The sequence below is a fragment of the Podarcis erhardii genome (assembly GCF_964252035.2).
Source record: "Podarcis erhardii genome assembly, chromosome: 5".
NCBI lineage: Eukaryota > Metazoa > Chordata > Lepidosauria > Squamata > Lacertidae > Podarcis > Podarcis erhardii.
Genome location: NC_138509.1, coordinates 52578898 through 52650986, shown reverse-complemented (window position 1 = coordinate 52650986; position 72089 = coordinate 52578898). Strand labels below are relative to the sequence as shown.

At 41.0% G+C, this 72089-nt stretch overlaps 1 protein-coding gene across 1 annotated transcript; it reads left to right on the top strand.

The window, feature by feature from the left end:
* Nucleotides 1–14699: 14699 nt before the first annotated feature.
* Nucleotides 14700–71165, top strand: LOC309342771 (uncharacterized protein; the record flags this gene model as incomplete). Its single annotated transcript, XM_081863597.1, has 6 exons — nucleotides 14700–14797; nucleotides 16899–16947; nucleotides 40927–40952; nucleotides 67871–68038; nucleotides 69776–69880; nucleotides 71066–71165. The coding sequence occupies exons 1-6, from the start codon at nucleotides 14748–14750 to the stop codon at nucleotides 71163–71165; spliced, it is 498 nt and encodes a 165-aa protein (XP_081719723.1). The 5' UTR covers nucleotides 14700–14747.
* Between the last annotated feature and the right edge of the window lie 924 nt (nucleotides 71166–72089).

Here is a 72089-nt window from a genome sequence, read left to right as displayed (position 1 = left end):
CACTGCTAAATGGACCGAAATCCTACCATACCGCAAGAGAATTGAGCAGTTGGTTTTTTGTGGGGTTTTTTGCAGCTTTTTAGTGCTGAAAATGACTCAGAGATGGTGCAGCTCCTGTTTACAAGCCCACAAAATTCCCCTCATGAGATGTATGGGATGAGGCCCAGCACAATACATTGGTTGCATTTGGAAAGAAGAGTTCCCTCCACACAGTTCAAATTGCCTATTCCAGGTCTGCAGGAACTGGGAATATTTACATTGACTTGAATCTATCAAGTCATGTCCTATGTATTTTTCAAGAAAATGAAATGGAAACATAGCTGGCAAAATGAATTTAAGCCATAGCAAGGCTTCCCTATTCTGCCCTGGCACATACCCCTTTCATTTTCTATACTATTGAATCTCAGAGGTGGAGTTACTACTGCAATGAGGAGGAGGCCTTTGGTGGTGGACCTTCTCCAAGGACCTCCTTTGCCAATATCCTAAATCTATAGCCTGTAAAAGGTAAACGGAGGATAGAGAGTGTGCTTAATGGTACCGTTCACACTCTTATTCTTGCTAGGAATAAACATAATAGGAGAATGTTAGGGAATCATACTTGTGCATTTGCATGCATTTTCATGGGAAAAGGTAAGATAGGAACTAGGTGATCATTTATGTTGTCCACAATATGGACACGAGCCATAAAATTTACTTTGTGAATCAAGCTTATGATTCAGCTTGTTTCCATATAAAGCGGTACATCGGTTTTCGAACGTAATGCATTCTGGAAGACCATTCGACTTCCGAAATTTTCAAAAGCGGAAGCATTTACTTCCAGGTTTTCGGCATTTGAAAACTGAAATGTTCGGCTTCCAAGATGCTTGAAAACTGAGGTACCGCTGTAGATTCTTTAAGAGCCGCAGTTGTTAACAGCAACAAGAACAACAACAACATTACTATCTTCTCTCTTGCAGTGGGTACAAATCTGTGAGATTATGGAGATTAGTGATAAAAGTATGAACATTATTTGTAATTGTCAAGATCAAACTGATGAGACTGCTGTCTGCCATCAGACTATGGAGAGGTGTTAGTAGTGAATATTGAACGAGTGTAGTCTCATTTCCTCTATTAGAAAGCTAATAGCCCTTTCTAACACAAACAAAACTTTTTCTAGGGAAAAGATATCTAAATGTTCTTGATTTAGTCAGTTAAGCTTGAATGTGTTTAGCACTTTACCGCTAATACAAAACTTCATAGGTGTAAAAATATTTAAAAAGCAGTAGGGAAAGAGTGTTTACATATTTCTTTATGATTCCATTACCAGTTACATTCCTTGAAACATCAGTTTCTGATGTATCACAGTTTAAAAATGCACTAAACCAAATAAACGAAACAACTACCGAACAGATTTTATGAAAGTGAAAGCAAATGTTATCTCCCAGAAGATAATAAAGTTGCAATTTGGTGTAAAACTAACTGAGACGATGTAAAAACATAAATGGCCATTGGATTCATTTATTTAATAATAATAATAATAATAATAATAATAATAATAATAATAATAAATTTTTGTTCTTTTTACTCCGCCCATCTAACTGCCCAGTGACTCTGGGCGGCCAAGAAACACCCGACTCATTAAGAAATTGATAGCAATCTTATTTGGTAGCAAGCCCCATTGGTTAGCAAGCCACACTTGGACTTCCATCTGTGCTATCATGCATAAGAATGCACCATAAATGGTCAAAATAATTAGAATTCTGTTGCCAGATCAGACTTGTAGCCCATCTAGTGGCAGCCCCATACTTTCTGGAAACTGAAAGCAGGGCATTATGGTGATAGTCATTCACTGTTATTTGTTCTTAGCATCAAACATGAAAAATTTGCTTTTGTACAGTAGGCTAGTTTCTGTACACACCTCTCTCTGTCCATTCAGGCATTATCAGGACACAATCTAGCTAGACGGAAACACTCAAGGAGGAGCCAAAGCCCGACTAGTTAAGGGTGTGGCCTGACAAGATGGAGTATAGCTGGGGAGAGCATGTGGCTTGGAAAGACTTTTGAGGGCCAGTCATGGAGGGCCACACTTTGCCCTCAAGCCCGAAGTTACCCCAGTTCTGAATTATGAGATGGCTTTGTGATATTTTATTTTTCATATCACTTTGCTAATAATTGCTAAGATTTCATTACCCCCTTTTTTGTGCCATCATGCGATCAGTTGATGTCTCCAAGCAGCTTTTTCCAGAGGTTTATTTCTGGAATAATTGTGGGTGATTTGAAACCAGTTCAGAATATATATGCATATATATTATCCCAGTGGGCAGCACAGTGGGCTCACATATATTCTCCTTTAATTACTTGGCACTTTATCTCTTCTTTGCTCAGTGGGGATGACATTGCAGGAAACGTTTACGTTTCTCAGGCATCAGACCAAAAAGACCATAATACTCAGAGGTGAAGTTTGCTTGTGGGTTTGTTTATATTTCTAAATCACCCTTCGTCTGAACCAGGGGCATCTTACCCATAGAGGCTAGTGGCACGGGGCGCCAGGTGCCAAGTTCTGAAGGGTGCCAGGAAAGAGGCGGAGGCTGGATGCAGCGCCTCCCGGCATCAGCTCGCCACCCTCGCCCACCTCTGCCATGCCGTGCCAAAGCAGCATCATGCCTGGAGCCTCTGTCTGCTGTGGCCACTGCAGCACAAAGTGGCCAGCTGAGCCTGAAGGCACCGCATCCAGACTCTGGCTCTTCCCCGCTGGAGTAGCTGCCCACCTCCTCCAGCCCTGCCAGCAGCGCCATCCTCCATAAAAAAGGTAGACAACTCTGGGAAAGGGGAGGGGGCGCTGGAGGGAGCTTTGCACCACGGTGCCGGATATACTTACGACGACCCTGGTCTGAACGAGCTTGGGACGATGTACAACAAATGTAAATGTAACATCACAAGCAACAGGATAACACAAAAAAAGAAATAACAACTCATTAAAACACTAATTCATATTTTGCTGCTGAGGATCAAAGATACCATGATCAAACCACAAACTCCTGGGTAAATAAAAGTGTATTCAACTGACATATGAAGGGCAACAGACGTTTAACAAGAGGTCATCTCACTATGCGGAAGGCCTTTTATGTGTGTTGTTCCCTCCTTACGAAGACTGCAAACATAACCTCATTGCCCCCAACTGATTTTAAAGTTGGCTGGTAGTGGAGGGGGCACTTGGAAATATTTAGATCCTGAGCAATTTAGGAGTTTGTAACCATTACTAATTGGGTCCAGTAGCACACAAACAGAGATTCTCTCTTGCTGTCCCAGTTACCAACCAGACAGCTACTTCTGCATTTGCTACAGCCTCCAGACCAGTCTCAAGGGTAGCCTCTTGTATGTTGTTGTTTAGTCGTTTAGTCATTTAGTCATTTAGTCATGTCCGACTCTTCATGACACCATGGACCAGAGCAGACCAGGCACTCCTGTCTTCCACTGCCTCCCGCAGTTTGGTCAAACTCATGCTGGTAGCTTCGAGAATACTGTCCAACCATCTTGTCCTGTGCCGTCCCCATCTCCTTGTGCCCTCAATCTTTCCCAACATCAGGGTCTTTTCCAGGGAGTCTTCTCTTCTCATGAGGTGGCCAAAGTATTGGAGCCTCAGCTTCATGATCTGTCCTTCCAGTGAGCACTCAGGGCTGATTTCCTTAAGAATGGATAGGTTTGATCTTCTTGCAGTCCATGGAACTCTCAAGAGTCTCCTCCAGCACCATAGTTCAAAAGCATCAATTATTTGGCGATCAGCCATCTTTATGGTCCAGCTCTCACTTCTCTACATCACTACTGGGAAAACCATAGCTTAACTATACGGGCCTTTGTTGGCAAGGTGATGTCTCTGCTTTTTAAAATGCTGTCTAGATCCACCTAGAGCAGGGACCGGCAAGCCACTCCAGTATCCCTGCCGAGAAAACTCCATGGACAAAGACAACAGGCGTCTTGTAAAGGGCACTGTAATATTTCAGGCATGAGGTCATGATCGTTCTAAGGCCAAGCAACACAAACATACTCTTTTTTGAAGCACAACTTTATTCACTTTATTTCACAAGTTCCTATTGTAGATATTAGAGCTGTGCAATAAATCTGGCTGAATCCCTAACTGAATCACCTCTGGATGATTCGTGATGGACACAGGATGGGTCCTGAGTTGTTTGGAGGTGGAAACTTGGTCCCTCCACTGCCTCAGAACTTCAGGGAGATTCTGAGTTTTGAAAAACTCTCAGCCCTAAGTAGGTATGCAATGTTCTGTTGTAATTTCCATGGCATTTTTCATCTGCATCCACAGCCAGTTTACCTGAGAGGTTTATTTTAATCACTTCACACATCGTCTGCCAATCATTTGATGAGCCATTTGTGGGCAGACACTTGCCTCATGGCTGGGGAAAACCTTTTCTTCACCGCAGCACAGTGGATGATTTTTGCTTTGCCACACTATCGAAAGCATAAAGCTTGCAGGCAAAAGCATATTAATGAATAAAATATTCTGAAAAAGGGTAATAGTAAACAAACACACATCTAATGAAGCTGCAATATAAACCCTGAAGCAAAAATAAAAATTAAAAACAGTCACAAATCTGAGCTGCTGGTATGGCTGTACAATAATTCACTCATCAAGTTTATGCTCAATAATTCACTCATCAAGTTTATGCTCCTTTCTTTATGTTGCTGTCAGACACTTTGCTAATACAGTTTCTTAAATTGCTTCAGTCTCTAATTGTTTACCTGTTCACATTGTTAATCTGTAGCAGAAGGCAAAGAGTTCCTAGTTACGCTGGGGATCTCGACCTGCTTTTGTTTAACGGTAAACAATGCCATTGTAGTTGTCCTGAGCACTGTATTCAGAGATTTTTTTAAACAAAATGTCTCTTTATTTGTGCGTGTGTATACCCCATTTTAGCTTTCTCCCCCATCCCTGGTGGCTTAGAAGAAAGCAACAGCAAACCACAGTATCATAAAAATAATGCAGATTAAAATCAATCAAATAAAATAAACACAAAAACCCGAGGAGACAGCATACAGACAGCAGAGATTAATCACAAATTGCCTAATGGAATAAAAAGGGTTTCAGCACCCATGCAAAATGAGAGAAGAGAAGAACCTTGACAGATGTATACATTTATAATGATAAAAATACATATGGTGCAAAACATAACATACCAAATTATAAACAAAATTGAGGTTGCAATCCCAACCCCTGGCTGGCAGTGGCAGGGCCTAATGCAGTGGCAAAGCCAGAAAATACATCCACAGTCCTGGTACTCACACCATGCATTGTGGAAGGTGGGAGTGTCATGGGCCAGGAGTCGGCTTCACCTGTTGAGCAGCAGCCTGAAGGAGCAGGTGAAGTGACTCCACCTGCTGTTGATCAGCCTTCTTGCTCCTGATGAGAACCAGCTGGCTCCAGCTTTCTTAAGCAGGGTTTCCAGCCTCAGTTAGTTGCTGGAAGCAACATTCATCGGTCCTGTCCAGACCTCCTTGCTTCTTTGCTTCCCTTGGCTTCCTTGACCCCTGGATCATCTTACTACATGAACTGAGATGCTCCTGACCTTAGGACTGGACTGAGCCTTGCATACAGACTCTACTTCCAGGCAAGTACTCTCCTGAGACTTCCCTGGTTGTCTGGCTTCTCCCTTGACTGAGCTTTGCTGTGGCTGGGAGCATAGGTCTATGACAGGGATGGCAGGAAACACCCTTTTGCTGTGCCAGCTTGCAGAGTGTCACAGCAAAGAGGTCCAGATTGAGCCTGTTACTCTAACTTGATAGTAGCAGCATCTGCACAGGATTCAGCAGATCCTGTACTGGCCCAACTCCTTCACCATCCACAAAACTGCCCATTTGGCGGGGATGTGTTTATGTGGTTTTGGAAGTTACCACCACTGGCATTTCTTCTGGGATTATTTTCTGGCTCTCTTCCATTTGGATAGGCAAAGTTAGGCACTCCTTGCCACTGGGGCACTCCTTGTCAATGCTAGAGCGCTAATGACAGGACAAGCTGTTGGAGCTGGGCAAGGCTGAATGGGAGGGATCTCTTTGCTTCAGTCAAATCTCCTTCACCATGGTGGATCAGGAGTTTGAATTGCTCTGCCCATCACCAAGCAGAATGTAACCCCTAGAACTTGTGGTGTTCGATATTTGAGCTTGTAAACAAACTGTTATAAAAGCTGAAAGACTTCGAGAGTCTTGGCCTCCTGACTGGAGCAGACATTGCTATTTCCTAGAGTGAAAACCCCTGGAGAACTCTAGCATATTACCAGCAATGAAATCACCCATGAAAGGCTTTTGATGAATGGGCTGTGATTTCTAAGGAGAACCTGTAGCCATCACCATATTAATTTAGGCAGGATTTGTGAAGATTTGTTGCTGTGAGGGCAAGGTATGTTAAGCAGAGTGAGGGCAAAGTATGTTAAGCAGAGTCCTTTAGAACCTCAGTGTGTGGCATAATATATGAATCTAGTGAGTAGAGGAATAGAGCTAGGAGAAACTTTAAGGTTTGTAATGCTCTTGGAGGCTTTTCAGCAACCTGGGATATTGGATCACAGCACCAAATACTTCAGACCACAGCATCAAAAATAGGGGAGCAACAGAACCAATAATCAAGGTTCATAGTTTTGTTGCCAGGTGGGAGGCTACATTAAGTCTCTCTCTCCCCCCCCCCCCCGTCCCTCTCCCTCCCTCCCAATATTGTCTGCTTGGTGCCTGCTTTAAAGGCTTTCTCAGAATGACAGTTGAGTGGCTTATTTGAATTATTGAACTGGAGCTGATTGCACTAATAATCATAGCAGAGGATTTGCAAGCTTGTGGTGGGGGAGGAACGACAGTGCTTCAAGAGACTGCTGCTGCAAGTGTATCATACAGACACAACAAGCATTTGTTTACTGCATGCTAAGATAGCATGCTGTGCCTCGAAAAGAAGCTTCCAACATCCACTGTGAAAAATGATGCCTATCAATCATGACAGGATGCTTCAAACATCTCTAGAGCTCAGTAGGGCTGGACAGGAAATTGATGTGCCTTTTAATATTGAATGCAAAGTATTTTCAAGAATTTCACATTAACTTTCAGTTTAAAGCTACTAAAGAAGAATAGGTCTCCTGCCCAGGTTTTCCTTTTAGTCTGGTACTTATACCATGTATTCACTAATTTATTAAGAAACAACACATCACTTGCCCTTACCTATTTCTCTGGTGCTTTTATAAAGTATTGATTAATTTAGCTTTTGACACAATTACAGCAATTCCTTTTCAGGTGTGTACTCACCACAGGCTATTGTCACTTCTGCTGCAGGCAAATAGATGGTGACATGATTGGTGGTCCTGCCTTTCAATATTACCTCCCCTTCCAGTCCATCACCATTTCTTTCACCAGAACAGCTTTGCCCTTTCCAATAAATTGAAACTGAGAAGGCGGAGGAGGCATGACTTCCTGGTTTGTTTCAGTCTTGCCTGGTGTGTTCTCTTTTCAGATTAAAGTAGATTGTATTTCCCAGTCATGATATGCCCTGATTCAGAGACAATATGCTCCTGAATTGATTGAGAATGATAGCAGAAGGCGGCTATTGGACTTCTTGTTTCTTGTGGTCTTCCTGTAGGCATTTAGTTGACCACAGTGAGAATCATGATGCTGGACTAGGTATTCCTTTGATCTGATCCAACAGGGCTCATTTTGTGTGCTTTCGCCCTAATGAATAGGTGTGCGCGTACACCCACACCCACAACCCTTGCTCTCCTCTCTTTGGCGCATTAGACAGCTATCATTTTCAGGGACAGCAGTAGCGGGTGGATAGGTAAAATTTCCCCAGCTGTCATTGTTACAGTTGCTGCAAATGAATATTGGGAGCATACGCACGAAATGGAAAGAACGGGGCAAGAGAGGGTGCGTGTGCACAAAATAGACTGAGAATTGTGCAGATAGACTGAAGGATAGGAGTTGCAACCAGAGGCAGAGAATCCTGTTTATCATTCCTAGCTGCAGAAAACCTAAATTTTAAAGAGTTAGCACCAAGGGGTGATTGTAGTATCCTTCTCTGATGAACCCAGCTCAACCCCTGCATGTACTCAATGCAACCTGGTGTAAGTCCTTTTTCTTCATCTCCAGTTGAGTCTCTTTCTTTCCAGTTCCCCTCCATGCAGTATGAGGGGAACTTGTCCAATTGGCTTTGGCTCCAGAAGGGAAGGTGAAGTAGGATCTCCATCTAAACTGGCAAGGCAAGCAGGCAAGCAAACATTGAGGGACCATTTGTGGAATGTATGTCATGAATTGATCTGAACCCATAGAGCTTGGTGATGCAAACTGAGCTATCTACTGTGGGTTAATGAGGATAGGAAGGGTGGCAGTAGTGGAGGAGACAGGATGCAGGTGAGAAGAAGCTGACGCTTTTTGAGATTTTTCTTTTCCTTCTCTTCCAAGTGCCCAAAAGACCAGCCACTGGTGATAAATTGTCTGTGTCTGCATCCACTTTGCCTTTTCTAGGATAGGCATTTTGGGACGTTAACAGAAAAACAGTCCACCAAATTTTTCTTTTTGTTTCACATGTTATATACTGCTTGCTTGTGATAAAACCTCTAAATTGTTTACTAAATAAACATCAGGCATTTCAGATATACACCTCTGCATTCTGCATGTCTTGATAGGCTTGTCTAAATGTTAAGTGTGGTAAGGGACCACCACAGTGTTATATCCCTTTGGAAAGATTACAAACAGAGCATCACCTGAGCAGCATTAAAGGACCATAATGTGGTAGTGTCCACATTATAATACAATTCATAATGGTCTGCATCAGGAAAAAGGAAGAACCCAGGACCCTCCAGTTATTGAGGGATTACCAACTCCCATAACCCCTGTCTATCCTGGCTGGGTTGATGGCAACTGAGCAACATCTGAAAGGTCACATCTTTTGTGTAGGGACATTGAAATTAACATTGGTAATGCTAAAACGGGATCAAGAAAATAATGCACCAGAACATTTGTTGCCAACGTTTAGCCTCCTCTGTTAATTTGTTCCTGCTTTACCCCTCTTGCCGTGAGTGCATGCCTGTCTAATAGTTTTTATGAAATATTAGCTGGTGCAGTACAATTGTGACCTTTTCAGTATTCCAAAATTTAATAAGCAAGCTCATTCCTCATGGCCTGCCAGCAACCAGTCCTAGCAGCAACACATTTGCAGACAGATCCCCAAATCTACTGCTAATGAGGTGTAAAGCTGAGTGCTTATTGCATATTTCCTTATCGCATCCTTGGGGGATAACCATAAACCATATTCAGCTTAAAAAACAAAGAGCAGGGGAAAGAAAAGATTGCTTTAATAAATAGCCAGATAAAAACAAAGCCTTACTCTATGATCTAGGCCTCACACATGTTTGTTCTAAGCACCCAAACGTTATCCAGTGTTTCCTAATTGAAAGCTGCCCACACAGATACTTGGGGGAATTGAAAGGGAGTCTTGGTGCGAAAGTAGTCATAAGGAAAGTGGTCACCAGTTCAAGCACGCTGCATTTCCCTCTTTGAATTCATTTTAAAATCTTCTCAAGCCAAATCTCCAGTCACTTTTAAAACTAAAGTTCTGTTCGGAGTTTTCATGAGGTCAGTTCTTGGGTAAGGCACTCTACAAATAAATTCACCACATGAGTGTTCAAAAAACGTGCACACACTTCCAGTGGGGGTGGGGGGGGGAGCATTTTTATTTTCAACCAGGTGCTGTTTTAGAGGAATTGAAAACTTGAGGCATATGGACTATGTGCCCAGCTTACAACTGTCAAGTTCAAAGCAGCTCACCACGTCAGTAAGTATCAAAGGCCACCCCTTACAATTGCTTGCCAGACTGCATGGTAATGATATCTTCTAGGATAATTTCCAATTTTTTCATAGATCAAAAGCAACTGTAACATGCTGCTTGCATTTTTTAGTAACATAGAAGCCTTCTTAATTGACATGTCAACTCTACAGCTGATCAAAAGCTTTAAAGTATTTGTGTGTGCGGTTACAAAATAAACTGCTATCCTATGTGGAATGTAGTTTATATGATTTTCAGACTAGACTGTTCTTGGTATATTTATATGTCCGCACTTAGAGTATTCAACTCCGTTTTTCCACTAGTGCTAGGATTGTTAGTGCATGTGCTCCATGACATCCCCAAATCTGCTCTGGTTGGGGGAATCTGATAACGGATTTAGGAGGTGTGCAGAAGAAGAAGAGATAATTCTATTGTGCAAGGAGAAATCCTGGTGCTGAACAGACAATCTGCTCAGCATTACATTGAATTAACCCTTATTGTACAACTTCAGCTTTGATACCAAACAGTTGGCATCATGTACATAGAAATAGTCCTGATGACTCTGAAAGGTGCTTCACACAGTACAAGATCCTGGCATGTGGGTTTTTACATCATTTTTGTGGTGAAGTTTTTGAGCAGGCTTGGGGAACCATTTGGCTCCATGAGCTGGAGGCAGGAGTGGCACTGAAGGTCAAATCTGACAAGTGGGTGGGGCCAGCCACCAGACAATCTCCTGATTTCGTAAGGACATAAGGTTCAAGGTGTTTTGAAGTCCCAGAAATGGGACTTCAAAGCACTTTCCAAGGTGCTGCTAAAATGAAAATTATTTTCCTTTATTTTATCAGTTTTTGATGCAAACTCCTCCTTGCTAAAACAGAGGAAAACAACACTTTGAAGCATCGGCCGAAGCTGTGGAGAAGCAGCAGTCACACTACTCCAGAAATGGATGAATGATCCTTCTGAGTTGAGTGCACAAATTGGGTATTACTGTCTGGAGGGTGATTTTGTCCTCATGTCATGCTTGTGGACTTTCCATTGGCATCTGGTTAGCCATTGTGTAAACAGAGTGCTTGACTAGATGGGACTTTGGTAGGGATTGCTCTACATGTGTATGGAAATGAACACAATCACCCAAGTGGAGATATACGTTATAATGTCTCTGAGAAGTTCATAAAAATGAATTACCATAGCTGAGAATCGGGAAAATCCAGTGCACTAATATTCTTTGGAAAGACTTCCCCATACTTCAAGCAAAGCAGAATGAATTATCTTTTATCGTAGAAAGGCACTCGATGCAGTCATTCTTTCATCAAAATGTTAAATAGGCTTGTTGTAGGAAACGCTACTTGCCTTGAACATCTTTGATTTATAATATTCTTACCCAGCATATAAATTTCATTAAGCAAGACAATGTTTACTGAAGGTGCATTCCAAACGAGAGAGGAGGAGTAACCATTCTGCTTGCCATTTTTATGAATGCAGGAGATTGAGCAATCACAATGCCTGAATATTTAAGTGTTGTTTATGCCTTTATTTTCTCCCATCTTGTTGCCTTAGAATAAATCTTGGTATCAAGATCCCCCTGCAGGCACTTGGCCTCAACATACTTGATGAGAGAACGCAAAACAAACAAATAAGCTTTTCTGATTATACCTATCCTGAATTAGCAGATAAATTTACGTGCTGCATTATTTTGTACTCTTGTATGTCACTGAGTTACCCATCCTCCATAATCTCATGGTATCAGAGGCTGGATAAATCCATGAAAGTTAACCACCAAGCCCTGGTTGATGCATTAGCTGCCTGGTCTGTCTGCTCTCTAGATGTCTTCCAATGTAGGTGGCATACCATACTGAAATCTGAGTAGCTACTCACTTTACACAATCCTTCAAAAAGAGTTGAGATAATGTAAACTGGGTACCTGAATGACTAGGCTGAAGGAAGGAGCACAAAATTATGTGCTCTACCACTGAGGAACAGTTCCTTCTGACTCCCAGTGCCATAGGTAAAAAGCAGTGCTTTTCACCAGCTTAGTCTGGTATGCCAGTTGAAGCTCTCTCTTCTCTTGCAGGAAAGCCACTGTCGCTTTTGATATGTGACACAATGGATCCCCTTAGGATCTCTTCCTCCCCTTCCAAAATGTTAAAGGTGTCCAGTACAGAAACTCCTGGACTAGTTTGTCACTTTATCCACTCTGGAGGGATTACCATGCCTATAAACTTCATCCAGTTTGTCAAAAGGGGGAGGGAGCTGTTTTCTATTTTGCCATAGTAAATGAGGTGTGTGTGTGCCTGCGTGCACACGTTGCTTTGTTTTCCCAAAACTGATTCAGTCTCACACCCCAAACTGAATTGGCCAGCCTCTGAAGTGCTCTGGATCGAGGATGGCTGTTTTCCAAATCACTGGACCAGAGGCTGAACTGAACCTTGCAGTCAGTGCACATCCCTTGTGGTTACTTCCCATTACATTGCAAGCCTTTGACTTAGAGTGAGTCTAGAGTAGGAAGTTACTGGTATGATATAGGAGGTAGCCATACCCCAATAGCTCCTGTGCTGTTCAGTTAACATACCAACTAGAACTTGATCTACTTCCTGCACGTGTGTTTTTCTTGCCTGGGTCATTCCTACCCAATTAAACGTTTCTTCTCAGCAGCAAAGATACTGTTTTTATTACATTGGTTGTGACTGGACTGTCTGCTTTTAAATGTAATTCATTGTGCACCATCCAAAGAGCTGGCAGTCCGGGAAGAGTTCTCTCTAAATGTCTCTTGATAATGTGGCCATGATGGATTTTCCAGACTGCAAAACGAATCACACAATTACAGTAACAAGCTCTTGAACATGCCACATCATTTGCTGTGATGGGAAGATAATGGGATGTGGTTTTGTTGTAATAATTCTTAATTCCCTTTGCAGTTGTCCAGAGTGGGAATAGGAAACTAATGCCAAGGGGGCTCAATCCAGACCCCACAAGTTTCCCATGCAGCCCTAAGTACAGCCCTTAATCCTCCCCCCAAACCACTCAGCAGTTCACTCCCATTTTCATACTTTTCATATACAGAAGAGAGCAGTTGAAGTGCATATGGGGAAAGCTCTTGTCAAAGTGACTGGAACAATTATTGTGTCTTCATGTAGTGATTTTAAAAGTATTTTCTTTTAGTATATGTGCTGCCAAAGCGAGCACTTTAAAAGTACTGTCTCAGTGTTTCAGAGAGCCTGAGATGGCAAATGAAGAGAGTACCTATCCAAAGTCCCTTTCTGTTTGGTAGGGAAGGGGAGGAGGATAAAGAATCCTTTCACTATCTCAGCATGTGAGGGAATGAGTGCTTAGATATAATTAATGTTTTTATTTATTGGAGGATCCTGCTTTTCATTATCTGACCCCAATGAAGTTTCAGAATTAAACAAACTGCATCAACACAAAACATAACAAAGAATAAAATTACTTGCTGAGAATATATAATCATGACCAGAAAAATAAGGATTCTTATCCAACATGAAATTGAGTTTTGTGTACAGACACTTTGGCCTGGCAATGAGATCAAGTGCTTTCTACTTTTCAGAAGAACTCCTCCCTCCTGCTCAGAGAGAGGGGCGGGTGGTGGTGGTGGAGCGATTCTGGTTCTTTATGCCTCATAGTCTTTAATTAGTGCTTTTTGTTATTCTTGAATGGGTCTAGTCAGGTTTTGGTATGTGTGAATTCAATATATATGGAGCATTTACAGATTACAATGTTGATTACCATAACTCTGACGCCTCAGGAAGAAACAGTCTTTGTCCAATATCTATTGATCTTGCTGTGAATGAACACAACAATGTTCTCTAAATGCCTCTATGTTGGATCATCTGGACCCTATTTCCTGACATGAAAGCATTCAATCACACCTGCTTTCCTGCATATTTATGATATTACCAGGAAGTCTAACTCCTGTCAAACTGAGGTATATTTTAATTGCTAGGACTCTAAAGTCAAGCTGTGGCAACTTTCTCCCCATGCATATATCAGTGTCACTAATATTTCAGCTAGGATTGAAGGCCTATCACTTTTCTCCATGTGGAACCCTCTGCATTAGTCTAGAATGTCACTGGCTGCATTAACATACCACCCAACTTTACCCAACCCAAAACCAGGACATGTTCTCGGCAAGTCACTTGACCTGACCTCATTCTTGTCCCAATAAAAAAAGCGTGGGATCTTTTTGCCACACGAGATCGCAGCCCTGAAAAAAGCACTTGGGGGGGGGGAGAGCACAGTGTGAGAGCATGGCACCCAAAATGTTCAGAGGTCTCACATGAAAAAATGGAATGTCATGTTTTTTCCAGGGCACTTGGAAGGTATGTGATCCAGACTACACTTCATTCTACCTTCATAACATATCCTTACCTGTTCATTTTCTTATTTTATGTGATCTTTCACGACACAGTGGAATTTAGCAAAAGTTTAGTGCTCATATCTGTGTTAACTGCTTCCAGAATTCCCCCCCCCCATGCCCTTCACTTGGAAAATTGTGGGAATGTATTAATTTGCAATCATTGATGCTACTGGTTTAATAGATTTGAGTTATCAACTGTTAACTGTAAATAACACAATTGTTCAGACATAACAATTAGAAAGCCTACCTTGGTATTAGATTACATGGAAGTCTACAGTAGAACATTTTGAAAGACATGCAACCTAACTAAAGTGAAGAAGACTGAAATTGCAGACACTGAGTCACATTGATATATATTGATACTGGCAAAGTAAAAAAACCAGACTGATTTCTAGAGGTGTGATTGTGCTAGTCTCTTGCACCAAAATCAATGAAGTCTCATGTGAAACCTTGAAGACTGAGCCACCAGTTATGACTATGAATCTATGATTCTATGCCACAACAATATGGGTAGTAGTAATACTAGCACTAACAGCTGGAACACCTGGGAGGCTGGGAGAACAGATGTACCATTATGTATAATGACATGTCATGGGGATGCTCAAATGGGCTCCCTTGTCCAGCACCCATTCACAGAACAGGTGAGGCAGGTTATATGGACACTCCTCATGACATGGGACAAGTGAAACTACAACTTAGTGGTGAAGAAGTTGACAGTGCTTCCATTAGGGTGGGTCCAAGGTATGGTCTGAAAGCAGCAGACACCACCACCTTGGTGAAGCTAAGTAGGTTTAGAACTGGTTAATGCCTGCATGGGAGACTTTGTGGGAACCAGATGATGTCACCTGGAGCTCCATGCTAGAAGAAAAGTGGTATATCATTATAGGAAAATAAGTTATAAATAATACATTTTTGGTGGGAACTCTGTGTCTCCCATAACATCTAACACCAACCAAATTTGTTTAAAGATAAATATCTTTTGTTTAAAGATGGAAGCTCTGGGCGTGTGTGCAAAGTCCTAGCTATGCTATCATTTTAAACACTGCAGCTCTTTCTTTCGCTGCTTTAAACATAATTAAATGTTCTTAGGACCATAGCCACATTTGGAGACGACATTGAAAACAAGATGCTGCATCTCAAGAGCTTATCTCAGCACCCACATCCTAGCGAATTAATCTTTTCAATTGCTTTTTCTCGCCTGTCAACTTTTTATGCCGGTGTTCTCTCTAAATGAGGTGTTTATATGCATCACCCTTCAGTTAGCTTTAAGCAGATGTAAAAGCTGTGTGACATTCTTTCTTCTTTTTTAAGAGACTTTGCCGGTTTGGCATCTCCATAGGAGGAGAAAGGTTTAAAATAGTGCTCCCGACAGGAGAAATGATTAATGGCAGGATCTGGAAATTGTGTTGATGTGGTTCACATCAACTGTACCATTGTGTTTACAGTGGCTATGTTAATGAGGCATCAGAAAGGTGCAGCTTGTAAAAATGTTCTACACAGTTAAAAAACTTAAGAAAGGAGGAGGGGGCTTTTCAAACTTCTACACTATGGAAGCTACAAGTTTAAATGCAAATGAGATAGCAAAATCCCATGTTTCATTTTCTTTCTATCAGTCCTGTAGTAAAGCATCTATGTACTGTGGCTCATCACCATCCAGCTCTATTAGTACACTGTGGGCATTCCATGGGTAGGAGCCAACTAAAGAGGCCTTGCACAGATTTTCCCTGAAATTGACTCTGGGGAGGGCGGTTGCGAGAACCCCCAGAGGGGGAATTGTTCCACCTGGGAAGCTTAAAAGCTTATCCTGAATGAATCATCAAGATGGTGCAACACTGAATTTCACTCCTTATGTTTACAATGATTCCTGAAGATTTTTTTTTAAGAGTCTATCCAAAGGAACTGTGGGATCAAAGAAGCTCATTAAGTTGTAAAATCGATATGAATAAGTTTAAGATTGTCACTGTTGACATTTGCATCTCTTATATAGGCCCCACTATCCCTTCTGTCCTATTATCTGTGATTTGGTTTATCTGTTTTAAATGGATTTATTTTTGTATACTGCTTTAAAAGTGGTACAGAAATATTATTGTTACCACCACCATTATTATATGCTATATTTGTGTTCTGGGCATAATCTTCCCTCTGGTGAGACCATGTGGGAAATCAGTATTTTTTGAATTTATTTCATTATAGGGCTGCCATAGTTCAAGAAAATTGAAATATGGCAACCCTATTGGCATCAAAGTTCTTGAGATTTTTGAGGGAAATTAACCTTTTCAGAATTCACCCAGAAAAGGCAAAGAGTGATACTCAAACACATACTTCTTGGTTCTGTTGGCAAAACCCCAGACATTTTGCCTATTTTTCAAAATTCCCCCCAGGCACTAATTTAGCCATTGGGATCCCGGACATGGAAACCCTATTTTATCAAATCTCTGCTATTTGCTTGTGGAGGATTATGTGCATTAGGTTGTAAAGTTGGGTAGGAGTAGGTGAGCAAAATAAATCAGGGATTTTTAGTGGTTTCAACCATTTGTTAGACTTAATAGAACATTATTACGAAATTACAACATTATGGCATTTGAAGCCCAAATTGCACAATCTAACAATCCTAGATCTGGTCAGGCAGGTGGATCTTGATAGGGTCTTAAGTTACTAAGCCTGTTGCATTTGACCTCACACCTTTCTTGTTAGGGAGAAAACAGCCTTTTGAATAATCTTATAAATGGCACTATGTTTCAGATATGATGTTGGCACAAGTCTGGGGGACAAAACTCCAATAGCTGTGAAGGTCAGTGTCACTTGTAATTACATAGCTTGTTACCCATTTCAGGTCAACCTGACCCTATTGTTTATGCCACTATCTGAAAGGCTTGGTGAAGCTGCCAGACAGCTGTTTGGGAAGTGAAACTAACATGTAGGTATGTTCCAAAGTGCCACTAGAAAAGAATTTAAGCTTCTACTCTCTCTCTGTGTGTGTATATGTGTGTGTGTGTGTGTGTGTGTGTGTGTGTGTGTGTGTGTGTGTATATATATATATATGCAGATGGCATGGAAACTGCCAGTTAGAAGGGACTGTATTATAATCTGAATGATTTTTGAAGGTAGAGGGTGAGTACCTGCACATTCAACATAGTCTTTACACTGGTTTACACACACACAATCACACATGAAACAATCACACATTCTTTTTCCTATTTATCCCTGCCTTCCCTTCCTATGCTCTCCATGTCCAATTTTAGTCTGCACCCTTCTTGGAGCAGGGATATGTTCTTACACTCTGTAATGTCACACATCCTGATGGTGATATAGCAGTAGCAGTCATATTAAGAGAGGATATTTGTCACATTAAAGTCAGTATATCAGTGGTCCCCCTCAACAGAGGTGATAAATAGCCCACCATTGCTGACAGTCATGTAGATAAAATCTGGACCACTTTAGGATTAAATTGGTTCCCAGTTTCACTTGGGACGTTGTTTCCATTCTGTCCATAACTGTGTGTTTTATCTTTGCTACATAAATACTGTAACTCAAACCAACAATTTGTCCCAACGCCAGTTTGCTTTGTATTGGTTATTTTATGTACCTCAGATTTCCCCAGCAATTAGTTGAGGCTGGGAAAAAATTCTGTAACCTCTCATTAAAAGAGTGCAAACAAGTTAAATATTTAATTATGATGAGCACTGCTCCAAATGGCTGTGCAGTTCTTCAAATGGTTGAGTGGACACATTTTGGGATGCTGCCTAGTTGGCAAATAGTTTCTGCCTCCATGAACAAAGGGGACAGGATGCAGTGAACATCTGATATATTAAAATTGATTTACAGGAAAGTGTCCTATCTGGGACTGTAGGTAAGCTTTGATTTGGCAATATGCAACTCATTAAGCTACATGCTCCAGGTTGCATTACTGAGTATGTGTGAATCTAGCACAATGAGTGATGCGATATCACCATTAAAATAAATCACCTCATTCAAATACTTTTTGATATACTCATTTGACTTCCTCTCTGCTGGTCTTCTCCATCTCCTGCCTCCTCCAGATTTACCAAAAAATGTGCTAATTTCCCTTGAATATTATCTTTGTACTCACTATGTCTATTTGTGTAATGAACCACACATCTGAGTTTTCTGAACTCTAGTGTTTTGTCTCATTGTTAATCCCGCCTACTGAAAATATAGTTTCTGCCATGGTACACCATGACTCTAGGGTAGAGGCTAAAGCTTCCAGCATTTAGGTGTACAGGTGTATTACTATAAATATGTTCACAAGGACATGTGATGCTAACAAAAGGCAATGAAATGGGTCCCCACTCTAGTTCAGACGTCTAAATGCATGGGCCTTCTTTCTCCACAGAGAACCAATCAGTTATTGATATGCATTGTTTCTGAAGGTTGTATGGTTGAGAAGTACTAATACTAATGATAATAAACCATTAATAGAATCCAGCTGAACCCTAATAAATTCAAAGAGGAAGAGACCAGTGATATTGAAATGGCAGAAGGCCAGTTTCACTTCATGCTGTTATATTGAGCAAACAGAAGACTATGTATGCTAAGCTATAAACCTCTAGTACATGGGCATCTTTCTAATACGTAATTTATATTGTAGGGCAAAAGAAAGTCAAACAAGTTTTGTGCCTTTTAACAAGCTATGTAACATCAAGCACAGCTAGTAAGTAGTTTGACATCTGCCATAACATTTTGTCCTATGAACTGCCCAAGGTTGTTTGCTCCATGCGTTATTTAGGCAACACGTTTGGGGATTTCTGTGCTGACTTTTAATGTTAAGTGCCTGAAGGAGTTATCCATACAAAGATTTTTAAATCACGTAAGTTGAAGAGATCCAATCTGGCAAACTTTTAAGAAGGCCCTGACACAATAGAATTATGATTTTTCTACCTTATGGTATGACCTTTATTTGATAGTTTTTTTGGAAAATGGGAGGCTATGAACTTGAAACTCATAAGAATATTGACAAGACTGGTCATCATTCAGAGGTCCTCTAAAAAAGTGTCTTGTGATTTTATCAGTGTAACACACTTTCCAGTTTTTAAGGACTTTGCCCATTCTCTAAGATTGTTCAGTCTGCTTCCCCTGCAAAGCTGTTTAGCACTGCTTACAAAAGGTTGTTGTTGTTGTTATTGATTAAATTTGTATTCTGCCCTTCATACGAAGATGAAGCAGGGAGGTTCTAAATATAAAAATACAAAATGAGAACATGTTGTAGTGCAACATTACTTTAAAAACAGCCTGAGGGCGGGAGTGTGGACCATGAGACTGGAGAGGCAGCTGGGCAATAGAAATGGAGAAATCCTCTTTTTGCTTTTTGGGATTACTTTCTAAGTAACTGTGCCCACTTCTCATGACTTTTTTTTTTAACACAATTTTCTGCCGGAGAAAGTCATGTTAAGATCTTAAAAGGACATTTGGGCTACATAGTTAAGAAGAAAGGATATCTGAAATGCAATTTACACCCAGAAGGCTATGGAGTTTGCAAGATTCCAACAAGTTACTATGTGGTTAAGTGTAATCTGCTGCTGCCTCCTGTTTCTGGACCTGGTCCTTTCACCTGTGCCCTGGAGCTTGAATTGCAGCCTAGGTATGATCTTGCCAAGGCTTATCTTCTAGCACTGATCTTGTAAAAGTTTCAAACACCCTGACAACCTCTCAAAGATGGACAAGGCTGCCCCTACCAAAATTCCCTTTAGTGAGACAAAAACAAAAGCCCTTCCTTTTTTCCACAGACTGTGGGTGTCCTCCCCCGTTTGACATTCTACAAGACCATTCCTCCCAATTACATGACATTTTTTATGGCAACATCTCTAGTTATTGAGAAAGATTTCGTCTTATTTCTTTGCATGTGAAGGTTGGATTTTGATTGCCTGATTTATTCTTGCTTATGATTCCTAAATGGATTTTCAGAACACCATTTATGTTCATTTTTGAGCACATATATAAAAAAAATATCTATGGTAAGAAACGTTAATGGGATGTTTATGTGGAATAGAGAAGAGAAATGGCTTTGTAATATAAGTCTGCTGTCAAAGTGCCACCTGATGACAAATAACTGGTCGATAGTGGGCTGTAACTTCTTTGATCTTGTCATAATTCTGGTGACATCCTGCCTATTCCATATCTTTGCTTTGAATTTTTAGATATTCTTAAGTCAGCTGTGTGTTGAAAATAGAAACTTCTGGTGGTGATAAAGAACACATATATTCAAAAGCACTTGCTGTACTTTTCCATTCTCTAGACCTAAAAAACCTTAAGAGGAAGCACAGAGTAGTGCTGAAATTAATATTCAGAAATATTCAAAATATGGTAAAGTTTCCAAATTCACTCTACAAACTTTGTGCAGCACATTCTGAATTTGCATTTTTCAAAAGTTATTTCATTTTGTTACACATAGCAATACAGGTGTTTTAGAGTCACAGAAAGAAGGCTTGCATGTTTGACATCATATGGTCCACAAGTTAATAAAGAAAATGATGCAGAGCAGAAAAATGGTTATTGCAGGAATCTATCTTATTCATTGTATTATTATTTCTAATGATTCAATGGAAGCACAATGGAGCGGTTAATAAAAAGTCATGGGATACAAACAAATCCAGATAAAAACATACTTTTCAGGAACTTGCCAGACCTAAATTTGTCTTGCGACATAAATAATGAATGACCAATATGTAGCTGCATAGTCTGTAGGTTTGTCTTTACCCCTGGAAACTCATAAAGAACGAGTATGTTTTTTCAGATATTGTGATAAATGAAGCCTCCTTAAACCAAGTAAAAAGGGAAAACGCCAAGTTAGTCCTCCATCCCTGAACAATGGTTAGTCAAGCGGTGACAGGCATTGCATTTTGCTTGACTTTATCCTCCCAAAATTTGAATAAGTAAGACTTACTTACTGTCATCCCTTGATCATTTTGATTTTGACAGGCTTGAAATACAGGGTCTCATAAGCTGTCAGTTCCTGAAATACTGTCAAATACTCTATGGGTTGGAACAAACTACCCATGGATGGGACCCATGGGATGCTCTGCTGGAGGAAGGGAGGAGCAACCATTTTTGTTGACCCTCTACCCCCCTGAAATCCCCCGTGCCCACCAAAAACATGTGGGGCAAACCCCCGCCCTCTCAGTGATGCTGCATATGCAAGGCACAGTCCCTGACCAATACGTGATTAGCCTTGGTCTAAAAAAAGTCTGACTTGCTCAAAGACAGGGGCAGGAACTCTGACCAGGCTTCCTTTCCCCATTTTGGAAATGCTGTGTGTGAGTAAGGCCTATCATGTATGCCTTGTGTGCCTGGTTCATGTAGCATGATTGAAGGGTGGAGCTTATGCCACACATTCACACTTGCCCTTTTGTGTGTTCAGACTGAAAACCAGAAGAGGACTAGAGTTACAAACTTGTAATACTAAAGGAACACAACTCACATATCACAGAAGTGGTTAACTGACTGTCAGCTCATACTCCCTCACACAGTTGTTATGAGGATAAAACAGGATAAAAATGTACTTTAACTTGCCCCAAGCCCTTGGAATAGAGTGAAAAGCTTTGAAAAGAAATGTGTGCATTCACTCCTTTAGTAGTTACGACTTATTAATATTTTGTGCAATCTACTGTAAATTCACTTAAATTAAAAGTGAGCAAACTTGACCAATCCATTTCCAATTCAAGGTTGCTTGCTACAGTTGAATGTATATTTTAAGAGCACAATGTTAAGAGAAATGCTACCAAACCATGATACAAAATTGGTATCATTTGTAAGATTATCACAGCAAATTCAGGAGGGGGGAAATCAGCGAAGTACCTTGAAGACATGATATTGGCACAAAAGATGTAAGATCTGAGGGAGATGATTGGTGGCCTCATGTACAAGGGATTCGTTCTTCAAAAGAAACATCTGTAAGTGGTACTCCCTGTTGCCTGGATGGCCGATCAATGAACATTTGCATTCCAATAGCCAGCTCTTGTGAAAATAAATTGAATAGCATTTTAAGAGGCTGGAACAATGTATTATGTAAAGGATCTTTTGTTCTCTAAGTTCAGCAAGATCAAATATGCGGTGATAATAAATCTTTTAAAAATGGAGGTGGAGGGAGAACAGGGAAACGTCAGGTATGATTAACCACTATTTTATTCAAAGTGATTTTAAGTGAAGTCTCAAGTAGATGCATTTATTCTATTATGTACCCCAGAAAATCGGCATCTTGAGATAGGCATTTTATGGTTTGTAAAGACTTCTGCCCAAATGTACAGTGGTACCTTGCGTTACATACGCTTCAGGTTACATACGCTTCAGGTTACACACTCCGCTAATCTAGAAATAGTGCTTCAGGTTAAGAACAGAAATCGGGCCTCGGCGGCGCGGCAGTGGCAGGAGGCCCCATTAGCTAAAGTGGTGCTTCAGATTAAGAACAGTTTCAGGTTAAGTACGGACCTCTGGAACAAATTAAGTACTTAACCCGAGGTACCACTGTACAAGGATGCAATTCCTTGTAAATCAGCTTCTAGAGGAGGTGTGGGGAAAACAATGGCCACCCAGATGTTGCAGAGCTACAATACCCAGCATATCGGATCATTGGCCATGCATGTTAAAGCTCAATAGAGTTGTACAGTAGTTCAGCAACATTTGGAGGGCCAAAGGTTCCCCACCCTTGTTCTCTAGGAAGGTGCCTCCTCCCTTCCTCCCCTCCCTTGCATCCCTATCTTTCTGGTAGAAGAAATCCTGGCATTCATCTCTTGATCACACTGGATTGCCAGTGTGGTATGCCTGCCTTTCTTTCCAATCATTTGCCCCTCCAGGTAACGGTCCATTCAATTTCCCCCACCCAGCTTTGGAGCACTCATTCTCCAAGGCTGCAGTAGGAAAGACTGTGAAGTTTGGGTCAAAACGCACCTGAGACATTTGTGATCCCACTGTTTAAGGGTATGGGTATGATCTTGGCTTCCATCTAAACAAGCTTCTCATCTGAAGCTCTTTTATTTTCCCTTTTAGTTCTTGTAATAAACTTTACTGCATATAGCCAAAGAGCTTTGAAAACCTCTCATCCATTCACGGGACCAATTAATAGTTTGCAAAATGACATGTACATTGGCAAAGTACACAAAAATGAAAACCTATGCACTGTATTTACTGCACATAAAACACAGGTCAGTTAGTAAGTTAGAATCATTAGAAAAACTCAGCTGGTCAAATAAAGTAATATAAAGCTGGTTATCTAATAACTGGCACATCATCTTGAGCTGTTTTATCCAGGTACTATAAAATAATGCTAGGTAATGAATTTCCCTTGGGTCAGCATATAGTGGGCAGAATAATAATAAAGTGAGTTATATCTTCAATATGATTACATCCAAAAGCACATTTTCTTTCCTGCTGTGGGATGCCTTTATACTTCTCTTCAAGATAAGCAGATGGCATTACTTGGCATCTAAGTTTTATAAAGGCCCATGTAACTGGGGGAAAGTCAGTGTTTGAAATGAATGTACCCCACTAAGATCTTTTTTGATCATAGCATCCCATTGGGAGAAGTGATAGCACAATATTTCTGTGCATCATAACCAAAGAAACAATCCCCCAGGGCACAATGGCAGTCTAAGGCCAAGGAGCATTTTGGCAGCATTTAACTTGCCAAAAATTTTTTAACACCCCTTTACCTTACCTCTGAGCCTTAATTGTTCCATCCAGCACAGTTTACTAGGACTAGTAACTTACATGTCAGTATCTCAAATAAATCAGGTCAGCTCTAGCTATTATAGATGGTAACCTGAGCCTAGCTGTAAGAACATCCATTGCTGTACCTGTGGGAAATTTTGGGATGATGCTTAGGTTTTTATTCCCTGAAGAATTTCTCCTATAGCAGTCAATGAAACCTGTTTACTAGAACAGGAGAAAGTAATTACAGTTTGTACTACTAGCATAGGAAACATGGTAGAGTAGTATCAGTGGCAAGCTTTTCCTTTCAGTGATATGAAAACAACAATGCTGGAATTAATGGAGTCAAAGCTCCCCGGTATTAAGAAAATAAACCGACTACAGTGTTACCTTGGGTTAAAAATTTAATTCATTCTGGAGGTCCGTTCTTAACCTGAAACTGTTCTTAATCTGAGGTACCACTTTAGCCAATGGGACCTCCCGCTGCCGCCGCACCACTGCTGCACAATTTCTGTTGTCATCCTGAAGCAAAGTTCTTAACCTGAGGTACTATTTCTGGGTTAGTGGAGTCTGTAACCTGAAGTGCCTGTAACCTGAGGTACCACTGTAGTTCATTTTTCATAAAGTGAAGACGAAATATAAATATTGCTAATAGAAATGGCAATGCTGGTTGAGAAGCCCAATGCTGTGGATTAACTTCAACACGCACCACTTCTTGAGGGTCACCAAACCTCCCAGAAGGGCCTCAGAAACCTCTCTGTTCTCTTAGGAGTAAATAGGCTGGCACTCTCTTTCAAACCCAAAGTGGGAAATCAAGAGACTTTGGCCAAATGTAGGGGAAACATTCTGAGAACAAGGAGACGATGCAACTGGATATGTAGATTGCATCTATTTCTGTTAGGCCAGAATCTAATATATTACTTTATACTCAAAGTGAGCTCTGCAAAATGAGGACAGCCATGGCATTCTGTCACTCTCTGGCCCTTCTACAGCACTACAAAACCTCTCTACATCACTTCCAAATTGCCCCTTTCTGTTTGTCTAGCAGAAAATAAATTGTGCCTTAGAGTTATCTTCAGTTGCCAAATGTCTCCTTGGTGCCAGAGGCACCTCTATCTAATTTGGAATGCTCAAATCAAGCTGCTCCATTTTTCTCCAAGGGGATGGTCATGCTCTGGGTTAACTTCGCATGACACACTATTTCAAAGGAGCAACTGTTTTATCATGCAGCTCTGGGCAAGCAAACTGCTTCAAGGGGGCAGAAGAAGGTGGCCAAACAGCATGCCTCAGCTATCTCTCAAGAAGTGCACATATATTAACTTCTAATTAGGCAGCTTACTGCAACTCAGCCGTCACATTGTTATTCCCAAGTATCTTAAGGATTTCAGAGGGAAAAATTGTGGCACTCAGTTGTATAGGATCCAAGGGGGGGGGGGGAGATGGTTACAATACAATAAAACAGTAAACCAATAGTCCAATAAAAGCAGTTTAGCACAACTTCCAAAGCAGATAAAAATACAACATATCCTTAAAACTCTGATAAATCCACAACCTGGGCTTTCCACTTGCATCAATGCAAGCCATGTGAGCTGGAAACTTGTAGAATTTTTTGGCAGACAAACTTCCATAATCAGAGGAACTTCATAATGTGCACACTATAAGCAGTTTGTTGTTCACTATGTGAAATTTATTTTTCTGTATGTGTTTATTTTCTTTGTTATGGACTTGTGTTTGAAGTACTGAAAATGTCTACAGGTTTTTTTTTGTAGAGTATACCATTTTTGTGTGTGTAATACAACACCCCCATGCCATGCACTGTACTATGAACCTTTCAGAAGTGGGTGGAAAGTGTTTGTGTAATTTTGAAGAAAATATTTTCTAAATGCTTTACATGAGATTGAAGTAAGTAAATACTCAGAGACGATGCACTGAAATCAATGGAGCTACTCTGTGTAGACTCCACTTGGAGTAGTGTGTCCAGTTCTGAGCACCACAGTTTTAAAAGAATATTGACAAGTTCGAACATGTTCAGAAGAGGGTGACCAAGAAGATAAAAAGTCTGGAAACCAAGCCTTCATGTGAGGGCAACCGAGTACATGTGAGGGAGTTGGGAATGTTTAGCCCGGAGAAGAGGTGATATGAAAGCAATCTTCAAGTATCCGAAGGGCTGTCACATGAAAGATGGAGCTATCTTGTTTTCTGCTGCTGCAGAGAGTAGGAGCTGAACCAATAGATTCAAATTGCAAGAAAGAAGATTCTGACTAAACATTAGGAAGAACTTTCTGATGGTAAGAACTGTTTGACAGTGGAATGGACCATCTCAGAACATGGTAGACTCTCCTTCGCTGGAAGCTGAATGACCATCTATCAGGATTCTTCACCTGTAATTTCTGAATTGTAGGGGGTTGGACAATATGTCCCTTCCAACTCTAAGCTTCTATGAGTATGACTTACTTGGATCTCAGTGTTTTTCTATACAGAAGCTTTTCACAAAGGCTTCCATGGTGAATATCATAGATTTTCTTGCTATCATGCCCTCAGTATTAAACAAATGCAAACTGTATTGAGGTTGAACTGATGTCAGAAGGTCAGAGTTCTTTCATGGGAATGTACCTTATCACTTCTCTTTCCCAATGTCTGCACAACAAGGTTGATTGTTTGCAGCTTTATCTGAGAAAAAAGAAAAGTTCGATAATATCAACTGAGGAAGAAATAAAATTCTTTTTCCCCAATAGAAAATCCTTGCTGTATTTGATTTCTGTGTCCTGGAACCAATTTAGTTGTGGAAAGCCAAGGTAATGGAAACTATCTTAAAAATGGCAAATGCATCCAAGTTTAACTTCCTGTTTGCATGAATATCATTCTTATGGTTGTTCGGTCCCCCCCCCCCCCAAACCTCTCTTGTTATCTCTGAACATAACTGTGATCTATACAATTCTCCCAGCACAAAAGGTGATATTTTTGAGATATGCATTGTGTGTGGTAGGCATTGTTCAGTAGAGTAACAAAAAATAACTGGTTTATTTGATAGCGGACACAAACAGTATCAAATCAATGGAAAGCATTCTGCTTTTGTGAATGTTTCCTGTTAGAAATCTAACAGGACAAAAAATTTAAGGCCTTTAAATCCCAGCAGCTTCTTCGGAAGTGGCCCAGCTTAATGGAGTGTGTGCCATTGCCCTACCTGCAGCCCTGCTGCTCATGGCAACCTGGGTGGAAGGCGAGGGAGCAGGCAAATCGTAGCACCAATCTGAAACTGGCGTTATTGGACCCAGATTAGTTCTGGTGTCATTAAATGACAGTGGGAGGCTGACTCAAGATCCAGGGAATCCCAGGCTGGCTTAGACCTTCCTCCTCTTTCCCCCTTGTAATGGTTGCCTGCGTGCATCTACCCCCTCTCCCCAATGTTTGATTGAGATAATAATGAAAGCCTAGGCAAGGCTTCCAATTTGCTTTGGGGCCCAGATTCCGGTTGGTTTGGTTGCTGGTCCAATCAGGGCTGCTCCAAAGTGCTGAATCAGGAGTCACATCAGATCTGTAGGATAGAGTGCGAGGAGTACAATCCTTGTTTAAGACCCTTATTTTTGTTTTACATATTGTGTATGGGCACTGTGGGTTAAACCACAGAGCCTAGGACTTGCCGATCAGAAGGTCGGTGGTTCGAATCCCTGCGACGGGGTGAGCTCCCGTTGCTCGGTCCCTGTTCCTGCCCACCTAGCAGTTCGAAAGCATGTCAAATTGCAAGTAGATAAATAGGTACCACTCCGGCAGGAAGGTAAACGGTGTTTCCGTGCGCTGCTCTGGTTCGCCACATGACCTGGAAGCTGTATGCCTGCTCCCTCGGCCAATAAAGCGAGATGAGCGCCGCAACCCCAGAGTCGTCCATGACTGGACCTAATGCTCAGGGGTCCCCTTTACCTTTAACAACATGGAGTTGCAGATCTAAGGGGGGAAAGCACTGTTGCAGGCAATCCAAACTTCCTTTTCGCCAAGCTGAAAAATGGTGGGGGTGGGGTGGGGTGGAGGTGTTTCCCCATTCAGCCCTGCCAGCCTCTAGTGCTCAGAGTGATGCCAGGGCCAATCCATCAGCACATATATCCCTATCCTCAGTGTGTGGTTTTTTTCTGGGGACAGCAGATGATAACAGAATAATATGGAGGAAAGCACTCCTTCATATAAGCCAGAGACCCGTGTCATGTAAGAGTTTATCTGTTAAAACTATCACTTTCAATTGCTCCTGGAAACAAACAGGAAACTAGTGAAGATGTTTCAACACAAGCAAGATGTGATTCATTATGATTTCAGTGGCAATTTCTGAACTGCTTTTGTAGACATTGCTAAGGCATGGCTAGCAGTTGGCAAGTTATTTATATTGGCTTGAGTAGTGAAATAATCTAGATTAGGTTTTGCTGAATTAGTTTTTCTGTGTTGTTTTCATTTGCTCCTATGGTTAATTGCTCAATCTGCTTTGAAATTAGCTTTCTTCCAATAATATATTTACAATAACAGTTTCAATTGCAGCCTTTCCAAAAACAGCTAGTAAAAGCTAAAATTATTTTCTTTTGTCTTTGCTATTCACTCCATGCTCAAATTATTCACAACACTATTCACACTATGGAGGTTGAAGAACTGTTTATGGGAATACGCCTGGAAATAAAGATGCCTTCTGAGAACCAAAGGAGGAGAGGCTAGGTTTTCAGGTCTGTTCCTCATGGACCACATTGACCTATACTATTTCATCATCATCTTCTCTTTTTTGCTTCTTGTACAAACAGATACTAACAGTAAGTCACAATTTGTCTATTGACAATTGAGACAAATGGTTCTACCCAACCCAACAGATACTACAAATGGAAAGAGCGCATGCTGACACAGGAAGATATATGCTTAAAATCATTGCCAAATAGTGAGCATCAGTCTTAGTCTATGGGAGCTCTTGCAGAATGTATAAATTGGCTAAGTCTTGCAGTCTAGAGCACAGCATGCTACAAAATCAGATAGAGGCAGAAGTGTGCTTGAGCAGCAAGTAGCTCTAGATCGCTCAGTTGAGCCAGGCAGTACACCACAGGTAAACTGAAAACAGCTGGGATAGAAATATGCCAGCAATCACTGGGATACACCGGAGATAGTTGAAGGGAACCAGTGTGGTGCCCTGGTTACATTGTTAAAGTAGGATCTGGTAGACCAGGGTTCAAATCTCCACTTAGCCCTGCAGCTCACTGGATAACTGTGGGCCAGTTGCTGTCTCAAAGCCTAACCTACCTCACAGGCTTGTGAGGATAAACTATAGACCACAACTAACTCCTTGGAGAAAAGGCAGCATATACATGTAAACGATGTCGTAAAGCTGCACAAATATGTTTTGAAAGGAAAGAATTTGCAATTTGGCCTTGATGCTGAAAGCTCTGAGGACTGGGTTTTCAGGATTCTTAGCTCTGACTGAACATCTACTAAGCACTACAAACAAAAGAAATGAGAAGCAGATGAGTTTTGAAATACAAAATATCTCTTGGGTTTGGAGTTTAATTTTTTTCATCATGATCTTGTTTATAACTTGTAGAAACCATGAAACAGTTCTAGGAGTTCTCAGTGTTCAGCTGATTCAAGAATGTCTGAAAGAACTCAGGAAGAGCAATCTAACCCGCCCCCCCCTACACTGGGTTGGGGGAGTTGGGTTAGGCAGAGGTGTCCCTCTGCCCAAATCTCCCAGCTGAGCTGAACTTACCGCTGTCTTGCGACTGTGTCAGATTCACTCACCCTGCCCCACCACTTTCCATTGCAGCAACTGTAAGCAGAAGGATTACCACTGTAGCGGTGGACTTGCCACTCTGCAAAGTCCCACCAGTGGGAGCAGGGAGCTTATATATATTGTGAAATCTTGCCACCATCCCTCCAACATAAGGATGTTGAAACATAGCAGTGGTGGGAGGCAGTAAAGATGGAATCTTTACTGTGGGGTCTAGCTGTTGTTTGGAACTGTCCCTTGCTCTGGGATTGCACAGGTTCATTTTGTGGCCAAGGACAGAACCAGTGAATTTCACTTGGAAATGGAGGCATAGTCAAGTGACAGTTGGACTTTGTACATTCAGGAAATGGATGATCGTGAATCTGCTTCCAGTCCCAGCCGACTGGATGTGTCCTGGTGATTGTTGGCACCCGGTAGAGCAGGCTTCCTCAACCTCAGCCCTCCAGATGTTTTTGGCCTATAACTCCCATGATCCCTTAGTAGCAGGACCAGTGGTCAGGGATGATGGGAATTGTAGTCTCAAAACATCTGGAGGGCCGAGGTAGAGGCTAACTGCATGATCTCTTCCACAGGCTAATTCCATTTTGCCTGTCTCTTCAAGGACCACATATGGCTATGTATGCTCTCACTCTCATCTCCTGTTATGCTTAACATTAATCCTGATGGAGGATTCTGAAGAACTCAAAAGTTGTCTCACTGATTTGCAACATCTTGGTTGGTCCTAATAAAGAGATCACCCTACTGGGTGATTCTTCTTGGTATCTCACGGAGATCACAGCTCACCTAACACATCCTTCACGACTTTCCCTCCCCCTTTTATTTTTGTCAGAGCAATAATTTAAATCCTGCTGTTCTTTACGTGCATGCGCACAAACCCTCTCACACAGAGCACAAATATTTTGCTTTCCATTAAGGTTTATCTTCCAGCTCGGAAATGTTTGTTATCTCAAAGATGTTCTAGACATTCTGTGCCATCTTGCATGGAATGCAGACAACTCAAGCACTAAAACGTCCCCCAGGACATTTCTGCAATGATATTTTGTGTAGAAAAACCATGTGTGAAGCTTTCACAGGGCTGCTGCTTCCATGAATCATTCTGATTACTCAAACTAATGGTGAATAACATGCAATTAATTCTAAATGACTGCCTTTTGTGCATGTTTTCTTCTCCTTTTTTCTTTTCTTTTTTTGGTGCTGCCATGCCAGAGTTCCATCAATCCTGACAAAACCTGTCCACTGTTTGGATCAAATGGATGACTAATAAAAATCTAAAATTATGAATAAAAATAGCAGGGCTACTGGTAATGCACTGTATTTTTTCCCTCAGGTGGCATAATCATTTAAATAAAGCCATGCAGCCAAGCTGACAAAAACCTGGACAGAGGTTGAAATAGACTCCTGATATGATATTGGAACAACATGTAAAAGAAATTCCCAGGGAGTAACAGCTGTAGCATTCACATAAATGTTGCCACTGTGTGATGTTTCATAAATGATAATGGTCCAGTTATGGGCTATGTTCTGGCAATTTTGTTAGGCTTGCTCTCTGCCAGGACATGCCATTGAATAAGAATGCCTCCTTAGCAGTTCTGGCAAGCAGTAAATCTGTGCCACAGTCATAACAAAGGGCTTCAGAATGATTTGTTTCCTAGCATGCTATCTCTTTGGGCTTCTCACACATCCTTCCCTACAGGTTTTATTTGGAATAATAGCAACAATGAGGTTCAGCTGCCTAGGGCAAACTATCAATTGAATCACCTGAAAGTTGTTTTTATTATTATTATTATTATTATTATTATTATTTGAAACAAGCAGCTACCAAACTTTCCCTTGTCCCCTCAAAAGGACTGACCAACTAAGTACAAAGCCATTTGGATACAAAGCAAAAATAATGAAATCAAAATGCTAGGCAGGTATCTCAGCAGGATATTACTAACCATTAATCTAGTCCAACTAATTGGCACTTGCAGAGGGCAGGATTTTTCAGCTACCTACCTTTTGAGTTTAAAAAGAAAAGAAAGCGATGTTTTAACAGCTTGCCACGGTGGTCTGGCCACAGTGCAACGTAAAGTGAGTCTGCCACGCTTCCAGCTTTAAAAACAAAAAGAAAAAAGAAAATCTGGGAATGTGAGAGCATATTTCATATGAATTGCCTTGTAAAACCTTCCCATGCAAATTGTAATAATGTCACAAATCACAGCAGGGCTTGTTAGCAGCCTTTGGGACTTTTGTCTGAGAATTGGGTGGTAAAGGGGGAAAAGACTATATACATATGGGCTTTAAAGAAATGAGTACTGTATATAGAAGTTTTTTTAATATGAGTCAGGCATCAGTGTAGGACCCATTTTCCACGTTGAGGTATATGTATTATTAATAATATGAAGAAAGTACAACTGATTTGTCTGCAAAATGCTGCTTCTTTTTAAAAAGCTCTCTAACATTAAGTTGTGGTGCCACGTCCAAACCCAGAAGTAGCATTTGTAGATATAATAGTTTAGAGATGCTGCCTTCTTTGCCAGGACTTGAATTACCCACGTTACCAGACTTTTATCCTACCTGATTGAACACAGAACACAGAGCAATGAAAAGCCCAGTGAAGAGTTACATTCATGTATATGGGAATAAAATGGTGGCAGAGGTGAGAAAATAAAGGGGAGTTCTGGGCAAACATCAGTTGAGATATGGTGGGATGCTACAGCTTCACCCCTGCCTGAGGAAACTTTGATGCAACAATGTGTCTGAAGAGAATAAGCTGAAAAAAGATGGAGGTTATATTTATTTTGTAGTGACTAAAGCATGGGTAGGCAATCTAAGGCCCAATCGCCTTCTAAATCTGGCAGCAGTGTGTTTTTACATGAGTAGAATGTGTGCTTTTATTTAAAATGCATCTCTGGGTTATTTGCAGGGCATAGGAATTTGTTCATTCCCCCCAAATATATATATATATATATATATATATATATATATATATATATATATATATATATATATATATAGTTCGCCCCCCCACAGGGTCTGAGGGACAGTGGACCAGCCCCCTGCTGAAAAAGTTTGCTAACCCCTGCCTTAGAATAAATCTTGGTATCAAGATCCCCCTGCAGGCACTTGGCCTTCAACATACTTGATGAGAGAATGCAAAACAAACAAATAAGCTTTTCTGATTATACCTATCCTGAATTAGCAGATAAATTTACGTGCTGCATTATTTTGTACTCTTGTATGTCACTGAGTTACCCATCCTCCATAATATCATGGTATCAGAGGCTGGATAAATCCATGAAAGTTAACCACCAAGCCCTGGTTGATGCATTAGCTGCCTGGTCTGTCTGCTCTCCAGACGTCTTCCAATGTAGGTGACATACCATACTAAAGGAAGCAGATTCAAGATACCTTGATTTTCCATGATGTCCCCTGCCCCCTTAGAGACCCAAGTGTGTGTTGTATGAAACAAAGAATCCTCTTCCATCTCTGCTTCTCAATCAACAAGTGGCCACAGCCCTTTTAAATGCGGGTGTTTGCAAATATTTGTTTGTTAGACAAGACTTTAACACATGCTTTTAACTTTCACTCCAGTCTCAGCCTCACCTAGCTGGATGATAAACTAACACAACACTATTTTTTTTTTGCCATCTTCTCATATACAGTCAGTTTGGGGGCTGTTTCAGTTTAATATCTGCCGAGCCTTTATGCCACAGATGTTTCACAGCAGTAGTAGGAATGATTAAAACAAATCAATAAAAGCACAGGAAGGAAGCTGGCGAGTAGCACTCCAATTAAATACCACCCAACTGTCAAAGGTCCCATCCCAGCAACAGAGAGTAAACTCATCCATCTGCAAGTGAGTCAACTGTTTGCAGCCAACAAAAATGGCTGTTGCTTGTTACTGCATCTGCGGACAGGACTACAAAATGGCAAAAGTCAAAAGCTTGACTATGTTATTCTTGAGTTAAGTTACTCACTTGCAGTTCCTTCCCCCCCAGAAATCAAGGTCAGCTGCTTTTGTACATCTCCTACATAGAATGAACAAGAGCGAAGTGCTATAATCATGCTTTTTACTCCTGTCTCAGCAGATAAGGCCAATTCTATATTTGCTCTTCCTTTTATTAGCTTGCTGGAGTGACGTAAGATAAAAAGCATGTGGTCTCTAGATGCCTTATTCTAGATGCCTCAAGATTATCGGTTTTAAAAAAGCAAGCAAGCAAGCAAGCAAGCAAGCAAGCAAGCAAGCAGACAAACTGGTGAAATTGCTGGGGGGAAATGATGTGGTTCATACATATGACTTTGTTTCAGAAAACTAGACATGGTTTTTCAGGGTGTAATGTGGACTCCTATGGTTGTTTTGCTGTGAAGTCCCCAACATCCAACCAACTCTTGGAAGATACACTTCTTCAGCAAAACCTATAGTCTCAAGCTGGAATATGCCACAGCAAGAAAATACAGTTGTACCTCAGAAGTAGAATGGAATCCGTTCCGGAAGTCCCTTTGACTTCCGAAACATTTGGAAACCAAAGCGTAGCTTTTGATAGACTGCAGGAAGCTCCTGAAGCCAATTGGAAGCCCCGTCAGACATTTGCCTTCCAAAAGTACGAATGAAAACTGGAACACTCACTTCCAGTTTTTGATTGTTCGGGAGCCGAAACGTTTGACTCCCAAGGTGTTCGGGAGCTGAGGTACGACTGTAACAGATTTTGCAACATGTTTATTATACATACAAGGTAGCCACTATTATATATAGAATAATAGAATCATAGAATCATAGAATAGAATCATAGAGTTGGAAGAGACCACAAGGGCCATCGAGTCCAACCCCCTGCCAAGCAGGAAACACCATCAGAGCACTCCTGACATATGGTTGTCAAGCCTCTGCTTAAAGACCTCCAAAGAAGGAGACTCCACCACACTCCTTGGCAGCAAATTCCACTGTCGAACAGCTCTTACTGTCAGGAAGTTCTTCCTAATGTTTAGGTGGAATCTTCTTTCTTGTAGTTTGGAACCATTGCTCCGTGTACGCTTCTCTGGAGCAGCAGAAAACAACCTTTCTCCCTCCTCTATGTGATACTTTGTAAGGTAAGCAAGTATTATTTATCTCCATCTTAGACTGTGAAACATTGGTTTGCTGTGGCCACCTAGTGAGTTCAGACAGGTCCTTGGGTTGTATGCCACTGGGAATTATTTTTTAATGTTTCTTCTTTTCATATACTATGAAAATATATGAAATAAAAATATTTCATATATTAATATTTGCAGGTTTTTTTTTAATAAAAAAATTGTTATGTTTTATCCTGTAATTGTTGCACTTTATACAGTTTGTGTACTTGGTGGACTTTTCAACTTTTGGCTGAAATGTGGTTATAAATCTGCAAACAAATGAATAAAACAATGTTATCCGAATCTCCCTACCACATTTTGCACTTAACAGTCAGCCTCCAGCATGTGGCTAAATAAACTATGTGCAGCAGACTTTAAATCAAATTTGAACACACCACTGCCCAACCGTTCTTCTTTAAGTATTTAATTATAAAAGACATGCTTGTGCTTGGATCAGCTTTACCATTAAACAAGATCTGAGATGTAATCGTTTGATTTGCAAAGCCTAAAATAAATGACCACTTTTTCTTAATGTGAAAACAGTGTTGCAGTGCAAACAAATGTCAGCAGTAAATTTTGAATGAGTAGGAATTTATGGAGATGGTAATAATGATGAATATATAAATATGCATTTAGTTCCAACAGGCTACTAGGTGCTTTATTAGATATATGACAATCGGGCCCAGAGCCAGCAAGCTAACATTTCATATTGACTCATGTGCATGGAAGCATCTTTATGAAGACAGACCACTACAACCAGTGAACTGTATCAAGCTCCTTATAAGGTGATCCCATGGTCCTGCTTCCTTAGGCTAATGTCTGCATGTAACCACAGCTGGTTTGACATCCCTGTCACAGGAAAGATAAGCAGAGTTTCTCTCAGTTCACCATTCATTGTGTACACTGGTCAAAGGCCACGATGAAAGAGAAAGAACAATGGATTCATAATGAATTCATCAAGCCATCAAAAGAGCAATGGTTTTAGTTTGAAATTATTTATATTTTCATTGTAAAAATGTTTTTGCAATATTAAGATGTGATAACGCAACACAGGGCATTTCCCCATAATGTACAGCACTCTACTCGCCTCCAAACAAATGTACACAGAAGTCATCCACAGGCCTTCCCTATATAATATGGGGTGGTCAGGGATCCACCAGCAGAAAGATGCACACAAAGATGTCAGGGCCCATGCCTCTTTGCCCCTGTTCACACCTTGACTGTTTGCATGTTTAGGAAAATGCCTGTGCAAGCTGGCAGCTGCAGTCCTGTTCTCAACTGGCAGCTGAAGCAATGAGCTGTAGAAATGAAGTAGAAACAGCCACCTCATAATAACCTTGCTGCCACCATAGAGTTGAAGGCATCTAGTCCATTCAGGGGCGCCGACTTATAAAAAATATTGGGGGGGCGGGGGCCCATACCGACTTATAAAAAATATTGGGGGGGCCCAAGACCTCCAAACCGCTGCTGCTGGGGGAACGAAAGGGGCGAGCCCTGGGCTGCCCCGACCTTAAGTGAACCTGTGAGGGCTCACCATGGACGGTGAATATTAATGAGCTAGGGGGAATCCCCGTGAGATTGTTGATGGGTCGAGAGCCCGCAACCCCACCCCCTCTCTAGATCGGGAGTGGCTTTGTTTTAACTCATTACTGAATGTATTTTAAAAGGTAACTATCGTCAAACAAGGAAAATAAAAAATACCAACATAATTTTGTGATTTTACAAAGCATAATATAACTAATAATTTTCTTAAATTATTGGGGGGGCAGAGCCCCCCCAAACGAATTTTTGAGGGGGCTCGGGCTCCCTCAGGCCCCATGGAGTCGGTGCCTATGAGTCCATTCCCTTGCTCATTGCAGGACCTACAGTGTAGGATGGGACAATAGCAATGCTGACAGATGGTTGTTCAGCCTTTGCTTAAGTCCTTATATGAAAGGACTATTGTTCAGCTCTTATGGTTAAGAAACTTCATTCAATATTTAGCCCAGATCTGCTTCTCTGAGATTGCCATCCATTGATTCTTGTCCTGCCATCCAGGCCAACACAAAGCTGCTCCATCTTCTGCATAGCAGCCCCTCAGATATTTGGAGTTTGCTATCATGTCTCTCCTTAATTTTCTCTTCTCCAGGCAGGAACTAAATGTGAGCAGGAACTAAAATGATTTAGAAATGGTTATATGTTGGGAAATCAGCTCTGGGTGTGACCAGCAGGGACAAGAAGCTAAGGAACCTACTAGTTTCATTTTTGTGCATGGTTTGGTAGCAGGCAGCAGTGGAGGAAGCCACACAGAGCCAGTGTGGTATAGTGGTTAAGAGCAGTAGTCTCGTAATCTGCTGAACCGGGTTTGTGTCTCCACTCCTCCACATGCAGCTGTTGGGTGACCTTGGGCTAGTCACACTTCTCTGAAGTCTCTCAGCCTCACTCACCTCACAGAGTGTTTGTTGTGGAGGAAGAAGGGAAAGGAGAATGTTAGCTGCTTTGAGACTCCTTAGGGTAGTGATAAAGCGGGATATCAAATCCAAACTCCTTTTCTTCTATTCTCAGGCACCTGGGGCAGTGTGCCTGGGGCGGGGCGAACTGCCCATAGGGGCGAGGCACATGATGCCCTTAGGGAAAGATGAGACGGGGTGCATGGCACCCTTAGAGAAGGACGGGGTGTGTGGTGCCCGTAAGGAGCACGCCATGGGGGCTGGGGCCTCAGCCTCCCTACAGCTGGGGGGAGGCAGCGGACGGACATTGAGGAGCCTGCGGGCGCCCAAGACGCGTGGCTCGGGCACACTGCAGGCCCTGCGGTGAGTGCCGCCCACCATTTTCTCACCCCATTCAGTGGGGGCACCTGGGGCAGATCGCACCTACCGCACGGTCCGCACCCCCTGGTAGCAGGTTTCCTTCTAATTCAGTATCCTGGTAGCAGGATTCCTTCTAATTCAGTATCTGTGAATCATTTGTGATCTTGCAAATACTACAGAACTTATTTCTCTTTTTCAACTGTTGCTTGTCAACCCCCACAATTAGCCATGAAAAGACAGCAGAAATGCAGGTCCAATATGCAGGGCTTTCAGAAAGTTATAACATTCTAAATAAAAATGTAATGACAAATAGATCTATCTTCCCACAAGCAAAACATCTAGTAGTAATTATGCACATTTCCTATGCATCTCCATATGTTGCTGTGTATCTGTGAAGAAAACATTTTTGTAATGAAAATATAAATAATTTCAAACTGAAACTTACTCTTTTTATGGTTTGAGTAATACACTCAGCAAGGAATCAGCTGTTCTTTCCCTTTTCCCATGGCCTTTGACTGGTGTACACAATAAGCTTGTGAAGTACAAGAAGCTCTGCTCTCTGCTCCTGTGTCAGGGAAGTCAAGCCAACTGTTGTGCCCTAAACACACACTTATCTTCTGTTTAACAATGATCTGGAATTCGGAGGACAGAAGAAAATGCATTTCCTGGGATCCACAAGTATTGTTTGAGTACTGTAGCATCTGGAATGAGTGAATGCTGGAAACTTGAGGCTAAGGATAACTCTAGATTGTTTCTATAAAGTTATGTCACTTAAATATTCCAGCAGTGACACAGCAATGTGATAGTTAGTGAAATCCAATAACTACATTTGAACTCAACATTTTGTTAAATCACAAATGAAATCACAATAGTATTTCTGGTGTACCATCACAGCCTGCTCTGTAAAACTGAGACGAAGTTCCATTACTTCCAGAGTGCTTGTTTCCTTTAAAACTGTTAGTACCCAGAACTACTTAGCAGACCAGTCAATCTCCTAAGAATGGTATTCCAACTCCAATGCTCACTCCTAATTGAGTGATAATGGTGGTGTGGGGGGGGGTCATACACTTCAGCTTGTTATACTTCCATGTATTAATAAATCAAGGAGGAGATTAGGTGCCATTTTCTTCCATTTTTCTACCTATAAAATGCTATTAGCAAATTACAGCCTTAGCATATCAATTACCTCTTGACTGTAAAAAGTAGATTTATGGATGACCAGGGACTTTGGCCAATTTCATCATTAGCATATTCAAGATATAGAAAAAGATTTTGAGAAGTTAGAGTACAGACATTTCAAATCAATCATTGAATGCCAGTGCTTTGAATTTGCTAAAGATGAAAAAGACCAAAGTCATTTCTCAGCCATAAATCTGCTTTAAATTATTTATTTATGCTATCCTCTTCTTAATTTTTTTGCAACAACTGAGATTATTATTTTTTAAAAAAATCAAAGGAAGTGGGTTCCCAGGAAGGGCTGAATCAACTATATGATTAGGCTAAAGCCCTTTTCAAGTATTCAGCTGAACATAGGAGGGTTAAACCTTTGTAGAATAGTGAGTGGCATACACAAAAGCCCTGCCTCAATAGTCCCACTGGCATGGGCTCTTCTCTGCATTCAGATCTCAAGGGCATTGTTAAGAGTTATTGTTTTATTGTACATTGAAATGGAAAATAACTCTATGTGTATTGCTAAAGATTTAACATTGTAAAATTCCATTGAGCTAAACTAAAGCCCTCAGAGAGCCTAACAGTTAAAAAATAACCAAGAATGGATCTCTGCTGCCTTTTCAGGAGGTATTTAACTTAGATGATATGGGGCATTCCATTGCAGATATCCATTTTGGATGTGTGAGTTAGTCTTTGTTTTCAAACCACCAAAGAGGATGGTGTGCTAATAACTCTCTTTCCAGAAGCAAACAGCCTCCAGGCTAATGGAGTCTGTGTGGAGAGAAAGAGCTTTGTTTTCAGTCCTGGATACAATAGTTTCATATGTCTAAGATACTGTACCTATGCTAGGCTCAGAACATTATATTATGCAGTTATCTCAATGTAACATTTCATGTCTGTTTTTGGAACAAGTTCTGTTAGTAAAGATTCTATGCACAACCTCAAAACTCACAAATAGAAAAGTATCCATAGAAATGTGACAAGAAGATGGTGAAGGTACCTTTAATGGAGCTATGCTCAGTGCAGAGTCATGATCCAAATATATAAGAATTATTTAATCATCAATGTGTCTCATGAACTAATCAGAGAAGCCAGTCAAGGAATCCTCTACCGCTCTGCAGGATATAGCTGACCATGCACAAAGCAACCCTGATGCTGCAGAGGTTGGAGGTCACCAAAAGCCTAAACCCTTTTAGATAGTCCTACACCAACATCATTCTGACCAGCAAAACACATCAATCCTGTTTCTGACCTGCCAGGCGAGTGAGATCAGCTATCAAATGAAGCAGACCCACATAACCTGAATTTACAGGCAGCCTGCCTGAAGCGCTCCAGGGAGACAAGAAAAGCTGTTGAATCAGCATTTAATTCACTGTCCAAGATGTCTGTCAAAGGGGGTTGGAAGATGGGCTCAAGCTGCAGCAAAAACCAAAACCTGATTTATACAGATGTCTGCATGTAGCTTAATACACCAGTGCTCACCTAGTCAAGGCTACCTGTGAAACTTCCTGCCTTCAGGGAATTAGAGAACTGGAGCAATAGTAAGGAGGGAATTGTGTGGATATTTTTTAAAATGGATGTTTTAACATCCGAAGTGTATTTGTCTGAATGTTTGTGAATAAGAAAGGAAGATCTGAAAGCTATTTAGATTATAGCTGCCCGCCCCCCAGCACACACCTTAGATGGTCATATGTGGCATGTAAACTTTCTTTCAGAAGCCGCATTGCTACCTCACAGTCTTGGAGGGTGATGAGACCAAAAGCAGTAAGAAACAGTTGTATTTCTGTCAGGCATCTCCAGACTGGCAGTGTTTAGCAGGAGAGATTCAGGCACATATTGGAAAATTTAGGTTTATGCAATCAAAGTGGACTAAAGCACTCTCGTCACTCTGGTGCCACAAACTCACATTGAGCAACAGCAACAACAAAACTCCTGACTTTCAGTGGAAAGGAAAGTGATGGGGAAATGCTTTGAAAAGTGTAGAAAGATTCACTGGAAGATAAACCCTCTCCAAGCAAGTCAGGATACATTCCGGACAAATGCTCTTTGTTGAATAACCTCCCTACAAACAAATCATAACAACCACCCCTGGATGAAAAACAGATTCTCTCCTTGCTCCCACCCTCAGTTCATGGACTGAGCCAAAGTGCAGTTACCTATGTGAAGCAGGCAAGGGCAGAAACATCTTCCTAGCTCTTATCGTAACACATTGCCTGTCGAGTTAATGAAGTTACCCAGGCTGCTAATTGTTTGCAGATCCTTGTTCTTAATAAAGAAGTGGTTATTAGTCTAATACCTGTTTATGTCCTTGTTCCAGGTTGTATGGACACCACATGGGAAAAGGTAAGGAGGGAGAAGAGGAAACTACTTCATTGCACAGTGCATAGCTAAACTATGGAAGTTGCTCCTACGGGAATCAATGATTGCTAGCAATGTGAATGGCTTTAAAAGAGGATTAGATAAATTCATGGGCAATAAGACTATCAATGGTTACTAACCATAATGACTAACCTCTACTTCCACTGTTGGTGGCAGCATGCTTCTGAATACCAGTTGCCAGAAACAGCAAGAAGAGTAAGCGCTGTTGCTCTTGAATCCTGCTTGTGGGTTCCTTCTGGGCATATCGTTGGCCACAGGATGTTGGACTAGATTGACTCTTCTTAGGCAACTTGCATTTTTGAAGATACTGCACTTCAACAAATATTATTTGCATATTTGTTCCTTGGTCCGTTTCTAAAACAGCATGTGTCAATATGTCATTTAGCCTCTCCTGGAATATATTTTGTAAGCAGAAGAGCGGGGGATGAAACATTAAACAGCGTTTTGTAGGTTTTTACCCCTCGGGTAGATAAGTAGTGAAAATAATTGCTCATAGCTTGTGAGATGTTGATTATTTCCAGGAACATTGCAAACAAAGGTGATTGTCTCCTTTATGCAAATATTTACTTGGTTTCTGTTACTTGCCATGCCCTCCTTCTTCCAGGGAAAATGCTTTCCCAGCCCAGAAGTCAAATACTCTCTAAGTTTACACTTTTACAGTTGGCACCATGTGAGCTATTGCTGCTTAAGTTAGCAACCATTGGCTACGTAGAGTAGTGGTGTTAAAACAGACCATGAGCACTTGTAAGAACATAATGTAACAATATATATTGATGGTACTAGGGGAAAATGAGCATGGGAGAGCAGGTTTGCAACCTGGCATCTAAGCACAGTTAGTTTAAAATTAGTGCTGCTGTTTGGATATACTGTTTGAAAAGCCTATTTCCAAAGGCATTATAAGATCAGACTTCAGCTCAGATTTCATACACATGAACTCATTGAATATTGATCCAGGTTATGTTTCTGTTGGTTTATTTTTCTTTCAGTTTTGTCATGAATGTTTAAACTTCAATGCTTCAAACCTACATGAGAGGACCCTTTTGGGTAAGACCAAATGCCAGCATCCAGCTTCCCCCAGTGGCCAACCAGATGTCTACGGGAAGTCCAGAAGTATAACATGTGCTCCTCAGCTGTCCTATGACTTTCAGTCACCTGAAATTAAATTTTGAGAGGCAATATTCTTCTGAATGGCAAATGCAGAAGGGAGTGGGCTGGTGACAAGGCACCCTGCTTGGGCGCTTCCTTAAAGAAACTGGCTATTTCAACATTGCTGAAAGAAGGGTGCTTGACTAGACCTTTACATCAATCAGGCATTGATATTGGGCACATTGTGCTACTTCCACCTTATGCCTCATCTAAGGCTTGTGAGCCCATGATAGGATATGGGGAGACAGCCACTAGCACTGTGAAGCAAGGAAAGCCTGCTCAACTGCTTGTACAGCCAGCTGCTTGACTCAAAAGATGTGCAGGCTTTTGAACAAGGGCATTCTCATTTTTGAGTATGCCTTTTCAAAGGCTCGCAACTTTTCTAGACTGCCTCTTCCCACTTCACCACCCAGTGCTGCCACTGTGCTTCAGGTAGAGATAACTTAGATCAGGGTTCAGGAACCTTGGGACTGGGGGACAAATATAGCACTCCCGGCCAAACACTGCATGAAATTGGGTTGATAGCCATCTGCGGCCACAGATTGACCACCCCTGCTGTAGAATATGAGATGTTTTGAAAACAGCTTGAAAGCAGCCTTTAATGGCATAAACATGTGGTTTGTGAAAGAAAATAAAGATGGTCTAGTTCGCAAGCAGCTTGAAATGCTATATTTAACTTTCACTTCAGAAGACAGATAATAATTAAATGAGCTGAACTGTATAGAGCAGGTTATGTGCTTCATAAAGCACTGAGTGGCAGGTTCAGAAACAAAATGCTTCATTGTAGCCTTGATAAAAATCTAAATAAAACTTGCCCCTTTTATTTTGTTTTTATTTGCAACGTCTGTCTTTAGAAATATTCCTATTTACAGGAACAAAGAGAGAAATCCTTAGGAACTAGATCATCACATTTCTAGGAACTGTTATGAAGCCCTAGAGAAGATGGGCCCCTGTTCTACATGATTCTGCCTTACCAATGGCCTAAATAAGTTCAGAGGCTGCAGTACGAGATACTGATTTCTGTGTATGAAAATTGGAAATTAAAATCCAATAACTACCTACCACCAACACGATTCAAGGGCCGGTTAGGTCACGTTAGGATTTATTTTATGACATTTTGCCAAAAGAGCAAGAAAAAATAATTTGTATATGCATGAAATGCAACACCACCTCTATCTCTTTCTGTGTGATGTTGAAACTGGATACATCAAAGATCTAATCCTATTTACATATTAAGGATCACTGGAAAGGAAATTTAATATTGCATATATTTAAACCATATTCAGAGCCAGGTGAAAAGCTCAGATAATAGATAAAATTTGCCTGAAGTCACTGGAAACATTCTCTGCCTCTGACCTTCTGATATCTGCATTTCTAAAAGACTGTACTTTTGTAAATTGTATGAATCTTTGTTATGAATTTTAGAGGACTTTTTTTAATGATAAAGGAGAGATTGCTTTTTCTCCCCAGTTCCAAACCATGCACCAGAAACGATGCTTTCCATGATGAATAAGAGACCCAGAAGTGTCCATGAGGACTAGTACATTACCAGTATTTATTCTAGGGCTTCCATTCTAATTACAGCCATAGGTCGCACCACTGGCACAATGTACGATTAACAGTTTGCTGCATTTAATTAGCTACTGTTTTGTGATAATTTTTTTTTTTTACCATTATGTTATGTGGTCTATGTATTTTTTTTTTATAAACAATATATACCACCTCTATTCAGAACAAGTCTTTTTCAGGTAGGTACGGTTGTACAGATTCAATAGCAATGGCAGTAATAAACATCTTTTGTGTGTGTGTAATATATGCGTCCTCTTTAAACATGAAATAGACAATAGGTCCCTTAAGTCCACTGTGTATTAGGACAGTGTTTTTCAACCTTTTTTGGGCAAAGGCACACTTGTTTCATGAAAAAAATCACGAGGCACACCACCATTAGAAAATGTTAAAAAAATTTAACTCTGTGCCTATATTGACTATATATAAAGTAATTATCTTGAATAGGAATCAAATAAACACAAAGAAAGTATTTTATAATTACTTTATTATGAAATAGTAAGTAAACAGAAATATGAAAAATTATAAAATACTTTATTTTTAAATCTTTCGAATTTTTCAATTTTTCCCACGGCACACCAGGCAACATCTCGCGGCACACTAGTGTGCCGCGGAACAGTGGTTGAAAAACACTGTATTAGGACACCCAGCAAAGCAGAGCCTCAGTGGATGAGTGAGTGAGTGAGAGAATGAGGAAGTAATTCAAACACTGACAGACATCATACTGGATAAAGAGGAAGTCAGTAAGCACACTCCAGAGAGGAATAAGCTGGCAACACTGAACATAAATTCCTTTGATCTCCAAATCACGTAGGCCCAGAATGCGGGAGAAAAACAAAGCAAAAATAAAAATAAAAATGAGCGCTTTGCTTTTCTCTTGCAGTTTCCTGGCTGTTGAAGTAATAAGAGTAGGAAGTGCAACATGTCAAATCTGAAGCTGCTTTACAGCTGCTCTTTGAATAAACTGCTGGTTTACCCTTTTCAGCAAGTGTGCCACAAGTTAAACGGAAAGCGTTTGATAGTGCTACTCTACTGTGCATTAAAATGTGGAGCATCCTTCTGCGGTTTCCCCCTCTTGCCTACTGATCTCCAGCAGTGCCCTGTGGAAGAACCAAAAAGAAGTGCAGGCCTGACAATGTTCCCGTAGACAGGCCCAAGGATGAGGTTGGCCACTTACACATCACTAAATGACAGAACAAAAGTGGGTGCAGGTTTGTGTCAAATGGGCACATAGAATTGTAGTGTTGGAAGGGACCTCAAGGATCATCTAGTCCAGGGGTCGGCAAACCAGGGGTCGGCCAGATCAGGCCCAATTGCCTACAGGATTCGGCCCACGGACTGTCTGTGGATCGGTATGGGGATTCTGTTCGTTCGGGCTGCGCCATCCCCCCCCCGCGCCATTCCATCTCTCCCCCACACCATGGCGGTGCCTCCTCCCTCCCTCCTCCCAGCTTCTCCTTGCCCTGCCTAGAGGAGGAAGGGGGCCGGGCTGAGCTGGTTGAGTGCCATTTTAAGCAGCCCCTCTCTGGAGCCAGCCCTTTTGCGCCGCTCATCTCCCCTCTGCCACCTCTTCCACTGTCCTGGTGCTCCTGTGGGCCAGAGAGTGGAGTAGATGAGCTCACTCTGCCTACCCACAAGAAGCAGCAGCAGCAGCCCCAGGGAAGGTAAGCGCAGTGGCTGAGGCTGGGGGTGGGGAGGAGAACTACTTGCCCCCTCGCCTCTTCTTCCAGCTCTCCCCCACAGTGCCACTTCTCTGTTCCGCCACAAGGTCTGAGGGACAGTGGACTGGCCCTCGGCTAAAAAAATTTGCCGCCCCCTGATCTAGTCCAACCCCACAACAGATGGCCACCAAACCTCAGTTTAAAAGCCTCCAATTGTCACCTTTTGAGGGAGTCCATTCCATTGTCAAGCAGCTCTTACTGTCAGAAAGTTCTTCCTGATATTTAGTCAGAATTTTCTTTCTCGCAACTTGAAGTCAGTGGTTTTGATAATACTCCAAAACTCAAATACTATGTGGAGAGAGAGAACAAGACATTCTTAGCATTACTTGAGAAACAGAAATAGCAATATTAGTATAGCACTTTTAATTCTGCCCTTGCAATATTGTTTGTGGTTATCTTCATGGTAACTCTGGGGAGGATTTTTTTATTTTAAAAAAAAATTAAGATGGGAACCAAAGCCCAAGTGCATGGTTTGCTCCAGACTATGCAATGCATAGATGGCGGTGGAAAGTCTAGAGCTGCAGTCTCACAGATCATTAACCAACTTTGTTTTAAAATTCAGGTGGAGTGATAGAAGCACTTGTCTTGGGAGCAGGCATCAGGGGTCTTTTACAGTAATGTATTAACAAATGAACAGGAGGCTTTATTATAGCTCAGTGTGTTTCAGAACACAGGCTCCTTCTTCTGGAGCAATATTAAACTTGGCTGAACTCTACTCTGATTGAAATTAATGAACCTAATTGAACAGTCTCATTGAAATTAATAGACTTAAGTTAGCCATGCCCATTAATTTCAATGGGTCTATTCTAAGTATAACTAATGTTGGATACAGCCCTCAAAAACTGCGGAATAGCTGAAGCAGCTTTTGCACAGGTTCTGCTGCCTGTCTGGGTACCATGATCATTAGTTGACCCTTTTGAGAAGAAGTTTCTCCTTTTTGCATTTATGTATAGCATACAGCATATAGCATATAGCATTACTAAAATCACAATCAAGCTGTATTATCCCTCTTAACCAGGGTGGAATTTTGAGTGGGAAACTGGTGGGCAGGAAGAAGGTAACCTCTTCAGCATTCTCGTTCTGCTTCAAGTAGCATTCTCCCATGCCTGGTCTTAAAAGAAATTAAATCATGAGAAATCCAATCATGGATGCCCAATGTCTCACCTTATTTGGGTTCCTGCACAGAACCCCTATTGGACCATGACCCAGATTTGATCAATTACTCCATAAAGGTTATCAGTCCAGTGGTAATTGTTATATATATTTTTAATGAATTTATGAATTACATATAAACAATGCCCTTAGCATTTATTTATAGATATTGGAAACTCCTATATCTGGCATTGCTCCAGAATTCTAAGAACCCCTCCAAATCAGGGCACTTTTGAAAGCTTCTGCCCACCATATTGATCCATAATGGCTTCCTATTCCACCCATACTTTGATGAAAACCTGTTCCTTGATCTCTGCAACCATTGTGCTAAATTTAGTTATGATATCTTAAGAGGCGTCCAATTTCATAGTGAATATAAATATATTCCAGAGGAAAGGTGTGAAATTTGCCATTAATATCAGTGTCTGCTTATTACACTGAATGGGTAGGAAGTGATGAACACACTGGATCACATTCTGAAGGGGATGAGAGTAGCAAATACAATCCTTCTGGTGTGCCCTGGCATTCTGTTTCCCTTTTGTACTGAAAGTCCAAAAAATGGCAGCAGTAAGCACAATGTGTAGTTGGGGTAATAGAATCATACAATTGTGTAGCTGGAAGGGGACTTGGAGGTCCCCATTCAATGCCCTGAATGTCATCTTATCCAATATCCTGCTCAATGCAGGGTGCAAGCAGTGTTCCCATTCAGTTCTGCTGAAATACTTCCAAGTAAAGAAGAGTCTTCTGCATCCCAAGGTGATCTGTTCCACTGTCAAACACCTCTTACCATTAGGATATTTCTCCAAAAACTTATCCCTTGAATTTCCCACTGTGAGTTCTAGGCATGTCTGCCCTCTGGAGCAGCAGGGATCAAATATATTGCATTGTGTTGGCAGCATTCTCTAGGATAAATAGACTAAGAATAATCTTTACTCGGATCAGTTGTTTACAGCAGTAGTTTCCAATTAGCTAATTACTGAGGATCCCCTATTTTTCAATAGCCAAGCCATGGAGCCCCTACTTTTGTCAATTTTTATAACTGTGGTAGTTACCTCTGCAAAACAGTTTTTTGAACAAAATGTGGGGTAGCGCCTAATAAGCAAAGGATTTTAGGAATACTGGAAATCAGACCATAAAATTTGGGTACATTCCACGGACTCCCAGGGGTCCCCGGACCCCTAATTGGGAACCACTGGTTTATAGCCTTCATGATAAAGGTTCATTTGAAAAATGGTATACTAAAAAGGGTGCTACTGTCCATAATTACTTAACCCATGTATAACACATGAGTTATAGTCTAGGTTCAGAAACGAGACCACCTTTCACTATTCTGCTTAAAAAAGCTGTTTTGTTTCAACAGGAAAATGCAATTTGCCGAAAATGTAAATGTGAGTATACAAGTAAAATGTTCAAAGTTTAATTTTTTTCTTCTGACCCCCTTGAGAGGACAGGGCAGGTTAAACAAGAAACAAATAAATTTGAAGAATCCTATTTGCGTCCACTTTAAAATGACAGCTGTAATCATGTTTGTTTTATTCTGAATTCTTGTTTACAGACAAGGAATGTTTGGGTTTCGTTTTGGAACTTGGACAGCAAGCACGCAAACGTACTGTCTGTACAAAGAATTATGATCCTTTCCATGATATTTTTTTAACAGTACATGGTTTATTTTTAAATAAAAGAGAGGCTCAGTAACTGCCCAGGACAAGCCCCTGTTTGTGGAATGGTTTGATGGACTCTTTTTCTAATAAAAGAATAAGAACAAGAATAAGACTATCCCTGACTGCAGTCACACTACACAAAATGTGTCTAATGGGGGAAAAATATAGTTCCTGCTTGATCATCAGAATTCTTGATCATCAGTGTGGGTGTGAGTGCACGCACAAAACAGCAAGTTATTTATTCCCATGGGTAGGGTAGTGGGGGAAAGGTGTGAGACAAACATATGTTTTTTTAAGGAAATCTCTTTCCTGTCCCTAAATCTGGCCCTCAGTTCACCTCTTCGCAGACCAGAGCTACGTGGGGCTTTCCAGTGTCCAGGGCAAATGTTTTCCCGACTCTCACTATACACATATTGCTGCCTACTGTATATTCATCCCAGTGTCCCACCTGCTCAGATTCTGGAGTTTGTTTTCATGATTTTCAGAGGTTTACTAAAAGTTAAACTACCTGAGAATTTAAATGAGCCAAATGTGCATGTGAGTAGAAGTGTCACCCCTGGGATCTCCAACATAAAGTCCTGAAATGAAGCATTCCATGGGCAGGTAGGAGATAAGCTGGCCTGGAATCTACTGGATCCTGAGCCAACCCCACTGCCTCCAGGTGATGCCGTTGGGCCTGATCCAACCTGCCCACTCATCCCGCATTTCGCCTGGGCGCTCACGTGTGGCAGGGCTGCAGCCAGTTTTTGATTTCTGAGCCACATCTGTTCCTCCAAAACATTGCTTCCAATGCCAAACCCTTCAGAGGAGGGATTTTATTCAGAACTGCAGCAGGGGAGGGAGCAGTTCAGATAGCCCCCATCTCTACTGAAGTCCTGTTAATGACTAGCCCCCACTCTAGCTGATGCTCTTTACATTTAAAAAAAACTGCATTTCAATATGTCAATATGCATTTCACAACACATTGATTTTGACTCTCTAAGGCTGAGAAACTTTTGCCTATGCTTCTTGTTCCTTCCCCTTCCTTCAGGCTTTATTTGGTCAAAAAACCACAGACCTAGGTTGGTCAACTCCATCTAGGCTTCTAAATACATCTTGGCTATGTCTCACGGTATGATACAGTGGGCTATTACTGCAGCTGGAAGCAAGCCCAGTAGTCCAAGTACGAGCGTCACTGTTGAGAGAAGCGAATCATTTCCTCCTCGGGTGCCATATTTTGTATTTGCTGTATTTGCAAGAGCACTCAATATTATTATTTTTCCTTGTGCACTAAACCTCAACATTTTGTGCGAATGCTTTTTTGTTTATTTTTTTGGCAGACATTCTTTCTGTTGCTTCACGTTTGCTATCATCTGCAAGTGATTTGTTTTTAAAAAGTAAGTTTAAAGTTCACATACTTTCTCTTGGGTCCTGTATTATCTCTCTAACCCCCCCACCCCCGACGCCCCCTCAACAGTTCCTTTATTAATTTGGGGGAGGAAAACACTGTCTCCTTGCCTCTAGCTAATGCTTCAGTATCTGTTGAGCCAACTCTTCTCCCGTGTCCAATACAAGTGACCTTGGACTATGGTACTAGCCTCTGATAGGAAGTCGCATTTGTGGAAAGAATGTTTCGAAAACAGCATGTGGAAAGAAACAGAGCCTGATATGCACCATTGAGGGTGGCTGCGTGCGTTAAGAAAATGCATACGTGTGTGAGATGGGAACTAAAGATGGGAACTTCCAGTCCTCAGCACATCAAGTCTGCACTGAATCTTCACCAATTAAAATAGCTCCTGAAGCTTTCCCATCACCAAAAATTCACATCCATATTACGTGCTACCACTGTGCTGTGATCTCATCAGCTCTTTCAAAACAGAACAAATTCTGATTTCCCTATCATGGGAATGGAGTGTTTCCCAAGGAAACCTGCATGTTGCAAGGTAAGAAAGATGATGATGTGGAGGAGAACTTTCAGTTGCGCATTTGAACTTGAGGACAGAGAATCAGTGGCTGCTCTTGCATCGTGCCATGTGAAATGCTAAAACTGTGACTACTAGCCTTTGTCTCTGTGGTCAGAGGCACTATCCTTCTGACTACCGGTTGCTGGAAACCACAAATGAGGAGAGTGCTCCTGTGCTCAAGTCCTGCTTGCAGGCTTCCTACAGGCATCTTGTTGGCCACTGCGAGAACAGGATGTGCCATTGGCCTGATCCAGCAGGCTCTTCTTAAAACTGCCTATTCAAATGGCACGTGGTGTGTGTGCATGCACACACATACATACATGTGGGATGGAGGTTGTGTAATAACAGTGCTGTTTTATTTATTTATAAGCCTACAAAGACCATGTCAGCAATAACATTCATAGAGCACTAACTTACAAAATCCTAAAACAACAAAATGAAGAGCGCAGCAATATAAGAAAACAACAACCAGCCAATATGCTTAAATTGTCACAGCAGCTCATAATAAACCATTAGAAGCATTAAAAGCTTTGATGAAAAGAGTATTTGTAGCCTGGAGACTAAATAGCGCTAATGTAGCTGTCTCCTTCTTGCTATTTGGGTAGGGAACACTGCTGGGTTGTTATGTGGGATCCAGAAATCTTTCTTCCCTTTAGGGCTTCAGCTTCAAAAATTGTATTTTCCCAGCACTCAGAATGCAAAATTCTATTGCTCGACCAACATGATTCTTTTTTCATGTCTGGTTCATCAGATTTGGTAATTGCTGTAGTGCTGATTCCGTATTATCATTTATTTAAAGTTTAAACAGTACCATCAAGAATGCACAGTGCTTTGCAGGGATTCAGTAAAAAGAAGAAGACAACAAGTCCTTGCAGCCAAGGAATTTTTACACTAAATGAAACAGGAGAAGATAACAGAAGAAGCCCAGAGCCTAGCAGCAATGGGGATATTGAGTCAGAGGCTACAGTGCTGTACCTAAGGAGCTAGACCGGGTTCCTGACTTAGTACCTGAACCTGGGGCTGACAAGTAGGAGTCCCCTTAACCAGATGCCATACATCAGGGCCTATAGAAATAGCACCAGGATCCTTATGGGTAGCTTATCCTGATGAACAATATGCCTACTGTACCTTGGTGGAAAGAGTGTATCAGGCAGGAGGCCATGGGGCACAGGAGGAGGGCCTGCCTTCAGATTGGTAGGTTGGGCATTCTTTAAGAGACTCTTAGTTTGCCATAAGGAGCACAGCCTAGGAAAGAGGGACTGGAGGTTGAGGCTCAAAAGGCCTCTGCTCACTTTCAGTGGGGCTTGTAGCATGTTGTTCAGTAGGAGCTCTCCATGGTGCTGCAACTACTGATATGCCTTCAAGGCCAGACTCCTGCAGGACCACCAGCACCAGCCCAGAGCTCCCTCATCCTGGCAGCCACCTCATCAATCCTATACTGCAAACAGCAGTACTGCTACCATGAGGAATCCACTACCACCCTAACCCAGTCACATGGCGCTGCTGGTTATTTCATTAATTTGTAAAATCCCATCTAAACATGTCTATCTTTATATATCCAACAACCATGTTTAAAATCTCCCCCATCTTCCTAGAGCACACCTCCAGTAGACCTCCATTCATTTTCTGATCAATTTTGTAGCACCCTCTTGTATGTATTTAGATTCTTCGGCACTTATAAGATTCCACTGGTTTACTTTGGTTACAATTTGAAACACTTCCTGCCTGCCCCACCCAGCTTCAGATTTTATCATTATACTGCTGGATTTTATCAAGTATTTTATACAGTTCAGAAAGAAGTTCTATCTGTTAAAAATAAAGAAATAAAATTAAAAAAATTGTCCAGTAGCACCTTAGAGACCTACTAAGGTGCTACTGGACAATTTTTAAATTTTTATTTATTTATTTTGACTGCGTCAGACCAACATGGCTACCTACCTAAGTTCTATCTGTGTTTGTTTAAGAGAAGTAATTCTTCCAATTTAGAAGAAGCTCAAAACTTGAACATTTCTGCATTTTATACAAATATCTCTTTTTTTGGGGGGGGGGATTAAATCCTCTTTGCAGCAGTTCTGTAATTTACAATATTTATTTCCATTCTTGAAAAAACATTAGACACATGGCCCAGTGAAATCTCAAAATCGCCTAATCTACCTCCCACCTAAATTGTTACAATTAATATAAGATGTTAAAGGAGAAATAGGTGGTGCTAACATCCCTTTAAGCCTATCTCATACAGAAATAATGGCAGATCATGTCTCACTTTCTTGAATGGTCCTCCAATTTACTTTTGAGAGCCACATCCATTTAGTTAATAGAAGCTCTGCTCGGTGCTTGGTATTTTTTAAAAAAGGTAATGTCAACTAGATTTTTATATTCATTGCTTCAAAGAATTCAGAAGTGCCACTAGATGATATCTTATAATGTTGGGTGAAGATAATCACCCACTTTTAACATGCCTCTGAATATGAGTAACTCCAGCTTTCTTAAAGTTTAGTTAAAACCTATCCATACTAGCTTGCATTGTGCTTAACTTAAGTGTAGGAGTTTTCAATAGACTGGCCGAGAAAAGAAAGAAGATAACTGACCCAAACCCTACAATAATCATCTGAGGCCCTCTTCCACAAGAGGTCTAGAGGGCAGCAAAGTGAGAATAGGCCTTTTCTGCAGTGGCTCCCCATTTGTGAAACACTTTCCTCAGGAAGGCTCACCTGGTGCCTTCATTACATATCTTTAAGCACCAAATGAAAACATTTCTCTTTAACCCGGCCTTTGCCTGATTAACATGCAACATCCTTTTAAATGTGTTTGTGGGAGGGGGTTATTGGTTTGTTCTTGTTTTTATTATGTATTTTGTGTTTTCATTTTGTATTTTTATGTTGTGAACTACCTTGTGATCTTCAGATGAAGGACAATATACAAATTTATTAATGAATAAACAAACACACAATATGAAGCATCCATCCCTAACCATGACTGAAAGCTTTGAGCCCATATTCTCACTAAAACCTGATGCATGCTAACAACCAGAGCGTTAAAAGAGTTCATTAACTAGGCCATATTCTTCATTGCAATCTTAACCATGTATACTCAGAAATAAATCCAACTGAATTCAGTGCAGTTTATTCTCAGGTAAGGGCGGCCAAGATTGCAGCCTAACCAATGCTGTTCCAGTCTTCTAGACCTCTTCTTCCATTTTCTGTGTGTTCGACAACTTTTAGTTCTATACTTGCTGCCAACGATTTACTTTGTTGCCAGAAATCTTACTAAACATCTGCAAAACCACCATAGTTTTTTTATAATGAAAGCTAAAGATCATCCGAACCATGTCACCCACATACAAACAGAACGTTTTGTCTCATTCCAGTTTGAACACCCTGAATATATTTTTAGCCATGTACAATGAAGTGTGAGGCTACAACTCTCATCCCTCTTTGAATCATTGCTCCTAACAAAGCTCTTTTCTGTTAACCTTTTTGCTTTGAAACCTGCATACTCCTCTTCATGAGAATTAAAATGTAAATCTCCTTTATTTTTAAGTAAAAGGATATGAGCAGGCTTATCCTCACACAATTTCCTCTATAATTTGTGTAATTATTATTTTCAGACTAGATCTTTTCAGAACTTTTATAGTAATTTTGCACTATAATTAAACACGTTCAGTTTGGTGATAGACTTATTTATATAGCCAGCTAAGGCTGTTTTGTTTCATATATATACATAAACAGGTATTTTTATGTTTGGTTCCCTTTCATAAGCACTCCACCACCCCCATTTTTCTATCCATACACACAGCCATGTCTACCTCTCACAGTCAATGTTCTTGTACTGGTGATAATTCAGGGGAACTATAGGAAAGAACAAACTGTTATTCAATGGGCACATTCTTATTTAGAGTTTTCTACTTCTTGCATATGATTTATCTTCTTCAAGATTCCCAGAATTGAGCCTTGAGCACTGGCAACTGTCCCTTTCTTCATACCAGGGACTCATTAGTCAACAAGCACCAATAGCGCAAGCAGGCTAATGAGTCACACTGTTGATCCCTAAACTTGCCGCAAATAGGAACCTCTTGATAACCTAGGTATAGTGTATTTGCTTGAGTCATAGTCCCTGGACACTACAGTTTGTGAAGACTTCCTTTCTCAACAATCCAATGTCTGCACTGGGTTCCTTTTGACTTCTGGGGTGAAGTCAAGGTCTAAGTAATGTCTAATAAAATCTTTAAAAGTTTAGGCCAACATAGCTGAAATAAGAGGTCATTTGCATATTCCTTTATGACTTCTCAGGTTGACCAGAAATGCTATCTTATCTATATGATCTTTAGCATATCATCTATGCACCGCATAGGACTGAACTAAACCATCAGTCCTGACTTCACACTAGAAAGGCCACCTCTAGCAATGGAGTAGGGCAGCAAAATTGAACTGACCTCTTCCTAACTGCTTTTCTGGTCCATTCTCCCTCTTTGTTCTACCGTGATCTAAATCCGCCACTAAAATGATTTTTTCTTTCTCCATTGGCAAAAACAGGAAAGTTCTTGTCTTAATGGGTCATATTACTGGACCCTCTTCAAGCAGGAAAATTCCATTCATGATTATTCAGAAGCCCATCTTAAATTGTGATTTTCTAGGAAGTGTGAGTGTGAGCACACGATTGCAGCCTATATTCTAGTACTTCTTGGTATTGTACTAAGATGGAATGCTTTGAGTATACTATAAATAGAGCTGTCAGAAAATTTCTAATGTTGACAGAGTTATTTTACTCCCTGCTCTTGCTGAAATTCAGCCTTCTTTCAAAGCATATAAGCATTCACTTAAGAATTCTGGAAAAAACTCGAGATCAGATGTAGCAGCAATGAATGAGTCCATGGTAAGATGTAGAGGGCTATTTCCCTTTTAGAGACCCAGGACACCCCTGCAGGGTGGGTGGGCCAAGCCTTAACCATTAGGCCCTGGGATCACACCAGGCTGTTTTGGCCAATTGGGGAGAGCGGCGTGATTCCCGGGGCCTATAAAAGTGGCAGCGCGACATGATTGGGGGCACTTGCTTTGTGCTGCAGAACACCCTCCCTCCCTAATTTTAGGTCATGCTGCTTTGGCCTTGCTTTGGATTGGTTCACCTGCTTTGGAGCAGGGGCTGGGTAGGAATTTTTCCATTTGGCAGATTGGCTGTAGGAACATGGTTTTTGCCTACCCCCTTAGCAATTGTCACTTTGTAAGGTTTGGCGGTTAGGCATTGGCCTATTGAAGTGTGTGGGAGGGGAGGTGCAGCCATCACCTGCACCTCCAGAAATAGGGTATTCTGGTAAAGGAATCTGGGAGTCCTGGATCTTGTCCGAAGTCTGCTTGAGGGGCTAGGGACATGCCAGGACCACAGGAACCCTGGGGTGACCTTCGGTTGATCTTCATCGATGTTGCTCCCTTGTTTGGTGTTGACCCTTTCAGACTGCCAGCCAGAGAGGCAGGAGTCAGTTATAGTCTCTGACCAATGCCTAGGCCAATACCACTCAATTTGTTTTGTAATCAATAAAGTTGTGGCCTAAATTTTGTCCAATAACTTAAACAAAAATTTATGTGTCAGTGTGAAGTTATTTACAGGGAAAGGGCTTGGGGGCCTCAAAGTGCAAATGTGGGTGCATGCAATAGGGTTATATTTTGATTGCTTCAGATGTGACATTGTGGGCAGGATGACTTTTTAGCTATTTCCTGATTTGTCTGCTCACTGAGAAACTTGCTATTATTTCAAACTGGAAACTGCTTGTTCCAAGTCAGGTCCATCTGCCCTCCATATTGTCCACACTGACTTATCAGGATTTCATCTCCATCTCCTGCTGTAGCTGTAGTCCTTCCCTAGAGTTTCTGTCTTGATTTCAGGTAGTGTTTGGCAGTGCATTTGAAATGGTAGAGAAGAATGAGACTCTCTCTCTCTCTCTCTCTCCCTCCCTCCCTCCCTCTCTCCCTTTCTCCCTCTCTTTCTCTCCATCCCCCCAACTTTCATCTTGAGTCTTTGCAATAATTATCTGTAAAAACAGTTACCTTGCATTGTTTCTAAGATGGCATTACCTATAGCATCAAGTACAAGTGAATGCCCCGTGGAGATCAGGGCTGATTTACTGAGTTGCATTTTATACACAATCAACTGGGAGTAAGTTCCACTGGACTCAGAAGTCCTTACTTATTTGATTGATTGATTGAATTTATATACCGCCCTATACTGTGTGTGTGTGTGTGTGTGTGTGTGTGTGTGTCTTAGGGCAGTTCACAGAATAAAATCAAGATATAAAGCCACAAAATACCTAATAAAAACAAAAACAACAACACAATAGACATGCATAGGATTGTGATGTTAGTAGTAGCCGACAAGTCCCTTGAACTAATTCATGACAATATGAGCAATTCAGAAAATTGCACTTCTGCGAAAGCTGATCATGAGGGGGGCCTGTGTAGGTGAGTGCACAAGATCTGCCCCCTGTCACTTTCACATCTCTTTCCTTGAGTTGGAGGGCAGCTGTCTAAAGTGGGGAACAATTTAGTACCCAGGGTACAAGAGGCTATATTATACTGCAACTCATAAAGAGTGTCAAGTATGAGGATGGAGCTAGCATACTCATCCAATAGCCCCTTAGCACACCATCAGAATGCCTGAAGAAGGTTTTCATTTTGGTGGATGTTAAATGCAGATGTAAGAATCGTGCTCAGTCAGGTCAAAGTCCCATCTAGTCCAGCATCCTAGCCAACCAGATACCTATTAGAAGTCCTGAGTGTAACAGCACTGTCCTCACTTGTGATACCCAGCAACTGATATTCAGAAATATACTGTGGAGATAGACCTGAGAACTCATATTTCCAAGTGGAGGCACATTTCTCAAAATATTGTCTGGAACTTTCATTGCTGGGAAGGTTTCTTTATAGTTGGGAACAGTAAATATAGCAGAAAACATTAAGTTCTCCTGCTGGTACAGTAATGGGAAGTTAGTCTAATAAAGTTTTGAAGAAAGAATGTCTAGCTTCTGGGATCCATTTTATTGGTAGTCGGGAATCAGTCATGTGGAAAACTTTTGGTAGATTGTTCCAGAAAGCTAGAAAATTCACAGAAAAAGGCATGCCTTCTGATAGCTAAAAAGAATGCAGTTAACATAAAAATAGATTTGGCAACTAAATACGAATATCAGGAATAGATATAAGAAAGACAGTAGGAAAACAAAGTTATAAAATCACCTGTAGAAAATAAATAGTTGGCATTTTTAAACTAATGATACCGATTATGTTTTCGGGGAAAAACCTATTTGTGAATACATCAGTACAGAATGAATGCAAAACTGAATTGAGGTTATGTGGCCGAGAAGGTTTTAATGACTCATGAAGGTAATGCTGCAACAACATATTGCAGACAATCTAAAGAAAACTGTGAGGTCCAGGAAGTAGCAGCACTAATTAAGCAACTGCTGGACTCACCATATGTTGTAGTACTCCACATTCAGATTGCCATGGTGACATAAACTATGGTCCTAACTCTACTTACCTGGGAATAAGCCCCATTGAATTCAATGGGATTGACTTCAGAGTAGACATGTTTAGGATTATTCAGTTATAATTACTGATTCCACACGCCAGAAAATTGGCCATTCCACATTGAATATGAATTTAATGATTGGAAGAAACTCTTGAAAATAATAAACTGGTAGTGTTTCAGGCGGTCTATAAAAGTATATAGATTTGAAAGTTTATCCTGAAAATTATGGCTGGATTTATTTATTTATTTATTTATTTATTTATTCATTTATTGAATTTATATCCGGCCCTATACCTGGAGGTCTCAGGGCGGTTCACAGAACAAGATCAACATCACGCATCAAAGATGCACATCAAAGAAGTGTTTCAGTTAAACACATTGCAAACTTTGTATGAGAAATTGTATTGGCAAAAATGGAACTCCACAGCACCGTCTGGTGTCACAATGTTATAATGGATATAAACAAACCCTCATAAATCACTGTCCCCTTCCACTGAATCAGCTTATGGCCCCACTACCTCTTTCTCCCATTCCTCTGAGCCCTGCAAGTCTCTGACATCAGTTCTCTTCAGGTCTTAAAGAAATGGGGCGGGGGCATAAATTGTGAAGATGGCATAGAGGCTCATGTAGCAGCCAACATCCTTTCTGGCTCCTGCATTCTGCGAGGAGGTTGATCTGGGGTGGGGGGGGGGGAGAGGGGATGTTCTTCATCCATTCTGCCAAACACACTAAGAAGCTACCTTGTGATCAGAAATGTAGTGTAATCAGGGGTCCCAATTATGGGGATGATTCTAAGTGCTTTCAGAGAAACACATGAAGAATCATCTTTCAGACTTCTCCCAATCAATATGTGAAGGTCAGGGTAGAACTGGGGTGGGGTAGGGATGTGTGAGGCAGTTGTGTACAGCCCCATTACCCTTAAATGGTTTACTCATGTTTGGGTAAATATAGAAACTAATTAGGACTGGAGTGAACATGATAATCTTTGAAAATATCTAGATCTGTCACAAAAAGATGGAGCACAGCAGATCTCTCAGTGTCACTGAAGGCAGTACAAGAGAAAATTCAGAACTGTACTTTCAATGTGGTGGTTAGTTATGCACTGCCAAAAGAAGAGGTTTTGCATCACCCCAAAAGAGGACAATGCCACCCCCTCTGGCTGCATTATGCTGTGGCCTGGGAGCACCATTTTTAGCTGGCCTGTTAGGGCTCCAAAGGGCCCCTCAGAGAATGGGTGAAAACTGGTCATCTGATGTCATTTTCCCACCTGCCAAACTAGACTGCAGGGCAAATATTCATCCAGCCCACAGCTGGATCCAATTCCCCACCCATGACTTAGATGAAGCATGGCATAGGCCCTCCGTCTGTAATGTCCTCATTATCCCTTGGAGGCAGTTTGGTAAAATCAGTTAAGGAATCATTATCAGAAAAGGACAAAAGGGCAATTAAAGGTCAGAGCACCATAGTGGTTGTAGCATTGGTTTCGCTCGCTGATTTGATGTTTAGAATTCTTGGGAACATTTTGTCAGTCAGCCTAATTTCTTTGCCGGGATACTGCATGGAAAAAAGAAGGCCAGAATATTCTAAATAGTAAAGGATTGCACAATTATCTATGGGGCTCATAGATGCTTCTTCCATAGAGATTTGCAACCAGGAAATGGACAAACATCTGTTAGGGAATATTTAGGTGTAATAAATCTTGCCTTTGGAGAAGGAATTAAATTAGACAATCCTTAGCATTCCTTCCAGCCCTATGATTCTATATGGCTCCATAATTTAATACTCACAAGACCCACATAATTTGGTTTGCAAGAACAGTCTCCGTTGAATTCAGTCAGAACTGACAGCAGCTTTAAATAATAGATCAGTGGGGTACTAATGCATACAAATGATCATCTGTATGCATTTTTTGCAGGTTTCTTCTGTCAAAAATCCCATTAATTTCAGTAGCTTTCCCCTTTGTCCCCTCAGTGGCACGATTTAACAAGGTTGATTTTGAGAACAAAATGCTCTCGACTGCACTTTATTAAATTATACATATGCAACCACTTAGATAAACTAACACACTGCCCTGTTTATGCTATGAGCTCCAAAAGCCACGAGTAACAAATAAGAATGCATATTTTAGCAGATAAATACATCTTGTACTTTTCATGTTCTACTGTGCCTGTGATGGTCATGGGAAATATGCCATGGTGCATGAGGTCTACTGAATTTGCAGATATATGTTATGTTTTGAGGACACTGGACTCAGATGGGATTTCTGGAATGTGATCTATCCAGTCACATACCTGGTCTGCATGGCTTCCTGAATGGAGACATGCAGGAAGGCATCTCTATTTTCTCAGCTGAATGTTTAGGATGTTCTTCTGCAATATGCAGTCATAAAGGAATGAGGATAGAGGCGGTTTTGCCCTGCCGGACTTAAGACTTTACTATGAAGCAGCAGCTTTTTGCTGGCTGAAACAATGGCTACTTCTTGAGAATACAGATATCTTGGATCTGGAAGGCTACGACAATAACTTTGGTTGGCATGCATACTTATGGTACGACAAGGTAAAGGTTTATAGAAACTTTAAAAACCATATTGTCAGGAAAGCACTGTATAATGTATGGAATCGATATAAAGATTTGTTGGAGAGTAAAACCCCCAGGTGGTTGTCACCAATGGAAGCTAAGGCGGTAAAAAGACTGAACATGGATTCAGACTGGCCAAAATATTGTGAAATTATAGAATATGATGGTGAAAAGTTGAAACTACAGAGTTTTGAGAAATTAAAACCTAAAGTCCGAGACTGGTTACATTATTACCAGATTAATGAGACCTTTAAGCAGGATAGGAAACTAGGATTCCAGAAGGAGAGGTCAAAGCTAGAAACAGAATTGTTAGAACCCAATACTAAGAATTTGTCTAGAATGTATAATCTGCTGCTAAAATGGAACACACAGGATGAAACGGTTAAATCAGCTATGATTAAGTGGGCACAAGACATTGGACATGATATTATGTTTGCTGACTGGGAGCAGTTATGGACCACAGGTATTAAATTCACGGCATGTAGTGCCTTAAAAGAGAATATAATGAAAATGATCTATAGGTGGTACATGACCCCAGTCAAGCTTGCAAAGATATATCATTTGCCCAATAACAACTGTTGGAAGTGTAATGAATGCGAAGGAACTTTTTATCATCTTTGGTGGACCTGCCCGAAGATTAAGGCCTACTGGGAAATGATCTATAATGAAATTAAGAAAATCCTTAAGTGGACATTTGCAAAGAAACCGGAGGCTTTGCTCTTGGACATGGTAGGCCAAATGATTCCAAAGAAAGATAGAACATTTTTTATGTACGCAACAACAGCAGCAAGAATTCTTTTGGCAAAGTATTGGAAGACTAAAGAACTACCCACTCTGGAAGAATGGCAGACCAAGGTGACTGAATTTATGGGACTGGCAGAGATGACCGGCAGAATTCGTGACCAGAGGAGAGAGACAGTGGAAGAGGACTGGAAAAAATTTAAAATTTATCTTAAAAATTGTTGTAAAATTTCGGAATGTTAAGATGTCAAGGGATGTGATATAAAGAATTACAGCTGTAAAAATTTAAGCTTAAGAAAATTTTAAAGAGAATTAAATATAAAAATGGATGAAGGATTGCTAAAAAATTTTAAAACAAGGATGCAGTGAAGGGGAGGTATGGGGAAGTCGTGTTATGTTTGTTTGTATTTTGTTTATGTTGTAAAATTAATAAAAATTATTTTTTTTAAAAAAAAGTCATAAAGGAATGAGTTCTAGGACACACTCAGTTTATAGTGGCTGAATGGATCAGTGAGGCTCAACATTGCCATATAATGTATTGAATGTGCATCTTAGAGCATGCCTTAGAATCCTTTATGCAGTGTGCAGGGATACTGTGGCAGACAGGTAGAATTCCCTTTGTTGTTTAGTCATGTCTGACTCTTCGTGACCCCATGGACCAGAGCACGCCCGGCACTCCTGTCTTCCACTGCCTCCCGCAGTTTGGTCAAACTCATGCTGGTAGCTTTGAGAACACTATCCAACCATCTCGTCCTCTGTCGTCCCCTTCTTCTTGTGCCCTCCATCTTTCCCAACATCAGGGTCTTTTCCAGGGAGTCTTCTCTTCTCATGAGGTGGCTAAAGTATTGGAGTCTCAGCTTCAGGATCTGTCCTTCCAGTGAGCACTCAGGGCTGATTTCCTTCAGAATGGATCGGTTTGATCTTCTTGCAGTTCATGGGACTCTCAAGTTTCCTCCAGCACCATAATTAAAAGCATCAATTCTTCGGCGATCAGCCTTCTTTATGGTCCAGCTCTCACTTCCATACATCACTACTGGGAAAACCATAGCTTTAACTATACGGACCTTTGCTGGCAAGGTGATGTCTCTGCTTTTTAAGATGCTATCTAGGTTTGTCATTGCAGAATTCCCTTAGCAAACATTAATATGGCCAAGGTTCTCTGAAGGAAATGGTTAGGCCAAGTGTACCACTCTGCTGTCAAATAATAAACTGTGTATCATTCCAACCATCTAATGCTGCTAAATGTCACCTGTCCAGATATCAGACACTGTTTCAGACTATTGGTCCATCTAGCCCAGAACTGTCTACTCTGACTGGCAGCAGATCATCAGGGTTTCAAGGAGGGCCTCTCTCTCCCAGTCCTGCCTGGAGAAGCTGGAAGATGAACTTGGGATTGTCTTTATGCAAAGCTAGTTATCTAGCACTGATGTATGAGCCTTCCTCTTTTAATCATTTAATAATGTACAGAGTATTTATTATCGCCTTTTGATCCGAGTCTTATTTGGTGTTATGGACAGGAAGGAAGCAGAACTTTTTAAAACTGTGGTACAGTTTTGAATTGCAGCAAAATGCAGGGGCAGGACAGAGCAGTGGCAAGGATGGAGGAGAACTAGGATGGAGGTGGCAAGTGAAGATGGCCTCACACCTGTGCTCCTCCCCCCCCCCCACCAACCTAGTGCTTCCCTTTACACTGCTTCACCCCTTCCTATTCCTATTCCAGGAGAATGGCAGTGCGGCAGAATCCCATAGGAGAAAATGCAGAATGCTCCCACTCTCCACTTTAAGGGAGTGTAGGTGTGCTTCAGTTTTTGACTGAGAAAAAGGAGGAAACTTAGGGGAAAGTGCAGTAGATCACGGGAGGTGAGCAGGTTTGTGAATGGGTGGATTTCACGGTCATAGCAAGGGCAAAAGCTGTTTGTTCTTTTGTAAGTCCCAGCTGGGAAACCATCCTTCTGCCTCCTCTGCCAGCAACCAGTTAGTTCTTCCATCTTAATTAAACTTAAGTGGCACCCTATTTAACGCATTTCCTGGTAACATCTGCAAATTACTCTTTAAAGGTACAGAACAGCAGGAACACTTAAGTGCAAGCACATCCCACAGAGGTAAACACCTGATGGTTGGTTTACAGTCGGAAGCTTGGTTGTTTGGGATATCTGCTTTTTTGCTACACAAAACTGATTCGTTATATATTTTTGTTCTGCAGACATTCCTGTTTTAACTATGGACCTATAAATTCAGTACTCCAGTTCTTAAAATGCATGCAAAAGCTTATTTGCTCCTCCAGTACCCTGCTGGCTGCAGTGTAAATCAGAAGCAGTGGCTTTGAAATACAAAACTGATTACAGGAGTAGGGATGCCAAGTATAATTAACTTTCTCTTGTACTTAAATGATGAATCACTTTGTTCAAAGCTGTCAATAGATGTAAGCACTGTTTTTTCTTTCAAGTCCTTTTAAATACCGATGAATAAAATAATATTATTTGCTCTCAAGTTGTAAAAATTAAAAGTGTCGGATTTGGAATGTAGTCAGTGCTGCCAGTTAAGAAGGCAGGGCATTGTAGAACACTGCAAAGTGTACACCGTGAAATGTTACTTTCTGTATTCCAAGAGGAAGTAGCTTGTACTGACAAAAAGTGATTCTTCGGTAATTTTTCTCATGTTTTTATCTTCTGAATCGCCCTGAGATCTTCTGATGAAGGGTGGAATATAAACCCAATACAGTGGCACCTCAGGTTAAATACTTAATTTGTTCCGGAGGTCCGTACTTAACCTGAAACTGTTCTTAACCTGAAGCACCACTTTAGCTAATGGGGCCTCCCACTGCCGCCGCGCCACCGGAACACAATTTCTGTTCTCATCCTGAAGCAAAGTTCTTAACCTGAAGCACTATTTCTGGGTTACTGGAGTCTGTAACCTGAAGCATATGTAACCTGAAGCGTATGTAATCCGAGGTACCACTGTATTTAAAAAATGAGAGGTTGCGTATCTGAACATTCAACTCTGTACTCTAGCAGAGGACTATTTGTATATCTATTTTTTATGCAGGAGGGCCAGAAACAATCATCACCATGGGCTAGAATGTGAAGGCACCAATGCAAAGATCCTTGTAGTAAGCATGTCTACACATGCTTAATTCAAAAGTCAGCTTTCAATGTGCCACAAAATTAATGGTATCCGAGTGTCTCCAAGGATGTGCTGTCATGGTTGCCAATAAACTTGGTTATGATTTCAGGATTTTGAACCTCCTGTTCTCATCACACTTCATACCTACCACTGATTTGGGCTGGTGGGATACTGCAGTGGCCCTTCCAAGAGTGAGTAGGTGTGAATATTTCGCTGCTTTTGCTGGACAGCTCCTTGTGAGAGAAGGTTTTGAGATGCACAGTTGTGGTGGAATGGGGACAGGCAAAAATTCAAAGATCAGGACTTCCCTCATAATCCGGTTAGGATGTCATGATAAATAGGGCAGCTGGCCTAAGGACATTAGAGTCATGTGGAAAGCCTATTTCTCACATCCTTCAGAATCTAACATGACTCTGACTTGATGTGTATGGACTAGGAATCAGGAAGGTGGTTTGTGCTGTTTTTACAATAACTTTGTTGGAGAGGAACAAGACTTGCATATCATTTGTGTTCCTTTTACATATTTGCTTTATATTATTGCAATTTATTTATTGGCTGGTTTATATATTAATAGTTGATAACTTCAGTGATTCTGTTTAATAACATGTTTCTGAATTGTTTAATTGCTGATATGTCTATTCATCCAATCATTACTTTAATTGAATTATTGATATATATGTTTAGAAAATATTTTTAAATATATCTATTATATCTACAGTTGCTAGAGAAGCAGAACACCGGAGCCATAACCATACCAGCTCATAACAGGGACATTTTCTTTTGTTTTAGTCTCTCCCTAGGATTGTAGTTTTCAGCTAACTTGAAAGAACATTTTCAATGAAAACTCTAACAGCTAGAGTGATTACTCTCTCCCCCCCTCCCCAAAGCTATTGGGTGAGCAGCTGTTGACAGAACACTGAATTCTGAAATTTAGGATAAACCCCCATTAATATATTACAGGCAGAAAAAAAAGAGATGAGACTAATTGCAGGAGTTTCAGCCAATTATCTATTCCAAATTCTTCATTGGAGCTACCCCTGAGGTTGGTCCAGAGGCTGCAGCTGGAGGAAAACAGGGAAGCTAAGTTGCTTGCAGAGGCAAACTGCTACCTGCATATCACACCTAGCTTATGAGATTTGCACTGGCTGCCAATCTGCTACAGAGCCAAGTTCAAGATGCTGGTATTAACATATAGCATCTTATGAAGCTCTGGACCAGATTACTTGAGAGATGGCCTTATCTCTTATATACCTGGTAGTTTGCTGCAATCTGTGGGAAAGTTTCTCCTTCAGTTTCCAAAGATCACAGAAGCCCTCTCCACAGTGATTGAGAGCAGGGTTTTCAGTGTGGTTGCCCATGGTCTGTGGAATAGTATTCCTGTCAAAATACAACAGGCACTCATTATCTGCACTTCCTGAAAACAAGGACTGCATTTTAGTTTTGACAGATTTTCCTACTTGGATAAATGCGGCTTTGCCATGAGAGTCTATTTTGTATTTGTTTGTTTGTTTTGCTTTGTTTTAAATTCACCTGCTGTTTTAGTGTTTATATTGTACATTGACTTGAGATCATTTTATAGCAGGTGAATAAAAAATGAAAAATAAATAAAAAGTAATATAAGGAAACCAGTAAAAATACAAGTCTATGGATGCTGTGAAGGCAAATGCAGTCTAAAAAAGGTGGGTGAAATCCTTATAATATTGCTAATGAGATTTAAGGAGGGAATGGGAGGAAAAAAATAGGAGAAATGTGGTAAACCTACCAAGAAAAGCTGGATTCTTAAGGTTTTATTCTTTACTGGCATGGAATCACATTGCCATTTACCACCTGGTGTATTTCCTCCACTGCTTCAAGTAGATTTTCTCAATCATTTTGCGTTATCTAGACACAGGTTCTGCCCCCAAGGCAACCTACGATCTGAAGTCATTCTCTTCTTACCATGACTTGGAGACGGCTCGGACCAATCCTCATTTGATTTACCTTGAACTCAAATTTGAACAATTGTATGAATTGTACATAAATAGTTAACTGCAATGTAATCAGCCAGCCGATAAGCATCCAGTGAAATCTGAAAAATAAGAGCAGGGAATAGTGTGATGCACTTGTAGTGTTTAGTACGACTAATTGCATGCATTTTTTGGAACTTCCTAGGGAGTTCGTGGGATGTATTATTGTGTTTTGTGTTAGCAGTATTGGATGAATCATCCCTGGAATAATTTATTTTGCACAGCACTAACACAAATAGCATTGGAGGGACTGAGAACAGTTGGGCCGCATTATTTTTCTGTATGATCTTTTCCTCCTCTCTCTCTCTCTTTCTTTTTTGGTGTGTTTGTAATACATCAATAAGTGGCTACATGTAGCTTCCTGTTGAGATATAAACAAAAGCCACAACAAAATTAAGGCAGCTCAGGGAGTCTTTCTTGTATGTTTCTGAGAAGCAGAGTGTTTATCAAACTTTTGCTTCCTCAAAACATAAAACCTTTATTTACTGATAAAATTAAATTCTGTGGGTTGTTTTTTAAAAATTCATTTTAAAGCAGGGCTGACTGTAGTGCAGTAAGCAGTGAGGGATATTTCCTGGGTACTCTTAATGTAATAAATGTTGGGAATGCTTTCTTGGGATTGTAACTCCAGCAACCCTTGGGAGAACCATATATCCTGTGGTTCCCCCAGGCATTTGTTCACATTGCAAGCAAGCATGTTAGGATGAGACAGGATGGAGGAAAGGGAGAAAGGCTTGCTCTTCTGCTCTCCCCTCCCAGCACATCGCAGCTGTTGATGTTTCAGCTGCCATTGCTAGAAAGAAATGTTTGTATTGCAGTATCGGTGGTGGGATGGCTTTTGGGGGTGATTGTGGAAATGGATGGGTTCAGAGCCCTTGAATTTGTTTAGAAATCTGATCCAAAGTTTAACGGATTTTTCTTTGTAAGGACTCAGAATCTGAGTTAGATGAAAGTGAGCTCCAGAAAGCTTGCCCTCTCTGGTAGATGAAGCTCTCCTGCAGACAGCAATGGCCTACTAGGTATATAAGGGATAAGGCGGTCTCTCAAGCCACCTCAATGGGGTCATAGACCACACCTACCTACCCCCTCACCTCCCCCCAAAATAATATTGTAGTAGAAATGCATACCTACTTTAAATAAGTCATAAAATTGTAGAAGGAGAGCGGCAATGGGGAAGGATAGGAAATATGTTTTCAGTTCACAAGAATCATTGCCTAGAACTTCTCCAGTTTGGTTTCTAAGCATTAACAAGATGTTGATTGCACATTTTAAAGCTTCCCCCTAAACCCATAAAAGCAACAACTTTTATACAAATGAAAGTGGAGATTTTCTGTATTCAGCACTTATGCTCCAACCATTAAACTAGATTCAGCATGGCAAAGTATCATATAAGCCTTCCTATTTGCAGACTGCTCAACCAAATCATTTTCACACGTCATTTTCTATCTATTATGTACATATTTTTCTAAATCACTTTATTGCATTTTTTTGGTGCAGCAAAAATTGCACATTATTACTGTAAGCAAATTCTAGCAAAATACAATAGGGTTATAGAGTATAAGAATTTCACAGCAACAAAGGAGATAGATTGCCTTAAAAGGAGCAGCATTATTGTGGTGAGGCTTTCATCTCATTACAACACATTAGTCCAGATTGAATTATGGAAATGTGAATATGGCTGGGGTAAAAAAGTCTTTCTCAAAATGCCCTCCCTTCTCCTTCTCCTTACAGGCCACAAGAAGTCTATTGTACCAACTTTTACAGGGAAATGTTATTTGGAAGAGCAAAGGAATCTAGCAATCTTGTGCTTTCTTTGATCTTATTAATTTCACTTCCAACACCATTAAACAAAAGTGTAATGACTTTTCCATCTGCAAGGCCATTATTATTTCATGCATGGTGGGGGAGACACACAGATACACAATGTGCTGTAATGATGTATAATTGCCCAATGCTGTGGGTGGGTCTGGTTCAGCGCTTGCTGTCATGGGGAGTTTTTGCAGCTGCAACTATATTCTCGAGGAAAACAATATGAAAAAAAGATGAGGTGCTTGAAAATCTAGAGAGATAACACACATTTTGAATCGCAACCACACAGCAATAGGGGAAAACTTACACGTTATGTCCCTCTTTTTCTTTATGTCTTTTTTAAAAAATTACTTTTTTTATTCAAAATTAAAACAAAACATATTATCCAGAAACATATCATCCTTATTTCCCCCCTTTTTTCCTCCCTTCCCCCACAGAACTGACCCCCTCACCCCCCAACTCCCCTCAGTTCCAGTCTTCGATTTCTCTAAAAATGCTGTTTTCTGCATGTTACACAGTTTTATAGATCCTCAACCTATTTAAGTAATAATTATCAATAAAAAGTTTGTGAATGTTTATTCAACTCTTTATGTCTTGATGTACTATGAACCCCCCACACAAGGAGTGTGTGGTTGCTGCAGATATGGGATAAAACTATTGCATTATTAGCTGACATGATCTAACTCTATTGCAGAAGTTCTGGTTTAACCTTCTCATCAGAGATCTGTAGTGATATATATTTTTGTCAGAACCCCAATAATGGAGAACATCCCCTACTATGTTTGTAGGAGCATAGGAAGCTGATTTATTCCAGGTTAGTCAGTTTGTCCATCTAACCACCTATTGTCTACTCTAGCAGCAGCACTCCAGAGTCTCAGGCAGATGGTCTTTGACATGACCGGCTACCAGATTCTTTTTAAATAGAGAGAGCAGGCATTGAACTCAGAACCTTCTGCTTGCTAAACGAATGCTCCCCCACTAGTCTATGACCCCTCTTCTCGTGTACAGTTTGTTTTTTTCCTAAAGGCTATCTGATTCAGACGTTCTCTTTCTTTAAAGTTTTGGGATAAAATGATTTTTACTTTATCTTCAAAAGAGATTAGTATTTTCATTTGAGTTGGATCAAGGGGGGGGGGACTCATTCCCTGCAACTCATCATACTAAGCTTCTATAACAGCTGGATGATAACTGCTTTTGAAAATAAGACCTGCAGTTACTTGTCAAAATGGGAGTTGTGAAATATATATATATATATATATATATTCATCAAAGAATGTACAATGCACAAAGATGACAGCTCTACCAACCAGTGACAGGAAGGTCTGAAGGATCTGTTTCAGAGTTTCAAATCAATGTGGGAAGGCAGGCCTGTAGAACAAGATCACTAAAGGGGTTAGGCTAAGGCAAATTCCATTAGATGTCAATCATCTTTTGTGTTTATTTGCATTTTGCTCTGGCTGCAACCATTCTTCCAGAATTGTAAAGCTTTGCCATGGTTGTGAACCTCTGACAATAGTAAAATATCTACTATGTCAGGAGTAAAATGCCTACCATGTTAGGAACTATAATTCATATTTATTATTATGTATTACTTATTGATATTTGAATAACAATAAATAAATAGATAGATGGATTAATTAATTAATGGCTTGGTAGTCCTAAGCCTCAGCCTGGGAGTAGTGGGGTAGCCTTTTCATTTGCCCCAGCCAGGGCAAAAGGCAAAGGTGGTGGTTCTTTTCCATTTTACTGTGCCAAGTTCAGACTGGTGTAGCTGGGAGATCACTCAGATCCAAAGCCCAAGCAAACTCCCCCCAATCCCCATTTCAGGGCTTTTCTGCAAGCCACCAAGTGTGGGAGAACCCAGCAACAGCAACTTCTCAGCCTCCCAGTTGCCGCGGCAGAGCTCTTCACACCAGCAGAATCCAGTAGAAGGTTAGCCCCACCTTATCCTAACCTTCAGTGGCATGGCTCAAAAGTTAGGTTTGCAGCTTCAGTGCTCTACAGATTTTTAATGCTTTCTCACATACTCCACAGCATTTACGATTTCAAATAAAAGTGTTCCACACATTTCAAACAGGTTCAGCTTAGGTTGTGGAAAATAATATCACTCAAACGTCCACCCCACCCCACTCGCTACTCCCACTCCACCCCAGTCCAGATGATCATGTTTCTGTATATTTATTCTTAACTTTTTAAAGAAAGTCAGAGGTCAGGGATAAGTCACCATGCAGTTTTTGATATCTCAGACTTCAACCAGATGTGCTTCCGAATTGCATGAAGAGGCCTTAATCTCTGCAATAGGGTTTAAATAAAATTTAACCTGCCTCTTTGAAATATTGCCTCCATTCAGAACAGGGACTATTTTGATATATATTTTTCTTTGAGTAAATGCTACATTGGATGGGGCAAAGAGCCCCCCTGCCCCCCCAAAAAAACCCACAGAAGAAAGGAACAACTTTTTATCAACAATAACACAGTGATTGGCTGTTTCAGGCTGCAATGCTCTACAGACCCAATATGCTCTCATAGTACATAGGTAGCTCTTGAGATATTTCTGGACTCCAGCTCCCATCAACCCCAGTCAGTATGGCCAATGGTCAGAGATGGTGGGAGTTATGTCCAATAACATCTGCAGAGCTAAATGTTTCTCACCATTGCCTTAGAGTTTTGTCCACAAATGCAAGATGCAGGGGACATTAGGTAGCACACGTTAGTGCTTTTCAATTTATTAGAACTAAGTTTTAATTATATAATTTTGCACACCGTAGAAACTTTTTGAGGGACAAGGTGTGATGGATGGTGATTTGTCAAATCTCTAATTAAGATTAAGTCTTGAGGCTTCTGGGCCCAAGTGTGTGCTAATATCACCAAGTACCAAGTAGGTGTTTTGGAACACATATCTGTTCCAAGGTTGAAACTTTATTCTATCAGCAGGAAATTCCAGGAATTGCTTGGAGTGTGTAGCCATGCAGCAGGGAATAGAAAGTCAAATATTAACTGGAATAGTCAGTTCTTGAAAGAGAGCTCTTGAGTGCCTGTGTTTTCTTTGGGGATTTACGCTATGTGCTAGTATCTAATTTGGTATTTAGTGTTCTGTTCTTTTGCCTATTCTTTTAGAATAAATCTGAGTCATTTGCATATCATGATCCTGATAAGTAACATAAGGACACCACACAAGTCTGCATCACTGAACCTTCATCAGAAGAAGGTCGTTTAGACAAGCACGTCCCATGAGAACAAACACTTATGTGCCGTGATTTTGCACATCAAGATATCCCAACAGGGAACAATCACAGAACTTCTTAGAAAAAACAATACATACTTTTTACATACTATAGAATTGGTTTGACTAAACTGCTATATTTTATGGCTTCTGATAGTATATGTTTCTTGATGGAGCTCAGAGCAGCTACAGGAAAGTGTGGAGATCTACTGTATTTAGATTAGTATTAAGTGACTGTGAAAAGTCAGTACATATGAACTATGTGTCCAGAAATGGGATCCTCCTAAATTGAGGGTCCTGGTTGCGCTCGGGCCCCTTAAGCCACCCACACGGGGTGAGTTGTTACTAGGTGTGGCCCAAGCCTTGTCAGTTGGGCCCTGGGATCGTGCCTGGCTGTTTGGGCCTATTGGGGCAAGTGGCGTGATCCCAGAATCCTATAAATGCAGCAGCATGACGTCGGTGGGGCACTTGCTTCGTGCTGCCGAACTGAGCTGAGACGGTTGTCTGGTGCATTGTTCAAGGCCGTAGCTATACCCACCATTGCCCTCATTAATTTCTCTCTTCGTTAGAAAATCCTGTACTTGCTTCCTTCTAACTCTCTCCTTAGGTTCTCGATCTCTTCTTCAGCTCCCTAAAATCAACCCCCCCGGACCTTCCACAAACCTTCCTCGCTGTGTGAGCCTTCCCCTCCCCTTCTCCCACCTCCCACTTGTGGCTTCCTAGTCCTAGGTTACCTTATTCCTTCCCGTTTTCTCCGTGGGTGTCCCTCACTTCCATTTAGAACTGTATTTGATATTCTCATCACCCTCCGTTGCCTTTCTACTTAGGATATACAGTCCCGTTCCCTGCCTCTTGATTGTTTCCTTTCATTGTGGGGGCTGTCCTGCCTCTAATTTGCTGGCTTCGGTCCAGTTTATT